This window comes from Oncorhynchus tshawytscha, linkage group LG06 (assembly GCF_018296145.1).
Source record: "Oncorhynchus tshawytscha isolate Ot180627B linkage group LG06, Otsh_v2.0, whole genome shotgun sequence".
Lineage (NCBI taxonomy): Eukaryota > Metazoa > Chordata > Actinopteri > Salmoniformes > Salmonidae > Oncorhynchus > Oncorhynchus tshawytscha.
Window position 1 is genome coordinate 21,089,117 of NC_056434.1, and position 62,644 is coordinate 21,151,760.

Sequence of the window (62,644 nt, forward strand, 5' to 3'; positions counted from 1 at the left end):
AAGAAACCTGTGGATGACTTCTTCAAAGACAACAATCTTTCGTGGGATATGGTTTCTGCAGTTTGTTCGGACGGAGCTCCAGTCATGCTGGGAAGAAAGTCTGGTTTTGGTGCGCTAGTCAAAGCCGATGCACCACACATCATTGTTACGCATTGTATTCTGCACAGGCATGCGTTGGCAACAGAAACCTTGCCTCCAAAACTGGCAGAAGTATTAAAAATTGTAGTGGAATGCATGAACTATGTGCGAACTAGTGCTCTGAGGCACCGCATTTTTCAGTGCGCTGTGTAAAGAAATGGGCTCTGAATTCGAGGTACTTCTGTACCATTCTAACGTTTGGTGGTTATCCCGGGGACAGGTGCTGAATCGTGATTTTGCCGTGCGTGTGGAATTAGCCCTGTTTTTGCAAGAGCACCAACATTGTCATGCAGATTGCTTCAAAAATTCTGAGTTCATTCTCATTTTAGCATACATGGCTGATATCTTCGCAGCTCTCAATCATCTCAATCAAAAGATGCAGGGCGGTGGAGTCAACATCATCGAAGCGGAGGAAAACCTGAAGGCTTTTGTAAAAAAAAGCTACCGTTATGGAAACGACGAACAGAGAATGATAACTTCGCAAACTTTCCCCTGCTGGACGACTGTGTAAGTAAGATCGAAGGTGTATCTGGAATCGGAGACATTTCTGTACCTTCGGAACTGAAGCAAGCAATTGCCATGCACTTAGATGAGCTTGCAAAGTCTCTCGACGGATACTTCCCTACAAGAGAGTCATATCCAGCATGGGTGAGACAGCCGTTCACATTTAGTGTTGAGACAACAGATGTCAATGATGAATACCTCGATGAAATCATTGAAATTCGGCAGAGCCAGGTTCAACAGCAACTCTTCAGAACAACAATGCTTTCAACGTTTTGGTGTCAACAAATGGTAACGTACCCTGTTATTGCTAAGAAAGCTCTGGAGATTTTCATACCGTTTGTTACAACATATCTTTGCGAGCAATCCTTTGAGGATGCTGGGCTTAAAAATGAAGAAAAGGAACATACTTTGTTGCGAAAATGACATGAGATTGGCACTTGCCAAGGTGAAGCCGCGCATTTCTGAACTGGTCTCTGAAAGGCAACAGCAGAAGTTACATTGATTTGCAGCAAATATTCATTATTATGTTTTTGTGTGAAAATCCTGTTTTGATGATTTTGTTCTTTGAACACAGTGACGTTGATGCACGGTTCATTTTGTGCACCAGTAAACTATGTTTTGAAGTTGAAAAAAATCATATTTTATTTTTCCAATTAAGAAGGGTTCGGTGAATGTGCATATGAAACTGGTGGGGTTCAGTACCTCCAACAAGGTTAAGAACCACTGAGTTAAGCTGTATTTTGGTGTATTGCATTTGTGATTGCATGAAAGTTAAATATTTCTAATAATTTATTTTGAATTTCACGCTCTGCAATTTCACCGGATGTTGTCGAAACGTTCCACTAGCGGAACCCCTAGCCATAAGTTTTTTTTAGTGCTCTCAATAGATCATTTCTGACTTCCAACTCACCGTCTATATCTACACTATTATATCATATGACTAATGTAGGGGAGACTTGAGAGATCAAAAGGACAGACTTGAGTTCATAAGCAGCCGAAAAGGAATTTGTGGCTCAACTTCTTAACTACCCACTGCCAGAGAAAAGCATCCCGTAGCTATAAAACTTGTGAGGGGAGAATTCTCCGCACCAGAGACACTTCTAAATGTCTTATTTCAAGGATTGCATTATTCTCTGAATAATTTATATTAACAGATCTTTTGTTGCACAAAATCCTCACACTGTCTAGAATAATCTGGGGGAAAAAGACCCTAGTCAAGGTTAATACTGCAGACTAAGTCCAGCGAGATAGCTATCTGGCTATGTTTAGTCAGGTTGGTGTACTATTTCTGTTGACGTTACTTGATACAGCGAGTCAGCCAACAAAAACTTCAGAGTTAATTAGTCAGATGTGTCTATTTTTACCGTCCAGTTGACATCTGACATTAACTGCTTGTTAAGGATGTGTTCATCATGCAGACCTAATATTAGCCAAATGAATTATTTAAGAAAATACTTGGCAAGGGAGTCAGACACCTAAATAAAGGATAATGTAATACTCCTGGCCTAACAGTATTTTCTCATAGATGCAACACTACATTATTTACTTTGACTGTCAATGAATGATAAGTACCAAGTACCATTTCAAACACACACATTTCCATCTTTCAGAACATTTCGGAAAAATCCCCTAAGAATCTATTTGTAGGGAGTTCTGGAATGACCTCAGTCCTTTCCTAACACATGTGGGGCATTGACAAATGACGGCATATTGTGGATGCCTGACCGCCCTGGCCGGGGCTGAAAGCACTCATAACCACTGAAATACAATATGTCCTCTGACAAACATAGCTGCAATGGAAAGGAGCAAATTGAACCATATCTGTCCCTGTAGCCCTGTTTGGTCTGACATATTAGGTCGCTAGGGCACAGGCCATAATATGCAGAGATACACAGTGAATGTGGTTTTCAAGACCATGAGGGTGGAAAATCCTAAATGGGCTGACGTGGGGTGGGGGGGGTGAGCCGAGCCAGGGTATAGGAGGTTGACGCAGGACGGATATCATTGGGAATCCTCTATGGAACATTCCCCCTTTTGAAAGGGATACATTCTAAAGGACAAGCTGGTGGTGGTCTCTAAGCCTATACCAATCTACACGTGTCTATCTTTGGGGAGTCCTGCAGTCCAAACAGGTTCACTGCTATCAATTGAGGTATTGCCAAACCCCTGCATGGGCGTCCCTGTCATCGTTGTTTTTGTAATTTCCCACAAAGTGTCACTGGCCAATCAGCACGTGATAACCGTATTCCTCTGTGCCCTTAGTGCCGGGCCACAGCCACACGACAGGCCTTCGGAGCTGACATTGGTGCCAGCGCCACTGTGCCCTGGACTGGAAGTTGTCGTACGGAGGTTGCATGCAGGCGTGAGGAGGACAGCGCTGGAATCTGGGCCCTGCCAGAGCTGGTCTAAGCGTGTTAAAGGAGTTATGCCTGCTTGCCTGCCTTGGTTGTCCTCGGTGGAAACTAGCTCGATGACATATTTTCCAAGTGCTTCAGCAGAGAGGCATGTGATTAGGGAACCACTGAGCACTCAGTCACACAGGGAGAGGAGGGTCACCTAGCTAGCCAAAGGGAGGGGAGGAGGTGACGTGAGTGACAGACCACGCATTGTGGGTAAATTCTGTTTTAAAGTCCACTGAAATTCACTGCTTGTCAAAAGTTTCCAAATAACTCATGAGCCAGAAAAGAGAAACAAGATACCCAAAAAGGTGTTCCCCTTGGTATCCGTTCCCTCTGGCACTACCACCCAATAAAAGTTCCTTCCAATCATATAACCACTTTATACTTGTCTGGATCTACCAGTACACTGACATGCCTGAGCCATCACTTGACTGTCTTGAGTCCTAGATGTCTGTCTGTGCGTGCCTGTGTATCTGTGTGACGCACGCTTGGGTGTGTGTAACAAATGCATTCCTTTGTGGTGCTCTTTTACAAAAAGAGAGAGAGCAACCAGCTTAGTACTGTAACCTTGATACAGAGGAAAATGGACAGCTCATATAGGAGTGACTGATGGAGAGTTGGAGGAGGAAGAGCCAAGGAGGAGAGGGATGTAAGTGGACAGGAAAGCTCCACACAGCCAAAATATATTACTAAGACAAAGGCTAGTGAACTCAGGTGCACTGAACCAGCATGGCTACCACAGCAATCTGCAGTGATACGCCATCCCATCTGGTTTGTGCTTAGTGGGACTAACATTTGTTTTTCAACAGGACAATGACCCAACACACCTCCAGGCTGTGTAAGGGCTATTGAACCAAGAAGGAGAGTGATGGAGTTCTGCATCAGATGACCTGGCCTTCACAATCACCCAACCCAATTGAGATGGTTAGGGATGAGTTGGACTGAAGGAAAAGCAGCCAACAAGTGCACAGCATATGTGGGAACTCCTTCAAGACTGTTGGAAAAGCATTCCAGGTGAATCTGGTTGAGAGAATGACAAGTGTGCAAAGCTGTCAAAGACAAAAAGGTGGCTACTTTGAAGAATCTAAAATATATTTTGATTTGTTTAACACTTTTTGGGTTACATGATTCCATGTGTTATTTCATAGTGATAATAGTGAAGACATCAAAACTATTATTCTACAATGTAGAAAACAGTACAGTGGCTTGCGAAAGAATTCACCCCTCTTCACATTTTTCCTATTTTGTTGCCTTACAACTTGGATTAAAAATCGATTTTATTTTTTAGAATTTCTTGGAACAAGTTATTTTTTTCATTTCACTTCACCAATTTGGAATATTTTGTGTAATATTTTGTGTCCATTACATGAAAACCAAATAATCTATTTAAATTACAGGCTGTAATGCAACTAAATAGGAAAAATGCCAAGGGAGATTAATACTTTTGCAAGGCACAGTGAAAAAGAAAAACCTTGGAATGAGTAGGTGTGTCCAAAACTTTGACTGGCACTCTCACTCTCTCTCTGTTTTATTGTAACATACACTGGATTGGTGCAGTGAAATTTGTTGTTTTACAGGGTCAGCCATAGTAGTACGACGCCCCTGTAGCAAATTAGGGTTAGTGCCTGGCTCAAGGGCACATTGGCATATATTTTACCTTGTCGGCTCAGGTATTCGAACCAGCAACCTTTCGGTTACTGGCCCAATGCTCTAACTGCTAGGCTACCTGTCGCCCTAGAAGAGGCTCTCCCAATGGGCCAGGCCGCCATGCAGTATAATGGTAGCAATACGCTGTGAATAACACGTAGAATTGACTGTGCGTGATCAGTAATGACAATACATCACAGGATGAAAAGGTTACTAGGACATACAAAAACATGAAAGTGTTCGTCCTTCGCAAAGTCTCCTCTCCCTCCCAACATGATTACATCACTGGCCAATTGGACATGAATGGCTTGGCAAATTAACAGCGTTGGTGCAACGTAATTTTCTACCAACCTATTTGACTAAATCTAAATGTACATTGGCCTACAATTTTAGTGGGAGCATGAAAGCACATGCTGCTTGCTCGATGAGTGCTTGCCCCCACTTACACAGTGAATCACAAGTGTTAGTAAGTGGAGGGGGTTAACACACTTCTAGACCCATGTGCCCACAGCCTCACCCTGGCACTCCTCAAATCCCTCTAGAATGTGACACCCCTCCTATTGGAATGAAACACTGAAACAAAAACATTGTCAGCAGTCCCAGGAAGAGCTGGGGATATTTTACACATCGACCCCAGCCAAGTCACAACCACGCCTAGACCCAGACAGAGACACACCCTTTCAGCCATTTCGTACTGCACAACGTCAGAGAGGATTCATGAGGCCCAAATCTATGGATTTCACGACTGGGAATACAGATACACATCTGTTGGTTTAAGATACCTTAAAAAAGGGGCCTCAGTGCCTCGTCACGGTATCACTGTGCATTCAAATTGCAATTATGTTCGTTGTCCGTAGTTTCTGCATGCCCATACCATAACCCTATCGCCACCATGGTGCATTCTGTTCGCAACGTTGACATAAGCAAACCGCTCGACCACACGCGGTCCGCGGTTGTGAGGCCGGTGGACGTACTGCCAAATTCTCTAAAACGATGTTGGTGGCTTATGGTAGAGAAATTAACATTCAACTCTCTGGCAACAGCACTGGTGGACATTCTTACAGTGAGCATGCCAATTGCACGCTCCCTCATGACTTGAGACATTTGTGGCATTGTGTTATGACAAAAATGCATATTTTAGTGGCCTTTTGTCCCCAGCATTTATGATTCTTGATATGCCAAATCTATCAGATGGATGGATTATCTTGGAGAAAATGCTCAGGAAGAGGGATATAAACAGATTTGTGCACAAAATGAGAGAAATATGCTTCAGGTGTATGGACAATTTATGGGATCTTGTATTTCAGCTCATGAAATATGGGACCAACTCTTGTTGCATTGATGTTTTTGTTAAATGTACATTGCTTTAATACCAATAAAAAGATCTTACAAACAAGTATCCAGTGTGCCTTTTATACCCAAAAGACACATGAGTGGCTGTAGGGCTGAAGTTAGTCATCTCATGAACAGACATCTACTATATAAACATCATTTGGTCAGAACTACGGTACCATTTATGCAAGATTTTAGTTTTGGGTTAAATGAGATTAGTAAATGAGTCACCATCTATCAGCATAGACTGAAATAGAAGTTCAATAAGCCTGTAGTTAAGGGGGACTGACAAAACATTTAACCAGCATATGGCATCATGTTATGACATATGGTTGAGCAATGCTATTGCAAAACCGCTCAGCAAGGATGAAGCCACTGCTCCAAAACCGCCATAAAAAAGCCAGACTACGGTTTACAACTGCACATGGGGAGAAACTGGAGAAATGTCCTTTGGTCTGATGAAACAAAAAAAAAAAAAAAAAAAAAAGAGAACTGTTTGGCTATAATGACCATTATGTTTGGAGGAAAAAGGGGGAGGCTTGCAAGCCAAAGAACACCATCCCAAACGTGAAGCACGGGAGTGGCAGCATCATGTTGTGAGTTGCTTTGGTGCAGGAAGGACTGGTGCACTTCACAAAATAGATGGCATCATGAGGGAAAACTGAAAATATTGAAGCAACGTCTCAAGACAGTCAGGAAGTTAAAGCTTGGTCGCAAATGGGTCTTCAAAACGGACAATGACCCCAAGCATACTTCCAAAGTTGTGGCAAAATGGCTTAAGGACAAATAAGTCAAGGTATTGGAGTGGCCATCACAAAGCCCTGACCTCAGGCCTATAGAAAATTTGTGGGCAGAACTGAAAAAGTGTGTGAGCAAGGAGGCCTGCAAACCTGACTCAGTGTTACACCAGCTCTGTCAGGAGGAATGGGCCAAAATTCACCCAACTTATTGTGGGAAGCTTGTGGAAGGCAACCAGAAACATTTGACCCAAGTTAGATTTAAAGGCAATGCTACCAAATACTAATTGAGTGTATGTAAACCTCTGACCCACTGGGAATGTGATGAAAGAAAACAAATCTGAATAAATCACTCTACTATTATTCTGACATTTCACATTAAAATAAAGTGGTGATCCTAACTGACCTAAGACAAGGAATTTTTACTTGGATTAAATGTCAAGAATTGTGAAAAACTGCGTTTAAATGTAGTTAGCTAAAGTGTATGTAAACTTCCGACTTCAACTGTACTTGCACACAATAATTATTTATTAGAGGCCTGGTGAGAGTAAATATTCATAAAACCGGTTGTGGTTGGAGGACTGAAAGTCTTGAGTCAGAACATGATTAGAACTCTGGAGTGCTTTTGTTAAGATGGAACCTATGGTTGAGACCAGAGGCCTTTTTTTTTAACACTAATTGCAGTTTTAAAATGGACAGCACCACAAAAACCTGAGGTAACCATATTGACTCAAAGAACATTCCCACACTGAGAGACAGAGGGAGTGATGGAGATCTTTACATGGTCAACATGTAAAGATGCCGCCGCCCCCCCACACACACACACATACATAGAGTAACACCAAAGCTAACCACCTGCTGACAAAATGTGAAAAAAAAAATCAAGCATACCACCAAAATCAGTATGGACAAAAATAACATTTGATGCTTTCAATAAATTAATTATAACACTTGAGAAACATAGCCAAAACAAAAGGTGATTGTAATAGCTACACTTGGTTAATGGGTTTGTCTCACCACAATGGAACAGACTGCTCCATTCGCTACCTGCTTTGACTGGTCTACGAAGACTCGCCAAGTGGCGGAAAGGAGAACTGCATTAAGTATAACTACAAAATACAGGAAAAACACATTGTACACAGAATAAATGTATGTTTGGTCTTTTTTCCCTTACAAAATTTAGCACACAATACCAGTCATTGAATCCTACATAGAAAGGAACAAAAATACAGAATTATTGGCAGGTAAATCCAAATACATTTATTGGTCACTTCATTCCACTGTACAAAGCAAGCATGAGATCTTGCAGTTACTGACTTGACTGGTCCGGGAAACAGTTGGAGAATTTTCATTTCCTTTATACCAACACGACACCTGGAACAAAGGCGAAAATCTGATTACGTAAGTACACAGTCATCCAGAAATAAAAACAGTCTGACATAACATTGGGGTGTGCTAAAGACCCAACAACGTGTTCAAATACTTACTGAACCATAGAGATAAAATGGAAGACTCAGCTTGAACCCCTCAGTCAAGGACACTTGGACCTTTGATATTTTCAGTGGTATTGTTAACAAAACACCCCCATAAAGAAAACAGGAATAAAAAACAAACAGGTCCAGCCCCTGGTTCGTCTGTGATCTGGCAGTTACTCCACTTCTGTTGGTCTAACCAAGTGGTTCTGGAAAACAGTTAAAGAAAATAAACCCTCCTCATAGCTGCCCATGTCCCTTAAAGTTGAAGTGGTTTTTTAACTGACAAGAAGCACATGGCTGAGCTCGAATCACCACTATTAATTCAGGATTCCTATGCCTCAACCATGCCTCCTTGCCCGCCCAATATTTCCTCACCTCCCACCCCTTATAATGCAACTATACCTGATGCTTCGCTCTTTTCCCCCTGCCCCTCTACAAAGTTTCCCTCTGCAGGCAGTCACCTAGTCCGAGGTGCTAAACGAGCTCCTGAAACTTGACACAAAAAAACTATTTTTATTAACTTGGCCAAAGCTTTTGATAGGGTGATACCTACTGCAGCCCTCGTCCTCCACATACAACACCCGTTCTGCCAGTCACATTCTGTTAAAAGTCCCCAAACACACACATCCATGGGTCAATCCTCTTTTCAGTTCGCTGAAAATTGATTGTCCGATCCCTCCTGATGACCCGATTGGACATGACTCCAACAGGGTCACTAGGATGGATCAGCCATTGAAGTAGAAAGTCCAACCCAGTTGACTATATTAAAACGTTATAATCCCTCAATGGCGCTACCCATGCCATTAAAGCCTTTTGGCTACCAGAGGCCTCTATCATTCTCTAGGGTCCCACTTAGTTGACTACTTCAAAACGGTGAATGTACTCAATAGCGCTGCCCATGCTGAAACAAGCTCTGAACTCACTTGCGTGAGATCAGTGATCAAGTCATGGAAATCTCTCCTTCAAACAGAGCGCATGATGGCAATTCTGTTAGCCAATGTCAAAGCTTGGTAACAAGATCTACCCTGCACCTAGTGGCTGAAATGTGCATAACTCGTCATCATCCATTAAGTCACTGTGCTGTCTGCTTTCAGAAAAAATAGCTGGTAGGCGATTAGCTCGGCAAGTGTAAGCCTTTAAAATACACACTGATCGCTTCGAGGATATGAGCGAGGATTGGATGCATTTTAAAGCTTTTCCAACAGCATCTAGGTCAGATGTGAAGCTCATATGCTCTACACTTCGACCACCTCACAGAGGTGTACATGGTTGCAATACGTACCACAAAGACCAGTAGCGCGGTCTACTCCAGGGCTTTGACGATTGCCTCGTTGGCGTCTATGTTGATCTGGACCTCGGCCCTGGCAGCCTCGTCAGACGCAGACGCCATTTCAGACTGGGCCTTCTCCAAGTTGACCTTGGCAGCCTAAAGAGCAGAGGTCAAATACAGAACCATAACCCAATATCCAGGACATCATGCATACTAAATATGCTAGCACAGTACCAGTCTTTTTTTTCTCCTCTTTTTTTTTTTTTTACATTCAACTGAGGCTAATAGTTTTTGGGATGCATTTACACAGGCAGCCGAATTCTGAAATATTTCAACATGTGTCTTTATTTTAGTTTTAGTTTTTTTTACCCCTTTTTCTCCCCAATTTCGTGGTATCCAATTTTAGTAGCTACTATCTTGTCTCATCGCTACTACTCCCGTACGGGCTCGGGAGAGACGAAGGTTGAAAGTCATGCGTCCTCCGATACACAACCCAACCAAGCCACACTGCTTCTTAACACAGCGCGCATCCAACCCGGAAGCCAGCCGCAATGTGTCGTAGGAAACACCGTGCACCTGGCAACCTTGCTTAGCGCGCACTGCGCCCGGCCCGCCACATGAGTCGCTGGTGCGCGATGAGACAAGGATATCCCTACCGGCCAAGCCCCCCCCCTATCCCGGACGACACTAGGCCAATTGTGCGTCGCCCCACGGACCTCCCGGTCACGGCCGGTTACAACAGAGCCTGGGCACGAACCCAGGGTCTCTGGTGGCACAGCTGGCGCTGCAGTACAGCGCCCTTAACCACTGCACCACCCGGGAGGCCTCACCATTGGTCTTTTTACCAATCAATTAAACTCTAATGCCAATGATTGGGCAAAAGAACTGGGCTGCATGAGTAACACAGCCTTAGACAAGGGTCAGAGCTAGGCAGCAGGTCCCTGTAAGCATAGTTTGGGGAAACACTGCTTCAGCTATGAAGCAGTGTATCCGCACAATCCTGTGCGGATAAATCTTTGAGCATAGAACATAGTTCAAAAAAAGGACATCCTGTTCTTTATGCTTCTGCCAGGCAAATAAACTATTTTCAGTGGGTTTGATCCTAAATGAAATTGAGGTGGTATCAATAACTCATTGTTCTAGATTAAATGTAGGGGTAATGATTATTCTAATAATTAAATTACTGGATGCAATGTAGTAGTCTGGCTTACTGTTTCCAATTTGGACTATGAAACTGAACTAGGCCTATGGGCTTGTTCCAGATCTCCATCTCTGACCTAATCCATTCCAGTTAGGTGTGATTACTACCATTCATTCAACATGCCTCGTCATTGATGAACTGACTATTATCACATCATTAGTAGCCTATTGTAGACATTTGCCAATTTTGCAAATATTCAAAAAACATGCTCCCTGTTTACAACAAGGCACTATAGTAATATTGCATAAAAACATTAAAGCAATTCGCTTTTTTTTCTTCTTCCATGAACACCAAGCATTACTGGATTTTCCCCAAAAATACAAAATTACTGAGTACCACTCCATATTTTCAGGCACAGTGTTGACTTCATCTTATGGGTATGCTTGTAATCATTAAGGACTAGGGAATTTATCCAGGACAAAAAAAAAGAAATGGAGCTAAGCACATGCAAAATCCTAAAGGAAAACCTGGTTCAGTCTGATTTCCACCAGAAACTGGAACATCAAATTCACCTTTCAGCAAGACAATAACCAAAAACACAAGAACAAATCTATACTGGAGTTGCTTATCAAGAAGACAGTGAATGTTTCCAAGTGGCTGAGTTACAGTTGAGACTTAAATCTATGGCAAGACCTGAAAATGGTTGTCTAGCAATGACCAACAACCAATTTGATAGCGTGTTGAATACCAAGCAGTTAACAAGTTGGGTAGGCTACTAATGACCATCAGCAGCATCAGAGTTTGGAGAAGCCTAGTTACCGTGACCAAACAGTCACAGGCAATTTGACTGCTGTCACGACTTGTGACCGCCGGTAATATGGTCAGCGTAACAGCCCTAACATGTCCTCTCCTTGCAAGGTAGACTAATTGAATAGGAAGTTTAAACAAACCTGGTACATTTCTGCTTTACTAGATCAACTTGACAGCCTATGGATTTTCTGAAGGCACAATATATTTTTCCTACACTTTGAAGTAAACATACCTTTGACAAGATACAATTATAAATTAATATTTAGAATAGTGTCAACATTTTTATTTAGGTCCTTGAATTGCACAACAGGCAATAGGAATGAACAAAAAATACATTAATAGAATCTAAGCCATGGGGGTATCTACTAAGAAAATATGGAATTGTTTTAAGATAGCTAAATGATCCATGGTATGACTATTGGAATTGGAAATTTAGGACCCCTTATAAGATCAGAACTGTTTTTAATTGATGAAACATTGAATTTGGCCTTGTTTCTATGGGCGAATAGCACTCTTTAATAACGGCTTCATACATGGATAAAAACAAAAAAATGTGGAAATAGGAAGTTTTCAGAAAGTGTCTGTCCTATAGCTGACAGATAAGGATCACTATGTATTTTTTGACAAGCATTTAACACCTTATTTTAGGGATTAAAATATCTCCATATATAAACTCAGCAACAAAATAAATATCCTCACTGTCAACTGCATTAATTTTCAGCAAACTTAACGTGTGCCCAATCTGTTCAGACACTACATAGAGGACGGCAGATCGGCTGTACCGACTACAAAACGAGTCCCATGATGCCTGTGGGTCATAGAGCACTATTGTGAGGCTCTCAGACATCATGTTTGTGGGAGCCAAATCTTTCCATAGTGGGGTCCTAGTTTGTAGGTCAAACCGTTTGGGCGCCAGACTTTGAGAGAACACCGCTCTAGTTCGTCACCTTTCACAGCAGACGCGGAAGGGCAACGTTGGCAGATGTGGTGGATTGAGACGCAGCCCATGCAAAACATCTTTTAAACTGACAAGATTGATGGGGATTCTTTTATTATGCTAATTAGATTCCCCACGGGGAGCAGACAGCGACTCGAGGGCTAATATTCTTCTTTTTTTTTTAAAGGTAGGCAAACTTGATTTTTTTGTGAAGGATGGTATCAGCAGAACAGCTCTCTGCCATGTCTGTCTCCATCCATGCAGAAACGCACACTGAACTATCGCAACACCACGTTTCCTTTCTCGACAATGCGCTAGCACCTACTGTTGGAGATGAATTGCTCACAAGAAAGTATTCTCTTAGTTGACTAAATGCTGGAGCTAACTACTTTTGTTGTAATGATGCCTTTTCTCCTCGCCCAAGTCTTCAGATTGGATCAGTTACAACTTCAGACAGTTGGGTCAAAAACCACAATGTGCCAATGAGAAGCCTATTTTAGGGCATCTTTTCATTCCTGCATACTTTAACCTAAAATTGTGTGCATGTTGGCAGGTCTGGAAGAGAGAGACTAACATTGCAAATTTACATTGCCTCTTTCCTGTGAAAGGCCCATTTGTTACAGTAGCGATTACAGCGTAGAAATGCCAAACATAGCTGGGAGTTAAAGGTCTCCCAGTGGGAACTTGGCACATCTGCTATAACTCAACAGTGACTGACCTTTCCTGCCTTATTAACAGCAGGGTTTCTCCTGTGCATTGTTCTCAGAGGGAGAAAAAAAAAAGACATCCATTTCTTTGGAGTCAACTTGACAGTATGTGCCCTTCTTAGGACAGGGTCAAAGAGAAAGAGGGAGCTCCTCTACGATGAACGTGTTTAGTCGGCTGATGGGGCTGTGAAAAGTAAAGAGCAACATGGCCTTAGGGACATTTCACACAAATACATATTTTGACTGACATTTGAGCCAATGCTGTGCGGAATTCTGTTGAGTAAGGGATTTGGTCATTTCATGAAAGGTTTCCTTTTGCAAAACTATGGCTAAGGTCTGACTGAGCAGAGCTGCACACAGTTAACATCTTTATAAAAGGGTTTGGGTTTCAATCAATGACTGACTGCATGGGCTGAATGATGCCAATCACAACTCTAGCCTAGCTTTTCAGAGAACAAAGCAATCCTACAGGTAGAGGATGGGAAATGTTCATGCAATTGTTATTCCTCTGATGAAGAGCATCTTGTGATTGCTCTGGTTCAATGATTTAAGGACATTCTGCTCCCATTGGCAAAGGAAACGCAAGGTATCCCTCTGCGGCCCGTCTTCCTGCCCAGCTCTAACACACTACACCAGGTGTGTAACCATTAGCTGAAAAAGAACGACAAATTCAGGTAGGTCCATCAGTTGTTTGCTTCAATTAAATAAATGTTTCGCAACAGAATTGTATCATTCCACCGATGCTATTGCAAAATATTTTGTCTGTTGCAAAACATTTAACAGACACCGTTTACTCCAAAAGGAAAACGAAAATGTATTTCTATTTGATAAATTCAGGTAGGAACCTGAACGAATACACCCCAGTCCAACTATACAACTATGATTAGTTGATTACTAGAATCAGTTGTGATGCGGTGGCCTGGAAGACAAGCCTACCCACCCTGTGGCCTGCAGGACAAGAGTTGCCCACCCGTTGCCATAGAGATAATAAATAGGTCTATGAGTGGGTGCTGGGTACTTACAGCCACATCCAGCTGGTCCAGGGGGAAAGCCTCTTCAGCCAGTAGTTGCACCGAGGAGTCTGCGTTCACCGTGATTGACCCGCTGCTCACTGAAACAGACAGAATTTGAGTAAAGCAACCTATTCTATTCAGCCACCCACCCATCATACCGGGCAGACTGATTCTCAGATCCACCTTTAAGCAGACATGGTACTTCTGGCCCTTCTTTGGACACTTAACTAACCTTCAGATGAGCTTCAATGCCATACAACTCTCCTTCCGTTGCCTCCAACTGCTCTTAAATGCAAGTAAAATTAAAATGCATGCTCTTCAACCGATCGCTGCCCGCACCTGCCCGCCTGTCCAGCATCACTACTCTGGACGGTTCTGAATATGTGGACAACTACAACTACCTAGGTGTCTGGTTAGACTGTAAACTCTCCTTCCATACTCACATTAAGCATCTCCAATCCAAAATTAAATCTAGAATCAGCTTCCCATTTCGCAAAACAAAGCATCCTTCACTCATGCTGCCAAACATACCCTCGTAAAACTGACCATCCTACTGATCCTCAATTATGTAATTTACAAAATAGCCTCCAACACTCTACTCAACAAATTGGATGCAGTCTGTTAGAGTGCCATCCGTTTTGTCAAAGCCCCATATACTACCCACCACTGCAAACTGTACACTCTCGTTGGCTGGCCCTCACTTCATACTCGACCTGGAAACAGTGGCTTTGGTGACATCAAGTCTCTGCTAGGTAAAGCCCTGCCTTCTCAGCTCACTGGTCACCATAGCGGCACCAACCCATAGCACGCGCTCCAGCAGGTATATCTCACTAGTCACCCCCAAAGCCAATTCCTCCTTTGGCCACCTTTGTTCCAGTCATTGGCAGCAGAGAACAGGAAGGAAACTGCATTGCTTTTTTTTTTTTAAATGGGTGATTATTATTTAACTGAAACTAGAAACTTCTCCCTCCCTAGCTTTAAGCACCAGCTGTCAGAGCAGCTCTCAGATAACTGTACCTGTAAATAGTCCATCCAACTACCTCATCCACATACTGTATTTAATTATTTATTCATCTTGCTCCTTTGCACCCCGGTATCTCTACTTGCACATTCATCTTCTGCACATCAATCACTTCAGTGTTTAATTGCTATATTGTAATTACTTCGCCACCATGGCCTATTTATTGCCTTAACTCCCTTATCTTAACTCATTTGCACACACTGTATATTCCATGTGTAACTCTGTGGTATTTGTCGAACTGCTTTGCTTTAGTCTTGGCCAGGTAGCAGTTGTAAATGAGAATGTTCTCAATTAGCCTACCTGGTTAAATAAATAAAATATACCGCCCAGCCCCATGTAGACAACTTAATCTATTGAAATGAAATAAATGCATTGCCTTCATGCACAGAGTGCAACAGTCTCTTAAAGTTCTGTGCAGTCACTAATATAGAATGTTCTTTCAGCTGATTTCAATCCAGGGAAGTAGACTACAATTTGAAAGTGTTACGCTAAGTCTGATTTCTCCAGGTCAAGGATGCAGTCATCCCCACAATTCAAGACAGGCCTGACCCCTGCTGGAAGTTCCATGTTAAAAGAGGTCCAATGAAGCAATTCTCAATATCAAATCATTTCTGGGTAACAATTAAGGCTCTTTGTGATTAATTGAAAACAAATTTTAAAAAATAGCAAAGAACAATCCAGCAATAATGTTGCTAGGACTGGGTTTGAGTAGAGAAAAGGAGCTGTTATTAGTAGATGGGTTCGAACTGTTATGTCAATTAAATAATTTACCACCTGGTGATATCACCAGACATGCCAAAACTCCATCCCACCCAAACAGGCTGAAATTCCAGGCATTTAAAAAATATATATATATATATTATTTTACAAACAGCTCTTACACTAAAAAGGGGCATTATACATTTTCAGAAATCCACAGTATTATTCCAACATCACTGTGGATGGAGAGGTATATCTCTATATAAATAAAACTGGAAAAATACAAGTTAGACTGAACTGGGACTTTAAAGTAAGGATGGGCAATGTGTAGTGTTAAGGTATGGATCCACATAACGATATACAATATTCATACTACCATCTATTTCTACTCCCTAACCTCGTTTCACATACACCATTTAAAAAGGTTCAGTGGAGCCACTTCTGCAAATGTGCCATTTTGTTCTAGTAGATTATAAAGCAGGGGGAAGTAGGGTAACACTTTCAAATGTAAGTTATATTTCTCCAGGTCTAGGATGCAGTCATCGTCTTCCCCACAATTCGAGATAGGACTGACCCCTGGTGTATGGTCCACATTAAAGTGGCCAGTTATTGATATGGAACTTACCATTGCGATCACCTAGAAACACACAAGGCATGCGCAAGCACTGTCCCCATTTTGTATCTAAGTAGCTTAAATATCTGATTAATAAAAGCAATGATTTCTAAGTTGATATCGCGAGGTCATTAAAAATGTAATCAAAGCGTCCAAAATTATCGGCCTACCACATACACTGGTATTTGTACACATTGGTGTCAGAGGAAAAAAATCTAGCCATAGTGAATCAAATACATTTTAGGTGATACCACTAGTCGCCTCATGCCATAAACATCAGAGGTCAGAGACTCACCCACAATTTCATAAAGGGTTAAGAACAGGGGAATTCCCACCATGTTGCTACACCTATTGAACTAACCCTTTTAGTTAGAGCTCATGCAAGGGACTAGAGGTTAGGGACAGAGCCTATGGGTTGTATTGTGGATAGGGCGATCCTGAAAAGCATCCTGTCTCACAGCATAGACTTGTGTGTGATAAGAGATTTTACACACTATGAAACAGACAAGACAGATGCACACAAACACCACCCCTGCCAAGACCCACATGCTCCAAGCACCTGCAAGACTATTCCATATGACCTCGAACTGCTCCACTGCCTTGGTTACCCACACCCTTTTCAATACTCAAATAATAATGCATTTGATTCTTCCACCGTCGCAACAATGGAGGATCACTTGATTTCCAGTTAAGCACAAGTTTTGAAATGATTGAGGAGAAAAGTACAGTCCAACACATTTCCTATCTCAAACCACCCTCATATGCAATTTCTTGAAACAGAGCGCTTACATTTTTGTTAACTGTAATTTTGTTAATTATATTCAAACACTCCATCTTCAGTTGGATAGGCTTTCTGAATGGTTTTGTACATAGCTGACCCATCATTTTAGTATTGTTTTCAAACTCAGAATTCCCTCTACATTGCTCTGATGTCCAAAAGATATCAGCTCGAACTTGTGATAAAAGTTGCATGTACAGTTGAAGTCAGAAGTTTACATACACTTTAACCACTCCAAAAAATGTCTTGTTAACAAACTATAGTTTTGGCAAGTCGGTTAGGTCATCTTTGTGCATGACAAGTAATTTTTCCAACAATTGTTTACAGAGATTATTTCACTATATCACAATTCCAGTGGGTCAGAAGTTCACATACACTAAGTTAAATGTGCCTTTAAACAGCTTAGAAAATTATATTGTGGCCTTAGAAGCGTCTGATAAATTATGTCAATTAGCCTGAGTCAATTGGAGGTGTACCTGTGGCTGCATTTCAAGGCCTACGTTCAAACTCAGTGCCTCTTTGCTTGACATCATGAGAAAATCAAAAGAAATCAGCCAAGACCTCAGAAAAATTTTTTTAGACCTCCACAAAAGTCTGGTTCATCCTTGGGAACAATTTCCAAACGCCTGAATGTACCACGTTCACCTGTTCAAATAATATTACACAAGTATAAACACCATGGGACCACGCAGCCATTATACCGCTCAGGAAGGAGACATGTCTCCTAGAGATGAACGTATTTTGGTGCCAGAACAGAAGACCTTGTGAAGATGGAGGAAACATGTGCAAAAGTATCTATATCCACAGTAAAACAAGTCCTATATCGACAACCTGAAAGGCTGCTCAGCAAGGAATACACTGCTCCAAAACTTCCATAAAAAAGCCAGACAATGGTTTGCAACTGCACATGGGGACAGATTGTACTTTTTGGAGAATTGTCCTCTGGTCTGATGAAACAAAAATAGAACTGTTTGGCCATAACCATTATGTTCAGAGGAAAAAGGGGGAGGCCTGCAAAGAACACCATCCCGTGAAGCACGGGGGGGGGGTGGCAGTATCATGTTGAGGGGGTGCTTTGCTGCAGGAGGGACTGGTGCACTTCACAAAATAGATGGCATCATGAGCATGGAAAATAATGTGGATATATTGAAGCAACCTCAAGACATCAGTCAGGAAATTAAAGCTTAGTCACAAATGGGTCTTCCAAATAGACAATGACCCCAATCATACTTCCAAAGGTGTGGCAAAATGACTTAAGGACAAATAAGTCAAGGTATTGGAGTGGCCATCACAAAGCCCTGACCTCAATCCATTGAAAATCTGTGGGCAGAACTGAAAAAGCATGTGCGAGCAAGGAGGCCTACAAACCTGACTCAGTTACACCAGCTCTGTCAGGAGGAATGGGCCAAAATTCCCCAACTTATTGTGGGAAGCTTGTGGAAGGCTACCCAAAACATTTGACTCAAGTTACATTTAAAAGGCAATGCTACCAAATATTAATTGATAGATGTAAACTTCTGACCCACTGGGAATGTGACGAAAGAAATACAAGCTAAAATAAATCTTTACTATAATTCTGACATGTCACAATCTTAAAATAAAAGCGGTGAGCCGAACTGACCTAAGACAATAAATGTTTAATAAGATTAAATGTCAGGAATTCTGAAAAACTGAGTTTAAATGTATTTGGCTAAGGTGTGTGTAAACTTACGACTTCAGCTGTATTTATAAATGTCTACATTGGTCAGTCCAAATTTCCTTTTTAATTCTGTCATTGAAATGTTATTTCAATGTTAGGTTTTCCATGTGGGCGAATTTTAGAAATACTATGGATCATTATGCCATTTGATTCTGAATTTTAGGACGCCTTTAGATATCACGTGCTGTAGATTGTTGGTACCCATCCAGGCACTAGTGTCGCGCAGTCCTCGCTGAATGACAAATGGATGAACAGGTGACAATTGTGCACCTTAATTCACAATTCAATTTAAAATTATGCCTAACTGAATGATGAGGGTGAAGAGGTTGATTTAAACTTAGAAAGACAAATTGTGTAAGGAGTGTTATGCCTATTAAAATCAGCAACAAATAATTTGACAGTGCGCCTTCGGGTTGACACTGTTCTCTTTCACGTTTAACTAATTTCACACAATAAGAGAGCCTATAGACCAGATTAAATTGACAATCTGATGAGTGACAATATTAGGCTTAACAGCTGTCAGATTGTACATAGAGATGTGCGCAAAGTTATATTTAAAGATGCAGGAAAGGATCATCCCGATCAAATCCTCCTTCAGAGTCACATGCAGGTAATACATTGATTTCTATATAGTATTAGAAAGCATAATCTGGTGTTTCGATGACACTTACCGTTGTCATAATTCAAGAGGTGCAGCTCTATTTCCAAATGTCACTTTTTGCAAGAATATGCGCGCTGTCCATGCCTTCAGCACGACCGCTCACACAGCAGCGTTGCTCTGGCTACTAACCAAAAATATGCCATTTATGTAATTCATCCCTTGTTCATGCACCGGTGCTTTTGTTTAACTTTGGCACCTGTCTGGTTATATTAATACATTATTTGTTTCTACCATGTCAAAAGAAGCTGTAACTTGACTTAACTAATCAAATCAACAAATAAAATTGATCAAATGGATTGCACTAATGTTATTAGTATATTAAACATATATTCCCACTAATAAACTCAGCAAACAAAGACATCCTCTCACTGTCAACTGTGTTTATTTTCCAACTTAATGTGTAAATATTTGTAAGAACATAAGACTCAACAACTGAGACAAACTGAACAAGAAGTGGAATAATGTGTCCCAGAACAAAGGGGAAGGCAAAATCAAAAGTCAGTCAGTATCTGGTGCTGCCACCAGCTGCATTAAGTACTGCAGTGCATCTCCTCCTCATGGACTGCACCAGATTTGCCAGTTCTTGCTGTGAGATGTTACCCCACTTGCTCAATGTGATTGAGATCCAGGCTCTTTGCTGACCATGACAGAACACTGACATTCCAGTCTTGCAGGAAATCATCCATACGGCTCATTCTGTGCGTGGTGGCATTGTCATGCTGGAGGGTCATGTCAGGATAAGCCTGCAGAACAGGTACCACATGAGGGAGGATGTCATCCTTGTAACACAGTATTGAGATTGAGCTTGTCATTAGAGGCAGTCTGATGATGCTGTGACACACCGCCCCAGACCATGACGGACCCTACACCTCGATCCCGCGTACAGGCATCGGTGTAACACTCATTCCTTCGCGATAAACGGGAATCCGACCATCACCCCCGGTGAGACAAAAACCACCAGTCGTCAGTGAAGAGCACTTTTTGCCATTCCTGTCTGGTCCAGCACGGTGGGTTTGTGCCCATAGGCGACGTTGTTGCTGGTGATGTCTGGTGAGGACCTGCCTTACAACAGTCCAGCCTCTATCAGCATTGATGGATGGATTGTGCATTTCTGGTGTAACTCGGGCAGTTGTTGCCATCCTGTACCTGTGCCGCAGGTGTGATGTTCGGATGTACCAATCCTGTGCAGGTGTTGTTACACGTGGTCTGCCACTGTGAGGACAATCGGCTGTTTGTCCCGTCTCCCTGTAGCGCTGTCTTAGGCCTCTCACAGTACGGACATTGCAATTTATTGCCCTGGCCACATCTGCAGTCCTCATGCCTCCTTGCAGCATGCCTAAGGCACGTTCACGCAGATGAGCAGGGACCCTGGGCATCTTTCTTTGTGTTTTTCAGAGTAGAAAGGCTCTTTAGTGTTCTAAGTTTTCATAACTGTGACCTTAACAGCTTACAGACGGTAGGCAATTAAGACACTAACAACCGTTCCACAGGTGCATGTTCATTAATTGTTTATGGTTCATTGAACAAGCATGGGAAACCGTGTTAAAACCCTTTACAATGAAGATCTGTGAAGTTTGACTTTTACAAATTATATTTGGAAGACATGGTCCTGAAAAAGGGACTTTTCTTTTTTTGCCAAGTTTATTTATTCATGCAATTAATCCTTCATTTATTGAGCATTGGCGCTTATGATTCCTGCACCTTTCAGGATAATATGCATCTGATGCATATGCTTAAGTAGACGGCCGGCAATGTTCTCTAGCAGGTACTTATAGCCTGAAAGGCCAGGCAGTTCTAGTGTTGAAGGATTTCTGTAGACCTTGAGGATGTCTGTAGACCTTGAGGATGTCTGTAGACCTTGAGGATGTCTTTTTCCCTATAGCTTTTTTTTATTATTTTTCCCCAGCTCAGGATATAAAATTTTCAAAATTTTAAAGGGGGCGTTTAGTTTAATAACAGTCAGTTATATTGTTGATGAATATAAACTAAGCTTATTTGCCTTTACCAATACCTGTTACGTTTGGGTCCGGTCTAATTCATTCTGCAAGCGGTTCAATTACTAGTGCAAACAGGATGAGGGAGAGAGGGCATTCCTGTCTCGTGCCCATTTATAAAGCAGTTTAAAATCAGTGTATTTTTAAGAAATGTATAATTTGAGCTGAAAAGTTGAAGATTTGAATAGAAAATGCTATTCAAGACATTTGACAACAGCCATTGATAAATCTACATTAATTTTGTTAGTGTATTATATTGAAACATGTTCTTGTATGGTAAGACTTGCCATTCTGTTTATGAGTTACATTCTTTTCATTGCCACTTATGGGTCTGAAAGCTGCAGAGGACTCCAGATTTTCCTCAATTTAATATAACGGTTTGATACATGGAACTCTGAAGCACCGACTTGAGTGATGTGTGACATCATTTGAGTAAATGGGGGCACTTCTTCTGTCCCAGAATGTCAACTCAAATTCTATGGGAAAGCAGTCCATACTTTTTGCCTTGAGAACTTTGTAACAGCGCCCATTTATTTATTTTTGGGTGATATTTGTGATTCTTGGTCTGCTGATAACAATTTTAAAAGCTTCTATAGTTAAGATTTATGTTCAGAGAATATATTCTCATTATCTTATTAAAACTTACCAAGATGTATTTAAAACAAATTTACAGTCTTCATAGATCCATGATATAGGATCATTCTCCTGTATCATGCAGAATTACACCAACAGAAAATTCTGTTGAAAATGCACTTAGTGAAGGAATATGGAGAACGAACAGAGCTAAATTTCTTAAATGCGTAAACGTAAAAATAAAGACCTTTTAGCATTACAAATGTAGACAGAGGAAAGCAGACAGATGACATAATTTGGGATCCTTTTTATGCATACTTTAGGGGAATGATAATCTCATACTCAGTTCAAGTTAAATCTAAGTTAAAAAAACACTAAATGTTAGAAAAAGCCCACAAAGTATTTACAAGATAAAAAAATTATATTTCTGAACATAAGCCAAAATATGATATTTTAATTTTGAAGTGAGCCAAACTACAGGTTAAACAAATATAAAACACTGCAAATAAACCTGGTAAACACCTCAGACATCCCAGATTTCATTGTCATTCAGATGTCAACTCTGGAGTTCAGATAGCAATAGAAATCATGCTATATTAGAGCAAACCCAAAATAGATTATTTTGGCAGGTGACCTAAATCAGTCATCTCGTTTGACATAGCAATAAAGGAAAATAAAATGTTTATAGATAAATCCTTCTTGCCCGCTTTCACAAGCCAAAAATGTCCCTCTCCAGCTCCCAGTTCTTTCCTCCATCGCAGACAGGTCCTGGACAAATCAAATAGTCTGGCCTTGGATTTTGACCAACTTCCCCCTTGACTTTGGTCTGAAAATTCCATAGTTTGATGATACCCATGAGTGGGTATTTAGCATTGTTCTGTTTCACTCTGATCCTCTGGTGATATACCCAGGACAAGATCCTCTGGTGATATACCCAGGACAAGATCCTCTGGTGATATACCCAGGACAAGATCCTCTGGTGATATACCCAGGACAAGATCCTCTGGTGATATACCCAGGACAAGATCCTCTGGTGATATACCCAGGACAAGATCCTCTGGTGATATACCCAGGACAAGATCCTCTGGTGATATACCCAGGACAAGATCCTCTGGTGATATACCCAGGACAAGATCCTCAAGATCCTCTGGTGATATACCCAGGACAAGATCCTCTGTGTACCCAGGACAAGATATACCCAGGACAAGATCCTCTGGTGATATACCCAGGACAAGATCCTCTGGTGATATACCCAGGACAAGATCCTCTGGTGATATACCCAGGACAAGATCCTCTGGTGATATACCCAGGACAAGATCCTCTGGTGATATACCCAGGACAAGATGCTCTGATAACAGTTTGACCACATTGCTGGAATTTCTCCTTTTTCGTAATCTTCTGGTCAGGACAATATTCTCATATTACGTCAGATTGTGTTTTCTTGCTGGTCCAATTCTCCTCAAGTTCACAACCTTGTTCCCAAAAGGCTAATTTTGTTAATTCATGCGCACGCCTTGTTTGTGCGTATCTGACACAACATCCTCTGTCTGAGTGAATCTGCTATTTTTTTTATTCAACAATTGTAGCAGTTTTGGGGTGCATTTAGAGTATTAAAGCTATGTTTTCCTGGACAGCATTTAACTTTTCATAACTTTTGTTTGCGTCTCCAAGTTGCCATTTCCTTCGAAGGCGGCAATGGTCTGTTGGATTCATGTCGCGGCGCTGTTTAACAAACGGATTGCTCACTCTCCCAGTTTCTTGGAGACTTGATTAATCAAGGGGCTTGCTTTGACTTTGTTATCTGGTTTCTACATATAACCACAGTTGACCGTACAAAACAGAGCTACTCACACCTCATGTGTCCAACCGGTACACTCATGAGCCTCCTCTTTGCCCTTTATGTTTGAAGCATAAAATCACATGAGGTTATCAGATCACTGAGCCATCAAGCAAAATCTCACCAAAGAACTTTGCTGCGGAGCCATCATCGTTGAACACGGTGACCACTCCGGGCCGGAGAACCTGCAGCGTGGGGACATGGGCAGGGAGGATACCGAAAGCACCAGTCAGCGTGGGCACGTCAACCTGTTTCACACTGGCCTCCTTGAAGTACACCTGGGAGAAGGAGAAACACATACATTACATTGACTATTATTGATTTTCTTTGCATTGAAGTTGAATATTATCTGTGGAAATATACAGTATCTGCATGCAGTACTAGATAATTGTTCTAATGGATAAAGTCCATGCTTATTTACTGATATGTTACTATATTTTAGTTGTCAATGAGGTTTCAATGAGGTTCTAGTAAGGTACATTGCAGTTATGTTATCATACGTTATATAATATGCCATTAGTATCTGACAGGTTGAAAAGCAAACATAATTATCTTATTTAATGTTGACTTATGTAACTAGGTAAGACTGTTTCCAATTAGCTAGTAAATTACTGTCAGATGCACTTCAGTGACATCTAGCTAGCTATAACGCTAACTTGTACCTAGCTAACTAACAGAATAGCTAGCTAGTTATGTGGGTGACAAAGAAGGTGGAGTCAGCACACTCCTGAAGATTTAACCAATCTAATTATTAAATCATAAATAGTTGCTAACAATTGAAGAGTACTGTAATCCATTTATAGTCCCAAGGTGAAATCATAAGCAAGTGCACGGGCCTGTGATCCATTGTGGTAACTAGCTTTGACAAACAGGTTATTTATTGCAATCTAACGTTAACTAGCAAGTGGCAACACAGGGACACATTGTTGCACAGAACAATTTAGGCATGCCAAACTGATTTGGCGAGGCTTGGTTGGAAGAATATACACGCGCGAGCGTCAATTTACAACTAACTGTTACATGCACAGGTAAAAAGTAGGTACGCTAACTCGCTAACGTTACCAAGTTAAACTAGGTAGCCATTGAACACAGGCATTTTTCGCTAGCTAACTACATGCGTATGGTTGGATAATGTGTCTTTATTATTAAGAGAGTGACGTTATATCGGTCTTTGGTTATATCAAAGGAGATAGCTAGCTAGGACTCTACCGTAGGCCAATAGCATAAGCCATGTCAACCCCGGACTATATTACCTGCGTTGGCGAGGCAAATGTGAATGACATCTGGGCAGAACCTGAAGGTGCGTCGGCGTAGCATCTTGCTTGCCTCAATACAGGGAGAGAGCAACGGAGAAACCTTGCTGCCATCATTTTGTTTGAATGAATATAATTCAAGTACAAACGAATCTCCAAGCCCTTGCGCGAAGTCAGTCAAACAGTATGCGTCTGATAGGACAAGGACATTGAACCGAACAACAATGCCTTATGAGCGTTCAAAGGATGACGGGAAATGTAGTTATTTTCTAGAGGCAACACATTCAACCCAAGGATTCGTATCCCTCAGTGTTCAATCTGAAAATGTGTCTCGTTCGGTGTGATCTTTAACATGGAATATTTCATATTTTTGTTTATCTGCCGTTGTAAATAGACAGATTTATTGAAAAAGTGAAGGCATATGTGGCAGTGTGCAACATTTCACAGCCAGGGGGTGGCGCCGTTAGAATGTCAAACAGGATCCACTGATGAGATGATTGATAAGTCCATCACTGACCCATCAAGGTGAACAGAATCAAAGTTAAAGTGTTATTCTGTTTTACCAAAAGCTGCAAAATAATACAGAGCCTGATACTACAGTATCCACTATGGTTGCTCAGATAATAATGTTCAATGTAAAGTATAGTCTATATAATAAAATATTAGAGCTCTATATATGATATTATAAATAATAAGGAATATTAGGTATAGCCTACAAATTCAGAACGGAAACGTATCAACCATTATTCTAGCCCTATTAGAATTCTTCATTCGGAAAATAATGTGAATTTACATATTTTCATTCTGTTCCACCAGAAGCGTGTTCATAAGGTCCTCTACCCTCCCCCCAAACAGCCTACCTTTGAAGGGATGGATGCTGATGATCTTCAGCGCACGCCTCCTCCAGCTCTTCAATCACTTACGTCACGTGGTGCGTCCCGGGTGGTGGGTGTGGCTTCAGCCATAGGGTTTCATTCATAAATAGTTTTTGCTTTTAAATCAGACTTGAAGTGTTCGGCGAAGATTTTGGCGCTATTGGCTTCTGCCTAAGTTCCCTCACATGGACCACCTCAATTTTAATTAGGTGAGTGGCATTTCTTTATTATTTTTTTTTACAAATTCACGTTTGTGATGGACATCAAACCTTAGCCTATCGGTTCCACATTAAAATCAGGAGATTTTAGTATTAAATTTAATCGATTACTGTCCGCATGAAGATTTCAAAATCCATCTCACTATTTTCATTGAATACCAGTTTAAATCGGTGATATTGCAGACAGTCCATGTAGAAAGAATGGAAACAGCTGGCAGCGCAAGGGCCGTTTTTCTCAAATTATTTGACATAAATATAATCAAATATAGAATAGAATAGCCTTTAGATTATCAGGCGCGCACAGAGACGCGTTCTTGCTATAGGAATATACAGTCGATACGCTATTAGCGATCGCTATACTTTTCTGTTGATCAAAACCAATTCATCCCAACGTCATGGACTGTACAAAGGAAATATCAGAAAGAGACGATCAATTCCGATGTTATGTGCTCTTTATAACAACAAAGGCAAACAACATAAGGTAACATTTGGGATTCAAAATATTTTGAAATGCCTATTGCGTAGCAGTTTATGAGGAATGCAGCAGATCCAGGGAGAGAAGAGAAGGCTGATATGAGGTGTAAAAGACTAGTGGAGAATTATCAATAATCATTTTCAGTTTACTACCACCAAAGCAGTCAATTGAGCAGTCACACTGTAAATCATAGACATCATGGATGATTATGCATGTAACAGCATTCAGACAGGTGGTGAACCATAAATAATGAGTGACTTATTTGCATGCATGGTTTTACAGTAGGCTACTTAACATATAGGCGGAATATAAAAGTAACATGCAACAATTTCAACGATTTTACTGAGTTACAGTTCATGTAAGGAAATCAGTCAATTTTAATACATTCTTTAGGCCCTAATCTATGAAACATGACTGGGCAGAGGCACAGCCATGGGTGGGCTTGGGAGGGCATAGGCCCACCTACTTGGGAACCAGGCCCATGTCTGATTGCCGATGCCTTGTTGTTGTTGCTTCCTAAGCAGCTGAGCTTCTGGTCAGAGTCTAGGCAAGCCTATGCTGAGAGGACAAAATAGCCCTGAGGAGGCTGGCCAGCCAGGTGGGTGGGCAGAGGCAGGCTGAGAATGCAGCAAGGGAGCTGAGGAAGATCTGAGCAGGGAGACACCAACATCCAGAGCTGCTGCACACAGCCCTCCATCAGGGTAAGACACTCCGACAGGCAGCTCCAGCACATGTCAGGTGCGTGTGTGTGCGTGTGTGTGCGTGTGTGTACACTGTATGCAGTGTGGTCGGAAGCAGTAATGGCTATGATCTGCTGTGTGTGAGGGAATGCATCAGGCCTCAGCTGTTGGACCACCACAGCTATCTCACAGTAATGTGATGTGTGATGTGTGTGTGTGTGTGTGTGTGTGTGTGTGTGTGTGTGTGTGTGTGTGTGTGTGTGTGTGTGTGTGTGTGTGTGTGTGTGTGTGTGTGTGTGTGTGTGTGTGTGTGTGTGTGTGTGTGTGTGTGTGAGTGAGACTGACTGGCTAATGACTCTTTTACCATTCAGCAGGCACAAGCTAGTTTTGGTTCTGCTCTCATGCCTGGAAATGTTGACATTTATAGTCATTCATGTATGGACAAATATGTGAAGTTACAGTATATGTACATATATATTGGTATATGTTCTTTACTGTGTTTGTTCAGTTTAAAATGCACTTTTCTAACAGGTTGATAAAGTTGGCCTATGACTGGCTTGAATTATTATGTTTTGCTTTTCTGCATATTCATAAATTATTTTAAAGAGGAACAAGTATCTGCAGATATATTTACCGTAGATATCTGCGATATCAAACAAAAATTTCTACCCAGCTGCCTGTTTTCTGACTGCATGTCTGTCAGTGAGGAGAGCAGAATCGGTATCCAAATCTCTGTGGAGTGTTTTGTGGTGTGTTCTGGGAGCTTCCTAACTTCCTGTTGTCTGTTGTCTCAGGGGGACGCTCACGCTCGCCTGGACCATGAGCAATGAGTCTACCGTCTGGATCAACTTCACCGAGAACTCCACCGTAAGTCATTGCCAAGACCCCCTCCTCATCCTCCTTCCGTTGTGTGTGAGCCGTGTGTGCGTGCCTGTGTGTTTGTGTGTGCTCTGCTAACTGCTCGAGGTGACTGTGTTCTCCTTCTATTACAGCCTGACTGGCTAATAGAGAGAACATCCTGGTCTGTGCCTGAAATAATTGAATCCCTGATCTAATCTCGAGTTTAATATCCCCTTTTGGAGAATTTACAATCTGACATCAGTGTCAGGGGTCATTAACGCTGGGGTAACATGCATATTACTGAGTGTATGGTACAGTTGTTCATCTTGGTTACTGTGTGTCTGTGGTATTAAACAGATGTACATGAGCAGCATACCACTGTATAACAGCTGTGTACTGCTGCTTCTCTTGAGCGGTTTGCATCTAACAATGCAATGGATCAAAGAAGCTGCAGAAATTAGTTTCTGATTGAACTAGCTAGTTTCCAAGTCTTTGTTTTGATAGTAGGGCATCAACAGAGCAGATGCCAATGCTCAGCTATGTTAACTTTTCAATTACCCACACACAGCACACACCCTAGGGCCAGAGTGACTTGATGTGCTGTTGGCAAGGTAAAATTTTACTATCTGGCCAGTGGAAAAGTCGTTCTGCCTTGGCTGATCCAAAAGCTTTTAGATAGACTACACATAATTATATCGAGTCCAACCTCATTCAGAGTCTGACATTTTTGATAAACCCTAAACTGTGTCTTTGTCAGACAGCTAGACACCCTAAAATCTCCTCCTTTTTGTATTCAGTTAGTTCCAGGCCACCCATCAGAGCATTTTTTTTCCTGTTTTAGGTGCAGACAAGTTAATAGCACATGCCCCAATGGATTAATACCTCTGTGGCGTTTATAGATTCATGGTGCACAAACCAGTGGGGGTAAATCAATGGCTTTAAGCTGCATGCTGTAATTGGTAAAGTAATGCCTCTGCCCAGTGGGCTGTTTAGGGAGGCCTTTCTCATAGCATTGTGTGTTTTTCACATCCGAACACTTCCTGACTGAGATGTGGCTTTTTTTGTGATCAGTCTAACCATTCCTGGTCTTACGCAATAGGTAGAAAGAAGTATGTATGGAGTGTAATAATTGCTCTCTAACAAGATAAAGCAATTAAAAGAAAAGCTGTTACAGAGGGAAGTGTAGAGAAGTGCGGTGTTGCTTTTTTCTTCCATTTAGCGCTCCTGCTGCCTTGTCTCACCTGAATAGCCTGCTCACAAAGGGACCAGGGGAACAGATAGCCAAGAGGCCCTTCTACAAGTGGCTTCTCTCTGGGCTTTGATGTTCATGGGGAAGATGCATGGCTCTGTGTTTTTTCTCTTCTCTTCCCTCCACACACACACAGTCTTAGTGACTCAGGTTTCCGGCCCCGTCTCCCTCTCAGTAAACCCCCATACCTCTCAGGATCTTATAGCCGTGCACTTATCATCTCAACCCCAGAACAATGAGCACACCTGTGCATACTCTCCCTCCACCCACTCACCGCTAACCACAGTAGCATGACACACAGGCAGGGTATGATCTACCAAACCTCAATCTGAAACAATAGATTGAATAATATATGGAGATTAAATGTAATTGTCTGAAGGGGGGCATGTTTTAAAGTTCCAAGGGTTATTTTCTTTTTTATCCCTGTTTAACCACCTTGATTAGTTCTATTATATTCCATTCTTCCATCAGTCCTTCACATCCCTACAGGTTTGTCTCTAGTCTCTACAGTTCCTGCTTTCCCTCATCCTCTCTCCCATGTTTTTTCCAGGGGGTCCCATTTGAGCCTGGTAAACAACAGGATGGTTACGTCCTACTGCTGGTGCTCCTGTCCATCTTCCTGGGGGGAACACTGGTCCTGCTGTCTGTCCTGCTGATCATCTGCAGACGTTGCTGTGATGGAGACTGCCGCCATGCCAGGTCAGACCACTAGTCCAGTGGTTCCCAACCAGGGGTACTAAGACCCTGGGGGTACTTGGCCTATCCACACGGGGTATTTGAGAAGACTCATGAGACCATAGGCTTAGTGGTAAAATGCACATGAGAGGGTACTCCGGGCAGAGTAAAATTCCGTTGGTGGTACAGTAACCACGGCACTAGTATGCATGGTTTAGTGACTATGCATGTCTATGAGTGAGATGGAGACCATTCAAATCCTGTATGCACATGTGTCCATCCCTCTGACATAAAGAGTGCATGCAGAGATGTAACAATGCAAGTATGGTAAAAAAAAGACTGTACAGTGCATTCCGTTATTATTGAGTTATATTGTTTGTCTACAGACCATTGTTGATCTAACATGGAAACATCGTTATATTTATTTGTAAGTGATTTTTAATCGTCTTCATTTAGAAATAGCACCTTTGTTGTTATGTCTGAGAGATACAGACTTCTATTTGTATATGATATGTTTATTCCATTTCCATGCGCCCCTCTTTTCAGTACACAGCAACAGAGTCAGGCAGTGGCAGGCTGCAGGCTGGCCGGGGTAGAGTAGTGCAGACTGGTACAAATGATGAGTGTAATGAGATTTCATAGCAGCCATCAACGCTGATTCATTTTGCGTCTCACACTGTCATAAGCTCTAGCTGCAGCACACACACACACACACAGAGAGAGAGAGGAAATGAAAGCACAGCGCCGGGCAGCCAGAGAAATCCCTCAAGTCATTCTCACACAGATATTATGAACTGGGTGGTTTGAGCCCTGAATGCTGATTGTATATCAGATCTTAAACCACAGGTATGACAAAACATTTATTTGTACTACTCTAATTACGTTGGTAACCAGTTTATAATAGCAATAAGTCATCCGTGTTGCGTCGTACCTAAGAACAGCCCTTAGCCGTAGTATATTGGCCATATACCACACGCCCTCGTGCCTTTTTACTGAAATATCAAATCAAATTTTATTTGTCACATACACATGGTTAGCAGATGTTAATGCGAGTGTAACGAAATGCTTGTGCTTCTAGTTCCGACCATGCAGTAATATCTAACAAGTAATCTAACCTAACAATTTCACTACCTTATATACACAAGTGTAAAAGAATGAATAAGAATATGTACATTAAAATATATGAATGAGCGTTGGCCGAACGGCACAGGCAAGATGCAGTAGATGCTATAAAGTACAGTATATACATATGGGATGAGTAATGTAGGGTATGTAAACATTATATCAAGTGGCATTGTTTAAAGTGGCTAGTGATACATTTATTACATCAATTTTTAATTATTAAAGTGGCTAGAGATGAGTCAGTATGTTGGCAGCAGCCACTCAATGTTAGTGATGGCTGTTTAACAGTCTGATGGCCTTGAGATAGAAGCTGTTTTTCAGTCTCTCGGTCCCCGCGTTGATGCACCTGCACTGACCTCGCCTTCTGGATGATAGCGTGGTGAACAGGCAGTGGCTCGGGTGGTTGTTGTCCTGGAGGGCAGGTAGTTTTCCCCCGGTGATACGTTGTGCAGACCTCACTACCCTCTGGAGAGCCTTACAGTTGTGGGCGGAGCAGTTGCCGTACCAGGCAATGATACAGCCCGACAGGATGCTCTCGATTGTGCATCTGTAAAAGCTTGAGTGTTTTTGGTGACACGCCACATTCTTTTCAGCCTCCTGAGGTTGAAGAGGCGTTGCTGCGCCTTCTTCACCATGCTGTCTGTGTGGGTGGACCATTCCAGTTTGTCCGTGATGTGTGCGCCGAGGAACTTAAAACTTACTACCCTCTCCACTACTGTCCCGTCGATGTGGATAGGGGGCTGCTCCCTCTGCTGTTTCCTGAAGTCCGCGATCATCGCCTTTGTTTTGTTGACATTGAGTGTGAGGTTATTTTCCTGACACCACACTCCGAGGGCCCTCACCTCCTCTCTGTAGGCTGTCTCATCGTTGTTGGTAATCAAGCCTACCACTGTAGTGTCGTCTGCAAACTCAATGATTGAGTTGGAGGCGTGCATGGCCACGCAGTCATGGGTGAACAGGGAGTACAGGAGGGGGCTGAGAACACACCCTTGTGGGGCCCCTGTGTTGAGGATCATCGGGGTGGAGATGTTGTTACCTACCCTCATCACCTGGGGCAGGAAGTCCAGGACCCAGTTGCACAGGGCGGGGTCAAGACCCAGGGTCTCGAGCTTGATGACGAGTTTGGAGGGTACTATGGTGTTAAATGCGGAGCTGTAGTCGATGATCAGCATTCTAATATAGCCTAAAGGAACCACAGACACTCTGACAGAGAAGAGATCTCAGCTGCTCTACTGCTCCAGAATAAGGCTGTGGTGGGAGTCAAAAACACAGTGCATCAGTGAGTTTAGGGCAATTACAGATAATATAATAGGGAGAATTCCTCCACTTAGAGAAGTTATAACGAAGAGAACTGCATATATTTCATTTGTATCATAGTAGGCATTAATAGAGATCTAATTTGTAATATGTATTAGTAAAAATAAATACTCCATATTAGTATTAGAAAGAAAACCCATAGTATAGAACTGACATCCCATTCTCTACTGAAGAGGTCAAGAGGCCCATTTTCCCTGAAGGTTTCCATGTCACCTGACATGATTTACATGTGCATTGATTACGCTGCTACTAGTCAGATTGACCTTGCTGTGAGAGTATGTTTGTCCTCTATGTTCTCCTGTCAGCTCACCTACAGTCTAGGGCTAAGCATATGGCTATATTTCAAATGTCACCTTATTCTAGATGTAGGGCACAACTTTTGATGCGACTCTGGTCAGAAGTTATGTACTACTTACAAAATAGGGTGTGATTTGAGACGTAGCTACCGACTTCAGGGGTAAAGATGTCTGTGCATTGATCGGTGCTCCTCTGTGCTGCAGGGCCAGCGATGACCCTGAGAAAACCAACACCAGCTACATGGAGGAGTCTCAGCCAGTACATGGTAAATCAAAAACCCCTGTTCCTCATTTGTCAGCACTTGTAAAAAATAATGTATAGAAGCTGAATAAAATACTCTTGCTTCAATGCAAATTATTGATTTAAAGTCACAAATGTTTCGGCTTGCCTCCATCAGGGTTTCTTTGTCGTCTCCAGTAAACACCCATGGGCATTGGCCATATTGCCATGTACTGTACTTACCCAAGAACAAAAGCTTCTGTCAAAGTGAAGCCATGCTCCTCTGCTACAGTACGCAGTCATGCCATGTACAGTGCATTCGGAAAGTATTCAGAGCCCTTGACTTTCTCCACATTTTGTTACGTTACAGCCTTATTCTTAAATTCATTCAATTTTTTTCCCCTCATCAATCTACACACAATAGCCCATAATGATAAAGCGAAAACAGTTTTAAAAAAAAATTAAATACCTTATTTACGTAAGTATTCAGACCCTTTGCTCTGAGACTCGAAATTGAGCTCAGGTGCATCCTGTTTCCATTGATCATCCTTGAGATGTTTCCACAACTTGATTGGAGTCCACATGTGGTATATTCAATTGATTGGACATGATTTGGAAAGGCACATACCTGTCTATATAAGGTCCCACATTTGACAGTGCATGTCAGAGAAAAAAACAAGCCATGAGGTCAAAGGATTGTCTGTAGAGCTCCAAGACAGGATTGAGTCGAGGCACAGATCTGGGGAAGGGTACCTAAAAAATTATGCATCATTGAAGGTCCCCAAGAACACAGTAGCCTCCATCATTCTTAAATGGATGAAGCTTGGAACCACCAAGACTCTTCCTAGAGCTGGCCGCCCAGCCTAACTGAGAAATCGGGGGACAAGGATCTTGGTCAGGGAGGTGACCAAGAACCCGATGGTAACTCTGACAAGCTCCAGAGTTCCTCTGTGGAGATGGGAGAACCTTCCAGTAGGACAACCATCTCTGCAGCATTCCACCAATCAAGCCTTTATGGTTGAGTGGCCAGACGGAATCCACTCCTCAGGAAAAGGCACATGACAGGCCGCTTGGAGTTTGCCAAAAGGCACCTAAATGTCTGATGAAACCAAGATTGAGCTCTTTGGCCTGAATGCCAAGCGTCATGTCTGGAGGAAACCTGGCACCATCCCTACGGTGAAGCATGGTGGCGGCGGCATCATGCTGTGGGGATGTCTTCAGTGGCAGGGACTGGGAACGGAGCAAAGTACAGAGATCCTTGATGAAAACCTTCTTCAGAGCGCTCAGGACCTCAGACAGGGGCGAAGGTTCACCTTCCAACAGGACAATGACCCTAAGCACACAGCCAAGACAGCGCAGAAGTGGCTTCGGGACAAGTCTCTGAATACACTTCAGTGGCCCAGCCAGAGCCCGGACTTGAACCCAATCAAACATCTCTGGAGAGACCTAAAAAATAGCCGTGCAGTGACGCTCCCCATCCAACCTGACAGAGCTTGAGAGTATCTGCAGAAAATAATGGGAGAAACTCCCCAAATACAGGTATGCCAAGCTTGCAGCGTCATAAAACAAATCAAATGTATTTATATAGCCCTTCGTACATCAGCTGATATCTCAAAGTGCTGTACAGAAACCCAGCCTAAAACCCCAAACAGCAAGCAATGCAGGTGTAGAAGCACGGTGGCTAGGAAAAACTCCCTAGAAAGGCCTAAACCTAGGAAGAAACCTAGAGACGAACCAGGCTATGTGGGGTGGCCAGTCCTCTTCTGGCTGTGCCGGGTGGAGATTATAACAGAACATGGCCAAGATGTTCAAATGTTCATAAATGACCAGCATGGTCAAATAATAATAAGGCAGAACAGTTGAAACTGGAGCAGCAGCACGGCCAGGTGGACTGGGGACAGCAAGGAGTCATCATGTCAGGTAGTCCTGAGGCATGGTCCTAGGGCTCAGGTCCTCCGAGAGAGAGAAAGAAAGAGAGAATTTGAGAGGACATACTTAAATTCACACAGGACAACGGATAGGACAGGAAAAGTTAGATATAACAAACTGACCCTAGCCCCCCGACACATAAACTACTGCAGCATAAATACTGGAGGCTGAGACAGGAGGGGTCAGCAGACACTGTGGCCCCATCCGAGGACACCCACGGACAGGGCCAAACAGTAAGGATATAACCCCACCCACTTTGCCAAAGCACAGCCCCCACACCACTAGAGGGATATCTTCAACCACCAACTTACCATCCTGAGACAAGGCCGAGTATAGCCCACAAAGATCTCCGCCATGGCACAACCCAAACAGGAAGATCACATCAGTGACTCAACCCACTCAAGTGACGCGCTCCTCCTAGGGATGGTATGAAAGAGCCCTAGTAAGCCAGTGACTCAGCCCCTGTAATAGGGTTAGATGCAGAGAATCCCAGTGGAAAGAGGGGAACCGGCCAGGCAGAGACAGCAAGGGCGGTTCGTTGCTCCAGAGCCTTTCTGTTCACCTTCCCACTCCTGGGCCAGACTACCCTCAATCATATGACCCACTGAAGAGATGAGTCTTCAGTAAAGACTTAAAGGTTGAGACCGAGTCTGCGTCTCTCACATGGGTAGGCAGACCATTCCATAAAAATGGAGCTCTATAGAAGAAAGCCCTGCCTCCAGCTGTTTGCCTAGAAATTCTAGGGACAATTAGGAGGCCTGCGTCTTGTGACCGTAGCGTACGTGTAGGTATGTACGGCAGGACCAAATCAGAGAGATCGGTAGGAGCAAGCCCATGTAATGCTTTGTAGGTTAGCAGTAAAACCTTGAAATCAGCCCTTGCCTTGACAGGAAGCCAGTGTAGGGAGGCTAGCACTGGAGTAATATGATCAAATATTTTGGTTCTAGTCAGGATTATAGCAGCCGTATTTAGCACTAACTGAAGTTTATTTAGTGCTTTATCCGGGTAGCCGGAAAGTAGAGCATTGCAGTAGTATAACCTAGAAGTGACAAAAGCATGGATTACTTTTTCTGCATCATTTTTGGACAGAAAGTTTCTGATTTTTGCAATGTTACATAGATGGAAAAACCTGTCCTTGAAACAGTCTTGATATGTTCTTCAAAAGAGAGATCAGGGTCCAGAGTAACGCCGAGGTCCTTCACAGTTTTATTTGAGACGACTGTACAACCATTAAGATTAATTGTCAGATTCAACAGAAGATCTCTTTGTTTCTTGGGAACTCGAACAAGCATCTCTGTTTTGTCCGAGTTTAAAAGTAGAACGTTTGCAGCCATCCACTTCCGTATGTCTGAAACACATGCTTCTACCCAAGAAGACTTGAGGCTGTAATCATTGCCAAAGGTGCTTCAACATAGAACTGAGTAAAGGGTCTGAATACTTATGTAAATGTGATATTTCAGTTTTTTTTTTTTTTGGCTTCATTTGCAGACAACAAAATCAACTGTTTTTGCTTTCTCTGTATGAGATATTGTGTGTAGATTGATGATGAGAAAAAAAAACAATTTAGTCGATTTTAGAATAAGGCTGTAACGTAACTGTGGGAAAAGTCAAGGGCTCTGAATACTTTCCGAATGCACTGTATATACAGACATTTCAATGTGGTTTATCTGAGGATCTCAGCTCTCTCCTGGGTATGATAATTCGGGAGTACATTTACATTCATTAAGTGAGACAAAGTAATTACCTAAGGCAAGGGACACTTAGTACACAATATCAGATCTGCTTTGTCCTGAATATATTAGAACAAACAAAGTTCTATTTTGAAAAGTACATGTCATACATATATTCATGCACACACTTAGCATGGTGCTTGCCTGGATCATAGGTTCGATTCTTCCTGGGACCAACCTTCCGCCAGACCCTGACCTCCCTCCCTCTCTCACCCCCCCCAGGACAGATCACCATCCGTGTAGACGAGTCAGACTGCCTATCGGCCGCCAGCTCCCACATGGACATGGAGACAGAGCGCTTCCTGTCCACAGGCACCCACGGTGGCCGCCGCGTCTCTTTCAATGAGGTGGCACTCTTCGACCACGGCAAGAAGGCCCAGGAGAAAGGCCGTAGGTCAGACAGATTCCTCCGCCAGACACCCACTCACTCCCCCGCAGTTGACTACTCTGAATACACTCATATTCTACAATATAATACAACGACGGCCTTAGCAACAAGCTGTTTGTATGTTTAAAACCTGTGAAAAGATTGGCTCTTACATTAGAAGACATTATGGAGACACTTTGTAAGAGCCATCTGTGTAATACATTATAAAGGCAGTTGGAAGAGCTGTTATAATAATAGGGACTGATGTACTGAAAATGCATCATACACACATTATTCATAGAAAGGATTTCCAAAATGCAGACACTCGCATAACATTGTGCAGTGTAGCTTACTTTCATAATGTATTATGTATGGTATGGTAACAAAGCTCTGTATGATCCAATGACTGAATATATGAATGGACAAAGCCATCGATCACATGACACCATTCATTCCTATGTGAAGCCTCAATAGCGCATTGAAACCAAATGTCGTTTATGATGGCTTCTCAGGGAGACATAAAATCAGAGAGGAAGAGGTGAAGCGAGAGGTTTAAGCCCAAAATCTGTCCACGAAAATAAGCCCACGAAGTTTTGATTTTTTTTATGGAGGTCAATGAGTGAGTGTCGAATTTGGTCAACAAAAAATGCAATTGCTAATTTGCATGTAGAAGTTTCTTGTAGAAGTTTCGGAATGGTTAGGTTGTTAAGAATGCAACTTTGAAAAAAAACTTTTAATATTGGAGTTGTGCCTGTAGCATGTAGCATGGACATTGCCATTGAGGGCTTCCACCATTTTAAAGTAGGCAACTGCGTGGGGATTTCTATGACTTGGGAGCAATCAGCCAATGAAAAATAAGAAGGCCTAAATGGCATTGTCACAGATGCTATAATGGTACAGTTACAAAGATGACTCCTATATCTATCTCTATGGCCTGCTGTTCATACGCATATTTACCCTCTCAATGGTTAGAACGGTCTTACCTGATCTTGCCCACTCCTGCTTGCCTTCCATCTTTGAGGACATGTATTTCCATTCTTAGAGCGGTCACATGACTATCTTGTCAATATAATTGACAATCTTTGATAACGTGCAGTTTGAGCTACTCCAGGAAGTGACGTTGCAGGCTAGCACAGTGCTACCCCCTCTCAATGAGTAAATCAAGTTGAAGGGCGACTGGAGTACTACAGGCTGCCATTAGCAAATAAATTATCCTTATTACTTCTTCTTTGTGCGATTTTTGTTTTAATTAATTGGTTTAAGGACATACACTACATGACCAGAAGTATGTGGACACCTGCTCGTTAAACATCTCATTCCACAATTATGGGCATTAATATGGAGTTGGTCCACCCTTTGCCTCCACTCTTCTGGGAAGGCTTCCCACTAAATGTTGTAACATTGCTGTGCGGACTTGCTTCCAGTCAGCCACGAGCATTAGTGAGGTTGGGCTCTGATGTTGGGCAATTAAGCCTGGCTCGCAGTCGGCGTTCCAATTCATCCAAAAGGTGTTCGATGGAGTTGAGGTCAGGGCTCTGTGCAGGCCAGTCAAATTCTTCCACACTGATCTCAACAAACCATTTTTTTATGGATCTCGCTTTGTGCACAGGGGGCATAGTCATGCTTAAACTGGAAAGGGCCTTCCTCAAACTGTTGCGACAAAGTTGGAAGCACAGAATTTTCTAGAATGTCATTGTATGCTGTAGCGATTTACCTTCACTGGAACTATAGAGCCTAGCCCGAACCATAAAAAACAGCCCCAGACCATTATCCCTCTTCCACCAAATTTGACAGTTGGCACAATGCATTCGGGCAGGTAGCGTTCTCCTGGCATCCACCAATCCCAGATTTGTCCATCGGAATGCCAGATGGTGAAGCGTGATTCCACACTCTAGTGAATGTGTTTCCACTGCTCCAGAGTCCAATGGCAGCAAGCTTTACACGACTCCAACCGATGCTTGGTATTGTGCATGGTGATCTTAGGATTGTGTGCGGCTGCTCGGCCATGGAAACCCATTTCACGGTGCTTGCAATGAACAGTTATTGTGCTGACGTTGCTTCCAGAGACAGTTTCAAATCGGTAGTGACTGCTGCAACCGAGGACAGACGATTTTTACACACTTCAGCACTCGTCTGTCCCGTTCTGTGAGCTTGTGTGGCCTACCACTTTGCGTTTGAGCCATTGTTGCTCAATAACAGCACTTACAGTTGACCGGGGTAGCTCTAGCAGGGCAAATTTTTAGAAACTGACTTGTTGGAAAGGTGGCATCCTATGACGGTGATATATTGAAAGTCACTGAGCTCTTCAGTAAGGCCATTTTACGGCCAATGTGCTATGGAGATTGCATGGCCGTGTGCTCGATTTTATACACCTGTCAGCAACCGATGTGGCTGAAATAGTCAAATCCACTCATTTGAACGGGTGTCCGAGGTCGACCGATTAATCAGAATGGCCGATTAACTAGGGCCGATTTCAAGTTTTCATAACAATCAGAAATCAGTATTTTTGGACGCCGATTTGGCAGATGTATTTTTTTACACCTTTATTTAACTAGGCAAGTCAGTTAAGAACACATTCTTATTTTCAATGACGGCCTAGGAACAGTGGGTGAACTGCCTTGTTCAGGGGCAGAACGACAGATTTTTACCTTGTCAGCTCGGGGATTCAATCTTGCAACCTTACAGTTAACTAGTCCAACGCTCTAACCACCTGCCTCACGAGGAGCCTGCCTGTTACGCAAATGCAGTAAGAAGCCAAGGGAAGTTGCTAGCTAGCATTAAACTTATCTTATAAAAAACAATCAATCATAATCACTAGTTAACTACACATGGTTGATGATATTACTAGTTTATCTAGCGTGTCCTGCGTTGCATTAATCGATGCGGTGCACATTCGCGAAAAAGGACTGGCGTTGCTCCAACGTGTACCTAACCATAAACATCAATGCCTTTCTTAAAATCAATACACAGAAGTATATATTTTTAAACCCTCATATTTAGCTAAAAGAAATCCAGGTTAGCAGGAAAAAATTAACCAGGTGAAATTGTGTCACTTGTGTACCTAGGTCGGCCTTGAACATCCGTGGCTTCATTGAGAGGAGGCAGTCCTTCTCCACTCATGTTCTCTCTCTCTCTCTTTCTCTCTCTCTCTCTCTCTCTCTCTCTCTCTCTCTCTCTCTCTCTCTCTCTCTCTCTCTCTCTCTCTCTCTCTCTCTCTCTGACTGTCCTAATTCTTTGTTTGAGCACCTCCTCATCCTGATATGCAAATGAGGTTGAGACAAACACTGTAGGGCAAAATACACAATAGAGCTGAGCCTTGAGTTTGAAGTGAGAATTCCTCAGTGTGTTCCTGCCCAGTACTAAAAGGCTTGATCCAACAAATGAAACACTTGATGATTAGTGAAATCAGGTGTAGTTATATTTGAGAAGAAAAGCCTTCACTCCCTGCAGGTCCCAAGGAGTAGGATAGAATAATATTCCTTGAAAGCAGCACTTCTATTATGTCAGCCTCCAACTCTCTGAACTGTTTGTTATGTTTCTCAACCCCTTTCCACTTCAGATTTACGTTGACTGAGGGTGACTTCCACCACCTGAAGAATGCGCGGCTCACACACCTCCACATCCCGCCGCTGGCCCTCAAGATCGTCACCATTCACGAGTGTGAGTCATCTGAGAACAACATCGCCATGACGACCTGCCCAGCCGCCAAGTCCAGCCTCTCCATCTTCCAGGTGACAGCCGGTCTACTGTGCTGCTATTAGCAATGATACATCATTAGTCATGACTGGGCCCATTAGGTCATCCATCAATGTGGGGCCCACAACATGTATCAAGCCTATCAAATGCAGCCCATTGATAATTCTGCTTCCTCATTCCAATGGGCCATACATTGATTTTGCACTTGTCTGAGGTTTCTCAGTCATTTTGCGATGGACTTGCTTGAACTTGATTTGTCACTAGCTAGTAGGCCAACGACCTCTCCCAGTCCCGATGTAGAATTCGGTCTGTGTATTTGTATCCTCCTGTATCCTCCTTGTATCCTGCCTTGATGGTGTGTATTCTGTGTATGTGCATGTGTTGCGGGTATGTTTGCGTTTGTGTGTGTGTGTGTGTGTGTGTGTAGCCGCCTTTGTGTGCCCGACGGCCACTGTGTCCCCTGCCCCAGACAGCATTGACCAGTCTGAGTGTCAGCCCCAGCTCAGCCCTCCCTGGGGACACCCTTAACTCGGTGGTGGACACCAGCTTCAGTGAGAGTCCTTTAGCACCGGGTCCCAAGGAGCCCAGCACCAGCAGCGTGAGTCACTTACCCCTATCTGTTAATCAACCCAACAATCAACCATTCACATTTAAAATTATGTGCAATATTGAGCACTACGTTAAGGGACTCGGTTAATTATTCATCATCACATACAAAGTGTCTACCTACATATGACAGGCTGAATGACAGCGTTGTTGGGTTGAATCTAAACCTTTGTTTTAATTAACATTTTACTATGGAATACAGTTAGCCACTAATGATGTGTATGATGGGTCTGAATAGAGAATATCATTTTTATTTGATTAATTTCTTGGATCAGCTTTGAAATGTGCGTATAAAATTGGAGTTAGATCATTTAAATAGAGATTTGACATGATTGCAAATATACAAATGTGTTGCACACACAGTAGCACACACTAAGCTTGAGTGAACATTGAAGCCAAGAGGTTATTATGAAGCCTCTGATGTGTGAGAGGAGAAGTAAGGAGTGTGCATCCACAGTGTCCCTAGTCTCTCTGTCTTAATGACAACAGTGGTGGAGGATGATGGATAAATAAGGGAGAGCCTCTGGAACAGCCTTGTCAGGGGAGATTACAGACACCTCTGCTCTCCACATTTGCTCATCGTTCCTGGCTGCTCACCGGCCCCGCTCTCCCTCTCCGTGGTAGATAGGAGAAAGTTAACAGTTGCATGGAAAATTATATCATTTTTGTTTTTCTTAACCTCGGGAGGAAGGAGAGAGAGATTAAAATCACATATTTATATCAACTTCCATTTGTCCTTAGAGTATCTGTCATATTTTATTGTTGTCCACACAATATGGACAACTCCCTTTTATATCCCCTCCCTCTCTCTCCCCCAGATTGAGGTGATGGTGTCTGGCTCCAGGAATGGGGGAAGTCCGTCTTTGAGTGAAGGGGCGTCGGTGACGTCTGTGACAGGTGCATCTCCTGGCGCAGGGGTGGGGCAGGGCCCGGTGCTGCAGTTCTTCACCAAGCTGAGGCGCCATGCCAGCCTGGAGGGAGCCAGCCCATACTTCAAGATCAAGAAGTGGAAGCTAGACAGCAGCCAGCGGGCCTCCAGTCTGGACACCAGAGGTACAGGACACTTGGCTTTTAATATCTATTATTATGTTATGATGATATGCTTATGTACAGATTGATGGAGCATCAGCTTGGATTTACATGATCGTTTGTTTTTTGGATTTAGTGTACAAATTCTATTTCTATCTGGGCCTGGTTTAACAAAAGCATCTTAAGGCTAAGTTCATCATTAGAACCACAATGAACTTAGCCTTAAGATGCTTTTGGGAAACCGGCTCCTGTTCCCTTGTGGAAAAAGACAATGCCTCTTAAGAATGAGGTCCCACTTTAAGAGGCTTCACCGGACTGGCAAGGTGCATAGTGCACAATAACACACCAACATGTACACAGGGCTCTCACACTGTGCTCACACTCTAACAGATGGCTTTATGACGTAGGGCTCTTCTCTTCCAAGGCATTGTGAGTCTAACTGAAGCCACCCCACAGATCCCCTCATACACAAACACACATACCACTCCCTTTCCCGCTTCCCCTATACTCAGGGAACAACAGAGCACACAGGACTAACACCCCCAAAATATCTCAAAGCCTGCTGGGATCTCTTCATGACATCATTGTGACACATATGTCACCTCCAGATCAATTTTCTTCAGATATGCTGAACATTCACTATGGTGAATGTTTGTGCCAATGTCATTTTCCATCCCATGTCCCTCTGTACCCTCGGACTATTGTCTAATGTCCTCTGTCTCTGTGTGTCAGGGTCCCCTAAGAGGAGGCAGTTCCAGCGGCAGCGCGCTGCCAGCGAGAGCATGGACCAGGAGGATAGCGATGCCCACCACATTGACCTCATCCAGTACATTGCCAGGACCCAGGACGCCACCTATCGCCCCTCTGCCTCGGCCTGCCTCCAGCCACACTCCTCCCCCTCCACGCCACCACCCTCCCTCGGCAGGTATCTTTAATTCCCTCGCCATCCTTCCACCCCACTGCTTTGCCTCCGTCATCACTACGGTAGATAGTGCCTCTCTCCTTAACGGTAGAATTAGTCACAGTTGCCTCTAGATACTGATAGAAGGTCAGTTTTGCATATTTTTTTCCTGTTAAGGTCAGGATTTTGGGAGAGTAAGCTGATCCTAGATCTGTGCCTACCGGCAACTTTTACCCACAGCTGCTTAACAAGCTAGCCCATTCCATCGCTGACGCAGAGTGGTGTCATGGACAGGAATAGTTGTCAGGGTCAATGACTACGTTTCAACTCATAAAAAACACACCCTCGTCTGCTTACCCTCACTTATGCCCTTGGGAGAATCCCCGCGGCCATATTTGTTGTCGGTCCAAATGATTAGCCAAACAAGGGAAGTTTGCAACGTAAGGCCCTCAGCCCTCGTTTTTAATGGAGATTGCGAATGTACAATTACGTTCACTTTGGGGCCTGAAACGCCTCATAATTCAATTTGCGATGATTGTACATCCTCTAAGAAAAGTCAGTCAAAACTTAAAACCTTAACGTCAATATGGAGTCAACATACAAGTGTAGGTAAAAACAAATGTAAATAAGTTCAATTGTGCTACTAATGCACATGACGGCACAAACACATCTCGTAAAAGTAATGATGTTTGGTTAGCTTTTGGAAATTGTACGAATAAAACATTTTCCTCCTAAATAACCGTGACCAGTAAGATCACAATGTAGGGAAATCCAACACATTTGCAAAGCACATGACATTGGTGCATTGCAATTCAGTGGTTCGTGGAAAACATGCTAATACCATTTCAAGTCATGGTGACCACTTGTAATCACAGCGGCTGCAAACATCAGACATCAGATGTGTGTATGGGCATCATGAGAGTGCTCTGTGACTGACTCTTGTACTGTGTGTGTGTGTGTGTGTGTGTGCGCCTGTCTTCGTATTTGTGTGTGTCACCACAGGTTAGAGGTGGAGGTGGTGGTGGAACCCAGCTGCAGCAGGGGCCAGGGGCTGGAGGTGATCGGCTTGTCCCCGGAGCCCCAGGACGAGGCAGCGAGCCTGGGGGACTGTAGACCGCAAAACTCAGCATCAGACCACCAGGCCCTGTACAGAGACATCTGGACACTCCGGGCCTCCCTGGAGCAGTATGGCTCCTCAGACCAGATCAACAACAACGACAGGGACTCTGTCCGCAGCGATGCTGACAGTGTCTGCTCTCTGAGGGGGCAGACCAAGAGGGGGGGGCTAACCAGTTACCTCTCCCAGGACATCGGGGATGGACCCGAGGGGGATGTGGAGCTGCCCATGGATGAAGGGATGGGAGAGAAGGAGAAAGGGGGGAAGCAGGACAGTGTGGAGTCAGAGAGGGGCAGTGACGGGGAGTCAGGGAACCGTAAGTTAATGCAGATGGACAGTGGCTATACGTCTATAGAGGCTCCATCACGGGCGCCAGAGGAGCTGAGACTGTTTGGCAGTAGTGGCAGCAGTGGCAGTATAGACAGGTCGGCCCTGGAGAAGAGACACTACTTCACCAGTGCAGGGGGCACTGGCACAGTGGTTGAGAGCTTCGAGGCCCGCATCTTCGAGGAAGAGCCAGACGAGGAGACGCCGGCGGGTGCAATGGGCGGCATGACCATAGAAACAGCCAGGTCTCCCCTGGGCTGGTCTCCGTACGGTCAGATGTTCACCCCGCGAGAGGCGCAGCCGCAGCCGCACCCCCACCCCCCCTTATCAATTCACCACCGTGACTACAGCATCGACGAGAAGACGGACGCGCTCTTCCACGAGTTCCTCCGCCACGACCCCCAGTTTGACCAGCAGGAGACGCCGAAGAAACATCGGTCGCGCATCCACCTCCGCAAGCAGTGGCAGCGCCACAAGCAGTACAGTGACCCAGGCGTTCGCTACCAGTACCACTCCTTTGAGAGGCAGCGGAACCCCCTCCGACGAGGTGATAGCGTCAACTACCCGCTGGACACAGGCTACCACAGCACGCTTCCACGCATCATCAGTGCGCCTGACGAGGAGGCCAGCGAGGGGACCCCCAGCACCCCCCAGACGCCCAAGGCTGAGGTGGTGGTGGCGGGAGGGGCAGAAGGTGCCGAGGTACAGGAAGGAGACAGGAGAGAGAGTCCCAGCAGTAGCTGTGGCAGTAGCACCGTGACCATCACAGACGACAAAGGGATGGCGTCCTGTTCCCCTCCCCCTCCCCCGGAGAGAGAGGGTCTGCTATGGGAGCAGCCCGACCCCCAGGAGGACACAAGGCAGGCAGAACACCCCCCTGAGCCACCTGACGAGCCCCCCCAGCCCCCTGACAAGGGCTACGGCCCACAGACCATCACAGCCGAGCTGACGGACAAGCTGAGCGCCACCCTGGACGAGCGGCTGTACACGGGCCTGCGACGGACAAAGGACCCGGCGGCGGTAACTGAGTGTGTGGTGACAGTCACTCACGCCTCCCCCGACCACAGCCCAGTGTAGCATGTCTCCAGTCCTCCTCCACTCCTCCCTGATCTTTGTGTTTGATTTGATTTCAGTCTGCGCCAGGTAACTGCGATGTCTCTGTATCTGTCTGAATTAGCATGTTCCAGACCCGTAACATGAAAACAGGCTACACTATACAGTGTCATGTAGGCTAGCTGAAGAATCCACCCCTAGATAGTGTCTACAGTACCGTGGTGTCTCTGACTGCTATGATTCCTTTCTCCTCTGAGAGAAGTAACGATGTTAAAGGGAAACACCACTCAAACTATCTTTTGGTATTTTTTTTCATTAGTCCACTGTTGACAGTACCAAAATGTTTTGCATGTCAGCCGTCCGGTTTCCAAGATATTGGACTTTCAAAAAGCAAAGTGTCACCGGCCACATCATCAAGATGACGCTTTGCTTCTTGAAAGGCCAATAACATTTTGGGACTGTATCAACAGCCGATTAATGAAAAGAAAGTAGAATAATTGTGGATTTTCCCTTAAAGAGCCAGTATGCCCTCTGAACTAGTCTATCCACTGTGAAACCAGGTGCTATTAAACATCTAAAGATCTGGATACAAAGTTTATCTGGGCCCTATAGGCCAGTCCTGGCTGAATCAAAATAGGTTTATCTATGTTTACATTACTTTTTCATCACTTCATTTCTTACATATGGCTCTGGATATCTGTTGTATATGGCCATTGACATATATCAAATGCTTTCCATGTGGCATTTTGACTCTATGGTACTAGGAACAGAAAACAGTCAACCATGGATTTGATGATGAAGATGAATTGTTTCTCATACGCTGTCATTAAATGGATATGACGAGGGCCGAGGCTCTCCTAATTTGGACACTGACTATATTACAGCATTTATATAATTACAGCCTCATCATGTCCACTCTGGATCAGAGCATTATCCTTCGTCAAATGTCCTTGTCAAAGATGTTCTTAAAGGGGAAAATTGCTTTCCAGAAAAGTTCTGGTTGTTAGGACATGTTGTTCAATGCCGTTGTATTTATTGTTGACAGATTTGATTTAAATGTGTCTATGCTCGTCTTATATTTCCTCTGCTTGTGACAATAAGTGGCTTACAGGAGGCCAGGGTGAGAGTTAAATTCCAGGTTTTTGCCTAATTTCTGTGCCAGAAAAACCTTGTCTGCAAATTGAGGGATCGTAATAGTGTTACTGACAACTCTGTTAGGAGCACATATCAAAGGCAGGCTCCTTTGGCCTCCCCCAACAGTGTTGGTTAGTGCAGGTCTATAGCTGTAACAGTTTAAATTAAGGCTTTGAATGGGGCCAATGTTGCTCTCGCAGACATTTGCGTTCATTGAATTTCTTCATACTTTCTCGTGCATGGGTTCACCGAACAGGCTTTTTTTGTTTGCTTATATTCTTTTGTTTCCCCCTCCTTCTCCTGTGAAAGTAGACAACGCAGCAGCGATCCCCCTGGGCTATAAGGACTGCACGTCCAAACCAGAACAAATTCCACATTTTCTCCTCTGACTTCCTCTGTGTAGACTTTGCCACCCAATGCTACCATTCAAGTATAACCACATTATCAGATTACGTTTTATGTGCCAAAAGAAGGCAAGGAATGGCATGCCCATTCTAGAAGTACCTTGGAAACTATTTTGCACTTAGCTGTGTAATGGCTGGGAGTGTGCTGCATCTCCCACATGCTACAGTCAGCAGCTCCGGCTCCCAGCTCTCTGACCCAAACTGTAAAAATAATCCTGTTGTTTTTACGGTAATTTACTGGCAGCCAGTTACCTGTAAGTTACTGTAATAAAAGGTACTGTATGTTACTGTAAACTCAAAATAAACTTTGGTTTAACAGTACATTACTGTAAACTTTCTCCCCAGTTTCCTCAGAAGCTAGTTATTGCTTTACATTTAGAGGAAAGTGCTGCAGGAAAAGGTGCTGAATATGGTCTCTGGCTGAGGGTGTAACACAATTAAGATTAAGATCACTTTATTGGTCAATTGGTCACAAGGTCCAACCAAAATTTGACTTCTGCTTTATCCCAACCCCCCCGAAAGACAAGCATACAGATAACTGCAAAAATGATGGATTCAATGTATATTGAAAGCAGGTGCATCCACACAGGTGTGGTTTCTGAGTTGAACGATTAACATCCCATCATGCGTAGGGTCATTTATCAGACTTGCCTAGTTAAATAAAGGTTAAATAACAATTTCAAATAAATAAATGTATAAAAGTGCTGGGGAGGCCATTATTTTGGCTACCATGGAAACGCTCCCATAGAACGGCATTGCCCCCATCCACAGGGCACGAGTGGTGACTGAATGGTTTGATGAGCAGGAAAACGATGTGAACCATTTGCCATGGCCATCTCAGTCACTAGATCTCAACCCAATTTAACTCTTACAGTATGGGAGGTTCTGGAGCGGCGTGGGAGACAGTGTTTTCCACCACCATCAACAAAACACCAAATTATGGACTTTCTCATGGAAGAATGATGTGGCATCCCTCCAAGAGTTCCAGACCCTTGTAGAATCTATGACAAGGTGCATTGAAGCTGTTCTGCCTCATGGTGGCCCAACACCTTATTAAGACACTTTATGTTGGTGTTTCCTATATTTTGGCAGTTACCTGTACACACACATACATATATATATAGATATACAGTATATATATATACACACACACACACACACACACACACACACACACACACACACACACACACACACAGGTTGAACCAGGGGGCTGCCACACTGGGCACCTGTGGAGCAGTTGTTGTGGGGGAGTTAAGTCCCTTGCTCAAGGGCACAACAACAGGCAATGGCATCTAGGATTTGATATTAGCAACCCTCCAGTTGCCAGCTCCAGTCCTGACAGATTTTTCCCAGCAGACCTGGGACTCAAGCTGGCAACCCTCCGGATGCTGGCTCGCCTCTCTAACTGCTAGGCTACCTGCCATTGCAATAAAGATAGACATTTCTGTAATTGGGAAAGAGGGAGATATTTCTAGCTGTCATTTCCCTATGTTTGGGTGTGATTGTGCTACTTCACAGCCCTGGGGAATCAGATCTGTTTCCTCTAACATGGAGATCAGACAGCTCCTTGTTATAGCAGAGTGGACTCACAGGCAGAAGGCACTTTCCCTCATTAGACAAAGAATGGTCAAGATGAAAGGTGGTGAGAGGGCTTGAATTTGTCTTCTAGTGTGGAGAGGCTAGTGATATCCTTTCTGTCTCCTTCACTTAGCCCACACATCAGTGCACATTACGTCACCATGGGAAACCCAGGGGCTTCACATGTTTCAGCACCATTTTGTGTTATTACCAGGTGCCTTTATGGAGGTGTTGGAACACCATCAAGGAAGGAAAAAGACCGATCCTTCAGCCAGTCATCTTAGGAACAAACAAGATCAGATGCCTTTGAGGTTACTGGTTACTTAACATTTTCTGATTATTGTCAGAAATTAGAGGAATAGTGCATCATTTCTGCCATTTACTTGAATTGATGGAAGAAAGGGGGTGATAACACCAACTTAATGAAAAAGACTAGAGGGGCGAACAAATTAGTACATTTGTACAAAAAGTTACTTTGTGAGAAACAAGCACAATGTTGGAGGAGCTAATGTAGTCTATGTCTTTTATTAGGTGTAGACGTAACTGGGGACACTGGTCAAATACTTTTTGTATACGAACAAGTAGCCTGTCCAATGCATTGATGCATTACGGTGCATAGGTTTGCATGACAATTAACCATTTTAATACGTATCTCCATGTTTCTCAGAACTACTGTACCAAATGATTCCCTGGTTGTTGGTCGACACTTTTGAGGCAGAACATAGACATTTAAATCAGCACTGGTACTTCTAGAGGTTTTGTATTCTATGACATTTACCTTTGTTTAGGAGTCATGCAATGCTAACTGATATGCTATGATTGTGATATTTATTTCCATGAAAGAAAAAAATATATATTTCTGTATTCCTGCTTGTTAGTTATTACTGCACAATTTCTCAAAGAACTAGTTAAAAAAAGTAGAGCTTTATAAACAACTTAGCCTTTGTTGACCCCTACCTATTTGAGCCTTGAGGGACCAAACAATTGAAAATGTTATTTTGGGGTTTTCCAATCAGTAAATAAATGAATGAAGCATTAATGATTGTGGTTTGTCTCATTTCAACCTTTAATGGTACTCAGAGGAAAAAGAGGAGGAGGACGAGAAGAGGAGAAAGGCACGGTGACTACAAGTCTTTCCTCCAACCTGCCTCAATTCTCTCTCCCATCTTTCCTTCCCACTCCAGTGTTGTTCCCTCCAGGTGTTGAGGGTCGACATATGTTGTTACGTTACAGACTTATTCTAAAATGTATTCAATTATCATGTCCTCATCAATCTACACACAATACCCCATAATAACAAAGAGAAAACAGGTTTAGAGAAATTTCAGCTAATTTAAAAAACAGATACCTTATTTACGTAAGTATTCAGACCCTTTGCTATGAGACTTGAGCTCAGGTGGATCCTGTTTCCATTGATCATCCATTGAGATATTTCTACAACTTGATTAGAGTCCACCTGTGGTAAATTCAATTGATTTGACATGGTTTGGAAAGGCACACACCTGTCTATATAAGGTCCCACAGTTGACAGTGTGTGTCCTCCTGTCTCAGGCTCCAGTATTTATTCTGCAGTAGTTTATGTGTTGGGGGGCTAGGGTCAGTTTGTTATATCTGGAGTACTTCTCCTGTCCTATTCGGTGTCCTGTGTGAATCTAAGTGTGCGTTCTCTAATTCTCTCCTCTCTTTCTTTCTCTCTCTCTGAGGACCTGAGCCCTAGGACCATGCCCCAGGACTACCTGACATGATGACTCCTTGCTGTCCCCAGTCCACCTGGCCGTGCTGCTGCTCCAGTTTCAACTGTTCTGCCTTATTATTATTCGACCATGCTGGTCATTTATGAACATTTGAACATCTTGGCCATGTTCTGTTCTGTTATAATCTCCACCCGGCACAGCCAGAAGAGGACTGGCCACCCCACATATGCTCTCTCTAATTCTCTCTTTCTTTCTCTCTCTCGGAGGACCTGAGCCCTAGGACCATGCCCCAGGACTACCTGACATGATGACTCCTTGCTGTCCCCAGTCCACCTGACCGTGCTGATGCTCCTGTTCTGCCTTATTATTATTCGACCATGCTGGTCATTTATGAACATTTGAACATCTTGGCCATGTTCTGTTATAATCTCCACCCGGCACAGCCAGAAGAGGACTGGCCACCCCACATAGCCTGGTTCCTCTCTAGGTTTCTTCCTAGGTTTTGGCCTTTCTAGGGAGTTTTTCCTAGCCACCGTGCTTCTACACCTGCATTGCTTGCTGTTTGGGGTTTTAGGCTGGGTTTCTGTACAGCACTTTGAGATATCAGCTGATGTACGAAGGGCTATATAAATACATTTGATTTGATTTGATTTGTCAGAGCGAAAACCAAGCCATGAGGTTGAATTGTCCATAGAGCTCCAAGACAGGACTGTGTCGAGGTACAGATCTGCAAAGTACTGAGTAAAGGGTCTGAATACTTATGTAAATGTGTTATTTCAGTTTTTTATACATTTGCAAAAATGTCTAAACCTGTGTTTGGTTTGTCATTATGAGGTATTGTGTGTAGATTGATGAGGGAACAAAAACAATTTAATACATTTTAGAATCAGGGTGTAACGTAACAAAATGTGGAAAAAGTCAAGGGGTCTGAATACTTTCCAAATGCACTGTATACACCAGAGCCAAAGCACATCAATTAATGATGATTCCACAGTGATAAGGATTCCCAGTCTATAGCAGAGGGGAGGGAAAGTATGGTAGCAGTCTCAGCCTTCATGGCTGAGATTACACAGGCAATCAAATTCAGATATTTCTTCACTAATTGGTCTTTTAACCAATCAGATCAGCTCTGGAAAAGAGCTGTTGTGAAAACATCTGATGTGATTGGTCAAAAGACCAATAGCTGGAACAAAATTGGGCTGCTTGTGTAAACCCAGCCCATAAGAACCTTATCACCTAGCCAACATCAGCAAATATGACAGAATGATAAATGCCAGCATTCCATCAGATTCCCTGATAGGTTATTTTAATCATTGGAGTAAATCTTAGTCACATTATCACTATAATAAATAATAAACCACTAGCACTAGGGTTGCTAAACTAATACTGGTAATTTACCAAATGTTACCGGAATCTTCAGTAATTAATAGAATCTATGGTAACTTTTAAAACATGTATTCATATACACTATTCATTTATTATATCTGTTTATATTGTCCATGAGTTTCTAGTAGATAAACCATACTGTATGATTTAAGAGAAATAGCCAAATTAATTTAAAAAGCATCTAATCAACAATGGCATTATTTACAATTAACTCTGGAACTCTTGCAACAATTGACTTTTTTCACAACTGCCACCAATTTTGCGACAAAACATTTCAAACAGAGACATATTTCTATAAATAAATAAAAGTGCACAAAAAAAATGATATTTCATGCTGAGAGACCCTCATATTTAAACACCAATGGTATTCACTAAGTTGATGATTTATATTTAGGATAATATTTTACAGCTTTGCCATTCTATGTTTTATTTTAGAATCATCTTATAAGATTATTTTATATAGTCTACATTTGCTAGAGCCACAGAGGGCCAGAGATAATTACACCACACCTGTTAAATTCTGAATAACCCTAAAAGGCCACTAGATGTCATCTGATAAAATTCCCCAAAAACTTTAAAGTTACCAAAATGATGGTAATTTACTGGTAAACTTAGAAGGATTTTAGTAATAAACCCTCCCTTTGCAACCCTAGATTAGCACTAATGTGTGGATCTACTTACCACCCTACAGCAAAGCTATAACTTCTGTTCTTTCTATTTTGCTCTTGGTTTTATGAAAAATCCACTGTTGCATAGTTTGAGAAGCATGTTGGGTCTGTGTGAAGATTCCTCTGTTGTGCTCCAGTTCAGGATAAAGGAACACCCTGGATCAATACCTTGGCCAGGCCAGCTCTACTAAAACAAGCCCGTCACAGCAGGAGCCACATATTATCTTATCAAAGAAGGCTGCAGCAAACCCTCCCACCAGCCAATAGACCAGTAAGAATAATACATCAAAGTCAAGGTAAAGCGATCTGCAGTACAGTGCTGTGGCTCTAGAGCAGCCTGCAGGGTTGACTCCAACAGAAACTCATGTAACCAATTACAGCTGTTCTTTAAAGAAGCTGGAGAAGTGAAAAGCAGACCAAATGAATTTATGTCAGTGAAATGTCATAAGGTTTGTAATCTCGCCCATCAGTCAGCTCTCTTTCTCTCTCTCTGAACCTAGAAATTGAGCCTGGGGACGAGGTTCTAAAGTTTCAAACTGCCTATTGTTTGATTGACCAGATACATTCATAATACAGCCACAAATAAAGAGAAATCACTGAAGAAACACAGCTGGTGATGTTGGGGTGCATTTTATATAAATAATGAAAAACATATTGTGGGGAATAAAACCCTGAAACAAAACCCAGACCCCAAATTAAAAACCAAGCCAAGACATTCCTGAATAGTTATGTATGCTTGGCGTATCTATAGATCCCTTTCTTTTAGCCTGCATGGCATGCAGTTTATGCATTTTATATAAATGATCATTATTCTTACCAATATTGTAATTTATTGAAATGATCAATGTCATTCAATACACATCACGATGTGCGCTTTAATACAGAGTAACTATAGGATAAACAGTGTAGTAGTCTAAAACGAGCTACATTAATACAGAGTAACTGTAGGATAAACAGTGTAGTAGTCTAAAACGAGCTACATTAATACAGAGTAACTGTAGGATAAACAGTGTAGTAGTCTAAAACAAGCTACATTAATACAAAGTAACTGTAGGATAAATAGTGTAGTAGTCTAAAACGAGCTACATTAATACAAAGTAACTGTAGGATAAACAGTGTAGTAGTCTAAAACGAGCTACATTAATACAGAGTAACTGTAGGATAAACAGTGTAGTAGTCTAAAACGAGCTACATTAATACAAAGTAACTGTAGGATAAACAGTGTAGTAGTCTAAAACGAGCTACATTAATACAGAGTAACTGTAGGATAAATAGTGTAGTAGTCTAAAACGAGCTACATTAATACAAAGTAACTGTAGGATAAACAGTGTAGTAGTCTAAAACGAGCTACATTAATACAAAGTAACTGTAGGATAAACAGTGTAGTAGTCTAAAACGAGCTACATTAATACAGAGTAACTGTAGGATAAACAGTGTAGTAGTCTAAAACGAGCTACATTAATACAGAGTAACTGTAGGATAAATAGTGTAGTAGTCTAAAACGAGCTACATTAATACAGAGTAACTGTAGGATAAACAGTGTAGTAGTCTAAAACGAGCTACATTAATACAGAGTAACTGTAGGATAAATAGTGTAGTAGTCTAAAACGAGCTACATTAATACAGAGTAACTGTAGGATAAACAGTGTAGTAGTCTAAAACGAGCTACATTAATACAGAGTAACTGTAGGATAAACAGTGTAGTAGTCTAAAACGAGCTACATTAATACAGAGTAACTGTAGGATAAACAGTGTAGTAGTCTAAAACGAGCTACATTAATACAGAGTAACTGTAGGATAAATAGTGTAGTAGTCTAAAACAAGCTACATTAATACAGAGTAACTGTAGGATAAATAGTGTAGTAGTCTAAAACGAGCTACATTAATACAGAGTAACTGTAGGATAAACAGTGTAGTAGTCTAAAACGAGCTACATTAATACAGAGTAACTGTAGGATAAACAGTGTAGTAGTAGCTACATTAATACAGAGTAACTGTAGGAGAAACAGTGTAGTAGTCTAAAACGAGCTACATTAATACAGAGTAACTGTAGGATAAATAGTGTAGTAGTCTAAAACGAGCTACATTAATACAGAGTAACTGTAGGATAAACAGTGTAGTAGTCTAAAACGAGCTACATTAATACAGAGTAACTGTAGGATAAACAGTGTAGTAGTCTAAAACGAGCTACATTAATACAGAGTAACTGTAGGATAAACAGTGTAGTAGTCTAAAACGAGCTACATTAATACAGAGTAACTGTAGGATAAACAGTGTAGTAGTCTAAAACGAGCTACATTAATACAGAGTAACTGTAGGATAAATAGTGTAGTAGTCTAAAACAAGCTACATTAATACAGAGTAACTGTAGGATAAACAGTGTAGTAGTCTAAAACAAGCTACATTAATACAAAGTAACTGTAGGATAAATAGTGTAGTAGTCTAAAACAAGCTACATTAATACAGAGTAACTGTAGGATAAACAGTGTAGTAGTCTAAAACGAGCTACATTAATACAGAGTAACTGTAGGATAAATAGTGTAGTAGTCTAAAACGAGCTACATTAATACAGAGTAACTGTAGGATAAATAGTGTAGTAGTCTAAAACGAGCTACATTAATACAGAGTAACTGTAGGATAAATAGTGTAGTAGTCTAAAACGAGCTACATTAATACAGAGTAACTGTAGGATAAACAGTGTAGTAGTCTAAAACGAGCTACATTAATACAGAGTAACTGTAGGATAAACAGTGTAGTAGTCTAAAACGAGCTACATTAATACAGAGTAACTGTAGGATAAACAGTGTAGTAGTCTAAAACGAGCTACATTAATACAGAGTAACTGTAGGATAAATAGTGTAGTAGTCTAAAACGAGCTACATTAATACAGAGTAACTGTAGGATAAACAGTGTAGTAGTCTAAAACGAGCTACATTAATACAGAGTAACTGTAGGATAAACAGTGTAGTAGTCTAAAACGAGCTACATTAATACAGAGTAACTGTAGGATAAACAGTGTAGTAGTCTAAAACGAGCTACATTAATACAGAGTAACTGTAGGATAAACAGTGTAGTAGTCTAAAACGAGCTACATTAATACAGAGTAACTGTAGGATAAACAGTGTAGTAGTCTAAAACGAGCTACATTAATACAGAGTAACTGTAGGATAAATAGTGTAGTAGTCTAAAACGAGCTACATTAATACAGAGTAACTGTAGGATAAATAGTGTAGTAGTCTAAAACGAGCTACATTAATACAGAGTAACTGTAGGATAAACAGTGTAGTAGTCTAAAACGAGCTACATTAATACAAAGTAACTGTAGGATAAACAGTGTAGTAGTCTAAAACGAGCTACATTAATACAGAGTAACTGTAGGATAAACAGTGTAGTAGTCTAAAACGAGCTACATTAATACAGAGTAACTGTAGGATAAACAGTGTAGTAGTCTAAAACAAGCTACATTAATACAAAGTAACTGTAGGATAAATAGTGTAGTAGTCTAAAACGAGCTACATTAATACAAAGTAACTGTAGGATAAACAGTGTAGTAGTCTAAAACGAGCTACATTAATACAAAGTAACTGTAGGAGAAACAGTGTAGTAGTCTAAAACGAGCTACATTAATACAGAGTAACTGTAGGATAAACAGTGTAGTAGTCTAAAACGAGCTACATTAATACAGAGTAACTGTAGGATAAATAGTGTAGTAGTCTAAAACGAGCTACATTAATACAGAGTAACTGTAGGATAAACAGTGTAGTAGTCTAAAACGAGCTACATTAATACAGAGTAACTGTAGGATAAATAGTGTAGTAGTCTAAAACGAGCTACATTAATACAGAGTAACTGTAGGATAAACAGTGTAGTAGTCTAAAACGAGCTACATTAATACAGAGTAACTGTAGGATAAACAGTGTAGTAGTCTAAAACGAGCTACATTAATACAGAGTAACTGTAGGATAAACAGTGTAGTAGTCTAAAACGAGCTACATTAATAGTAACTGTAGGATAAATAGTGTAGTAGTCTAAAACGAGCTACATTAATACAGAGTAACTGTAGGATAAACAGTGTAGTAGTCTAAAACGAGCTACATTAATACAGAGTAACTGTAGGATAAACAGTGTAGTAGTCTAAAACGAGCTACATTAATACAGAGTAACTGTAGGATAAACAGTGTAGTAGTCTAAAACGAGCTACATTAATACAGAGTAACTGTAGGAGAAACAGTGTAGTAGTCTAAAACGAGCTACATTAATACAGAGTAACTGTAGGATAAAACTAGTAGGATAATACAGAGTAACTGTAGGATAAATAGTGTAGTAGTCTAAAACGAGCTACATTAATACAGAGTAACTGTAGGATAAATAGTGTAGTAGTCTAAAACGAGCTACATTAATACAGAGTAACTGTAGGATAAACAGTGTAGTAGTCTAAAACGAGCTACATTAATACAGAGTAACTGTAGGATAAACAGTGTAGTAGTCTAAAACAAGCTACATTAATACAAAGTAACTGTAGGATAAATAGTGTAGTAGTCTAAAACAAGCTACATTAATACAGAGTAACTGTAGGATAAACAGTGTAGTAGTCTAAAACGAGCTACATTAATACAAAGTAACTGTAGGATAAATAGTGTAGTAGTCTAAAACGAGCTACATTAATACAAAGTAACTGTAGGATAAACAGTGTAGTAGTCTAAAACGAGCTACATTAATACAGAGTAACTGTAGGATAAATAGTGTAGTAGTCTAAAACGAGCTACATTAATACAGAGTAACTGTAGGATAAACAGTGTAGTAGTCTAAAACGAGCTACATTAATACAGAGTAACTGTAGGATAAATAGTGTAGTAGTCTAAAACGAGCTACATTAATACAGAGTAACTGTAGGATAAACAGTGTAGTAGTCTAAAACGAGCTACATTAATACAGAGTAACTGTAGGATAAACAGTGTAGTAGTCTAAAACGAGCTACATTAATACAGAGTAACTGTAGGATAAACAGTGTAGTAGTCTAAAACGAGCTACATTAATACAGAGTAACTGTAGGATAAATAGTGTAGTAGTCTAAAACGAGCTACATTAATACAGAGTAACTGTAGGATAAACAGTGTAGTAGTCTAAAACGAGCTACATTAATACAGAGTAACTGTAGGATAAACAGTGTAGAGTCTAGTCTAAAACGAGCTACATTAATACAGAGTAACTGTAGGATAAACAGTGTAGTAGATAAAAAGCTACATTAATACAGAGTAACTGTAGGATAAACAGTGTAGTAGTCTAAAACGAGCTACATTAATACAGAGTAACTGTAGGATAAACAGTGTAGTAGTCTAAAACGAGCTACATTAATACAGAGTAACTGTAGGATAAACAGTGTAGTAGTCTAAAACGAGCTACATTAATACAGAGTAACTGTAGGATAAACAGTGTAGTAGTCTAAAACGAGCTACATTAATACAGAGTAACTGTAGGAGAAACAGTGTAGTAGTCTAAAACGAGCTACATTAATACAGAGTAACTGTAGGATAAACAGTGTAGTAGTCTAAAACGAGCTACATTAATACAGAGTAACTGTAGGATAAACAGTGTAGTAGTCTAAAACGAGCTACATTAATACAGAGTAACTGTAGGATAAACAGTGTAGTAGTCTAAAAGAGCTACATTAATAGTAACTGTAGGATAAACAGTGTAGTAAAACGAGCTACATTAATACAGAGTAACTGTAGGATAAACAGTGTAGTAGTCTAAAACGAGCTACATTAATACAGAGTAACTGTAGGATAAACAGTGTAGTAGTCTAAAACGAGCTACATTAATACAGAGTAACTGTAGGATAAACAGTGTAGTAGTCTAAAACGAGCTACATTAATACAGAGTAACTGTAGGATAAACAGTGTAGTAGTCTAAAACGAGCTACATTAATACAAAGTAACTGTAGGATAAACAGTGTAGTAGTCTAAAACGAGCTACATTAATACAGAGTAACTGTAGGATAAACAGTGTAGTAGTCTAAAACAAGCTACATTAATACAGAGTAACTGTAGGATAAATAGTGTAGTAGTCTAAAACGAGCTACATTAATACAGAGTAACTGTAGGATAAACAGTGTAGTAGTCTAAAACGAGCTACATTAATACAGAGTAACTGTAGGATAAACAGTGTAGTAGTCTAAAACGAGCTACATTAATACAAAGTAACTGTAGGATAAACAGTGTAGTAGTCTAAAACAAGCTACATTAATACAAAGTAACTGTAGGATAAACAGTGTAGTAGTCTAAAACGAGCTACATTAATACAGAGTAACTGTAGGATAAACAGTGTAGTAGTCTAAAACGAGCTACATTAATACAGAGTAACTGTAGGATAAACAGTGTAGTAGTCTAAAACGAGCTACATTAATACAGAGTAACTGTAGGATAAACAGTGTAGTAGTCTAAAACGAGCTACATTAATACAGAGTAACTGTAGGATAAACAGTGTAGTAGTCTAAAACGAGCTACATTAATACAGAGTAACTGTAGGATAAACAGTGTAGTAGTCTAAAACGAGCTACATTAATACAGAGTAACTGTAGGATAAACAGTGTAGTAGTCTAAAACAGAGCTACATTAATACAGAGTAACTGTAGGATAAACAGTGTAGTAGTCTAAAACGAGCTACATTAATACAGAGTAACTGTAGGATAAACAGTGTAGTAGTCTAAAACGAGCTACATTAATACAGAGTAACTGTAGGATAAACAGTGTAGTAGTCTAAAACGAGCTACATTAATACAGAGTAACTGTAGGATAAACAGTGTAGTAGTCTAAAACGAGCTACATTAATACAGAGTAACTGTAGGAGAAACAGTGTAGTAGTCTAAAACGAGCTACATTAATACAGAGTAACTGTAGGATAAATAGTGTAGTAGTCTAAAACGAGCTACATTAATACAGAGTAACTGTAGGATAAACAGTGTAGTAGTCTAAAACGAGCTACATTAATACAGAGTAACTGTAGGAGAAACAGTGTAGTAGTCTAAAACGAGCTACATTAATACAGAGTAACTGTAGGATAAATAGTGTAGTAGTCTAAAACGAGCTACATTAATACAGAGTAACTGTAGGATAAACAGTGTAGTAGTCTAAAACGAGCTACATTAATACAGAGTAACTGTAGGATAAACAGTGTAGTGGTCTAAAACGAGCTACATTAATACAGAGTAACTGTAGGATAAACAGTGTAGTAGTCTAAAACGAGCTACATTAATACAAAGTAACTGTAGGATAAATAGTGTAGTAGTCTAAAACGAGCTACATTAATACAGAGTAACTGTAGGATAAACAGTGTAGTAGTCTAAAACGAGCTACATTAATACAGAGTAACTGTAGGATAAACAGTGTAGTAGTCTAAAACGAGCTACATTAATACAGAGTAACTTTTACAGTATTACTCAGTCAGTCATTTCACATTTACACAATACAGTTAGTGATGTCTGAATAATGGAGGATTCACATAGTATTACAGTCTATGACACCAATGGAACCAAGGTTTTATGGATAGTGTCCTGCATCTGTATCTGTCCAGCCATTCAGTTGGCGCTGTAATCATCCCTGTGGCCACTCTCAGTGAGTGGGATGCCGCCCACACAGAATCAGCCAGCGTGACACGGAGAGACGGATGTGGAGGATTTCGCTCTGTGAACCAACCAGGCAGCAGGCTGCTACTGCTGGAATCTGCTGGATTTTCTGTCAGAAAGCAGGCTGTTACTGCTGGAATCTGCTGGACTTTCTGTCAGAACGCAGGCAGTTACTGCTGGAATCTGCTGGACTTTCTGTCAGGGAGCAGGCAGTTACTGCTGGAATCTGCTGGACTTTCAGTCAGGCAGCAGGCAGTTACTGCTGGAATCTGCTGGACTTTCTGTCAGACAGCAGGCTGTTACTGCTGGAATCTGCTGGACTTTCTGTCAGGGAGCAGGCAGTTACTGCTGGAATCTGCTGGACTTTCTGTCAGACAGCAGGCTGTTACTGCTGGAATCTGCTGGACTTTCTGTCAGGCGGCAGGCTGTTACTGCTGGACTTTCTGTCAGGCAGCAGGCTGTTACTGCTGGAATCTGCTGGACTTTCTGTCAGAAAGCAGGCTGTTACTGCTGGAATCTGCTGGACTTTCTGTCAGAAAGCAGGCTGTTACTGCTGGAATCTGCTGGACTTTCTGTCAGGCAGCAGGCTGTTACTGCTGGAATCTGCTGGACTTTCTGTCAGACAGCAGGCTGTTACTGCTGGAATCTGCTGGACTTTCTGTCAGAAAGCAGGCTGTTACTGCTGGAATCTGCTGGACTTTGTCAGACAGCAGGCAGTTACTGCTGGAATCTGCTGGACTTTGTCAGACAGCAGGCTGTTACTGCTGGAATCTGCTGGACTTTCTGTCAGGCAGCAGGCTATTACTGCTGGACTTTCTGTCAGGCAGCAGGCTGTTACTGCTGGAATCTGCTGGACTTTCTGTCAGAAAGCAGGCTGTTACTGCTGGAATCTGCTGGACTTTCTGTCAGAAAGCAGGCTGTTACTGCTGGAATCTGCTGGACTTTCTGTCAGGCAGCAGGCTGTTACTGCTGGAATCTGCTGGACTTTCTGTCAGACAGCAGGCTGTTACTGCTGGAATCTGCTGGACTTTCTGTCAGAAAGCAGTCTGTTACTGCTGGAATCTGCTGGACTTTGTCAGACAGCAGGCTGTTACTGCTGGAATCTGCTGGACTTTCTGTCAGGCAGCAGGCTATTACTGCTGGAATCTGCTGGACTTTCTGTCAGGGAGCAGGCAGTTACTGCTGGAATCTGCTGGACTTTCTGTCAGGCAGCAGGCTATTACTGCTGGACTTTCTGTCAGGCAGCAGGCTGTTACTGCTGGAATCTGCTGGACTTTCTGTCAGAAAGCAGGCTGTTACTGCTGGAATCTGCTGGACTTTCTGTCAGGCAGCAGGCTGTTACTGCTGGACTTTCTGTCAGGCAGCAGGCTGTTACTGCTGGAATCTGCTGGACTTTCTGTCAGAAAGCAGGCTGTTACTGCTGGAATCTGCTGGACTTTCTGTCAGGCAGCATGCTGTTACTGCTGGAATCTGCTGGACATTCTGTCAGGCAGCAGGCTGTTACTGCTGGACTTTGTCAGGCAGCAGGCTGTTACTGCTGGAATCTGCTGGACTTTCTGTCAGGCAGCATGCTGTTACTGCTGGAATCTGCTGGACTTTCTGTCAGGGAGCAGTCTGTTACTGCTGGAATCTGCTGAACTTTCTGTCAGGGAGCAGGCAGTTACTGCTGGAATCTGCTGGACTTTCTGTCAGGGAGCAGGCAATTACTGCTGGAATCTGCTGGACTTTCTGTCAGGCAGCAGGCTATTACTGCTGGAATCTGCTGGACTTTCTGTCAGGGAGCAGGCAGTTACTGCTGGAATCTGCTGGACTTTCTGTCAGGCAGCAGGCTATTACTGCTGGAATCTGCTGGACTTTCTGCCAGGGAGCAGGCAGTTACTGCTGGAATCTGCTGGACTTTCTGTCAGGCAGCAGGCAGTTACTGCTGGAATCTGCTGGACTTTCTGTCAGACAGCAGGCTGTTACTGCTGGACTTTCTGTCAGGCAGCAGGCTGTTACTGCTGGAATCTGCTGGACTTTCTGTCAGAAAGCAGGCTGTTACTGCTGGAATCTGCTGGACTTTCTGTCAGACAGCAGGCAGTTACTGCTGGAATCTGCTGGACTTTCTGTCAGAAAGCAGGCTGTTACTGCTGGAATCTGCTGGACTTTCTGTCAGAAAGCAGGCTGTTACTGCTGGAATCTGCTGGACTTTCT

General features: G+C 42.2%; 2 protein-coding genes across 5 annotated transcripts; one reads left to right on the forward strand and one right to left on the reverse strand.

Moving 5' to 3' along the window:
• Nucleotides 1-7,994: 7,994 nt before the first annotated feature.
• On the reverse strand, nt 7,995-25,469 carry LOC112244776 (ATP synthase subunit delta, mitochondrial). 4 transcript variants are annotated; one of them, XR_002952639.2, is made up of 7 exons: nt 25,239-25,469; nt 24,110-24,263; nt 14,120-14,208; nt 9,515-9,658; nt 8,635-8,724; nt 8,245-8,438; nt 7,995-8,131 (listed from the first exon to the last, which is right to left on the reverse strand). XR_002952639.2 is itself a non-coding variant. In XM_024412555.2 (5 exons), exons 1-4 carry the CDS (start codon nt 25,353-25,355, stop codon nt 9,536-9,538), a joined length of 483 nt encoding a protein of 160 aa, XP_024268323.1. In that variant the 5' UTR covers nt 25,356-25,468; the 3' UTR covers nt 7,995-8,131; nt 9,515-9,535. The 4 variants fall into 4 exon arrangements, 1 of the variants encoding a protein (XP_024268323.1); XR_002952640.2 differs by having other exon boundaries at nt 7,995-8,150; XR_002952641.2 differs by lacking the exon at nt 8,635-8,724.
• A 609-nt stretch (nt 25,470-26,078) lies between these two features.
• On the forward strand, nt 26,079-48,132 carry LOC112244752 (voltage-dependent calcium channel beta subunit-associated regulatory protein-like). The gene is made up of 11 exons (XM_024412520.2): nt 26,079-26,322; nt 27,331-27,507; nt 28,281-28,353; nt 30,126-30,274; nt 33,190-33,251; nt 37,087-37,258; nt 40,791-40,962; nt 41,355-41,525; nt 42,352-42,586; nt 43,295-43,487; nt 44,466-48,132. Exons 3-11 carry the CDS (start codon nt 28,306-28,308, stop codon nt 45,982-45,984), a joined length of 2,721 nt encoding a protein of 906 aa, XP_024268288.1. The 5' UTR covers nt 26,079-26,322; nt 27,331-27,507; nt 28,281-28,305; the 3' UTR covers nt 45,985-48,132.
• The last annotated feature ends 14,512 nt before the right edge of the window (nt 48,133-62,644 follow it).

Coding starts and splice junctions, on each gene's coding strand:
- LOC112244752 (XM_024412520.2), top strand. CDS start 28,306: ATGAGCAATGAGTCTACCGTCTGGATCAACTTCACCGAGAACTCCACC. Junction 33,252..37,086: donor GGAGTCTCAGCCAGTACATG/GTAAATCAAAAA, acceptor CACCCCCCCCAG/GACAGATCACCATCCGTGTA. Junction 40,963..41,354: donor CCAGCCTCTCCATCTTCCAG/GTGACAGCCGGT, acceptor GTGTGTGTGTAG/CCGCCTTTGTGTGCCCGACG.
- LOC112244776 (XM_024412555.2), bottom strand. CDS start 25,355: ATGATGGCAGCAAGGTTTCTCCGTTGCTCTCTCCCTGTATTGAGGCAA. Junction 24,264..25,238: donor CATTTGCCTCGCCAACGCAG/GTAATATAGTCC, acceptor TCCTTCTCCCAG/GTGTACTTCAAGGAGGCCAG. Junction 9,659..14,119: donor TGGACCAGCTGGATGTGGCT/GTAAGTACCCAG, acceptor TCTGCTCTTTAG/GCTGCCAAGGTCAACTTGGA.